We start from the raw sequence: 72089 nt of genomic DNA, 5'->3' as shown, positions 1-72089 counted from the left end.
CTCTCTCTCTCTCTCTCTCTCTCTCTCTCTCTCTCTCTCACACACACACACACACACACACACTCAATAATCTTTAATAACATCCTAAAATCTTGAAGGTATAATATAAATGCCTCCATTTGGCTTTTAAAGGGCCACAACTGGGATCCTTATCACCTTCCCAACATTCTTACATTTCACAACCCTCTACAATCCGACTATACTGACTTACTTTCTCCTTAAACTTAACATTCTCTTGCTGATTTTCTTTGCCTTTGACTGACTGTTCCCCATAACTAAAATGAGTTATAGGAACAGGTAGGTGGCTCAGTGGGCAGAGAGCCTAGGCAGAGACAGGAGGTCCCGAGTTCAAATTTTACCTCAGATATTTCCTAGCTGTGTGACCCTGGGCAAGTCACTTAACCCCAAATTGCCTTGCCTTTATCACCATTCTTCTGCCTTGGAAGCAATACATAGTATTGATTCTAAGATGGAAGGTAAGGGTTTAAATAAATAAATTTAATTTAATGTACTTCCTCCTTATTTCCACTTCTTTTGGCTCTTTAAATAATTTTTTATTTGTATATTTTGGTTTGTGGTGACCTAAATATCGCCCTGCATTTTCCTCTCCATCCTTTTTAACACAAATTTTTCTTTTTAAAGAAAAAGATTTTAAAAATCAGCAAAAACTGATTAAGATTTTTTTAAACTGACAATATATGTTTGACCCAGGTTTCCAGCCAAGCCTTAATTGATAAAGAGGATGCTGACTCAACATTTTGTGCCTGCATGAGGGGTGGAGTTGACCCAAAGCTTTGGTGAAAGGAGATATTCATTATTTCTTGAGAGAATCACTTGAGATAGTCCCTGCTTTGTTCAAGTCTCAGGGAAAGTTTCATCTTCTTTGAGGAAGCTTTTCCTTCTTTTCTCGTGATTATTTCCTATTTATCCAATGCATAGCTTGCTTTTACATGGTCATTTGTACGTTATCTTCCCCATTAGACTGTGAGCTTCTCAAGAGCAAGGACCCTCTTTTGACTTTCTTTGTATCCCAGTGCTTGACAGAGTACCGAACATATAATGAGCATAAACGCTAATTGACCAACTGACCTGTCCTGAATTTCAGATCCCTACCATTATTATTTTTATTATTATTACCATTATTGTTCTATCCTTTCCAGGCTAATCATGATTCTTCTGGGCAGTGAAAACAGAAGCAAAATGACAAGTGAATAATATAACTGTCTTTTCATCATTCTTTATCATCTTACCATCCCATTTGAAGAGTGATTCCCTTCCTTCTTTGAACTGAAAGATGAGATTGCCATAGCTCCACATGTGATTTTTTAAAATCCTCACCTTCCCCCCTAGAATCAATAGTATATATTAGATCCAAGACAGAAGAGTAGGAAGGGCTAGGCAATGTGGGTTAAGTGATTTGCCCAGGGTCACACAACTAGGAAGAGTCTGAATCCAGATTTGAACCCGGGACTTCTTCACTTTCAATCCACTGAACCACCTAACTGCACGTGTGATTTTTGAGTGGTCACAGAAAGACACTGAAGAGAAATGTCATAATATAGGGCACAGACAAATATTGTCCCAATTTAAAAAATAGAATTTAAACACTTGAAAACAAGCGAGTAAGCTTGACTTTAATTCCTGGAAACATTCTAAAATGGTTTATTAAAGGAATGGCTTTTGAATATTTAGAAAGGGAAATGATGAATGCTAAGAGCCAGCATGACTTCAAGACAAGATATGCCAGGCTATATTTCCTCAGAGTTGCCAGATTAGAAAAATATTGTAAACATGGCATACCTAGTTTCCAACAGAGCATTTGAGAAGATCTCTCATTTATTCTATCTTTTTATTAAATTATTTTTTATTAAAAGGCATAATTCCCAGGAATAAGAAAAAGCTAGTCCCACTGCATTCTGGACCACACCTCTAATACTGCAATGAGTATTGGACCATCACCTTTTATAAAGGACACTGACAAGATGGAGAAAGCCAACAGGTGGACCACCAGAGTGGTTATGGGCCATATCACTCAACCAATCAAAAAGTATGTAAGTGCCTACTATGTCCTAGGCCCTATGATGGGAATATGAAAACAATAATCACATGGTTGCTGTCCTCAAGGAGTTTATATCTTGTCAGGGAAGACAATACAGGAAGATCCACAAAATCAATATAAGATAATTTTATATGAGGGTAGATTGAGGGAAATGAGGGTGTTTAGCTTCAAGAAGAAAAGACTCAGAGGAGACATAATAGTTGTCTTTGTACTTGATAAGTTGTCACATGGCAGAGAAATTAGACTTGTTCTGTTTGTCTCCAAGAGGCAGAACTGGGGGAAAATGGGCAACATTTATAAAAGTCTAATTTAGAATTGATATCAGGAAAGATTTCCTAACAACTGAACTTAACCATAAGTAGAATGGGATGGCTTAGAGAAACAGTGGGGGTTTTTTTAGATGAAGAAATCATGTGATATTATATGTTATACCCATATGGAAAAATGCTCTATGTTTTTTATTTTTATTGCATAATATATATAATATATTTATGATATATAAATATGTATATAATATAATATAAAAATAATAATATTTTATTGATTAGAGATTAGAGCAAATCAAGATAACTCTGAGATATCAGATTAGCTAAAATGACAAAAAGACAAAATGACAAATGTTGGAGGGGATACAGAAAATGGGGACACTAATACATTTTTGGTGGAACTGTATATTGATCCAACAATTTTAGAGAGCAATCTGAAATTATGTCCAAAGAGCTATTAAACTGTATACACCCTCTGGCCCAGCAATAACACCATTAGGTTTGTTTCCTAGGGTAATAGGGCAATCAGGGTAAGAAGAAAAGAAGCAATATATCTAAAATATTTATAGCAGCTCTCTTTGTGGTGGCAAAGAACTGGAAATTGAGGGAACGACCATCAATTGGGGAATGGTTAAACAAGTTATGGCATATGATTATCATAGAATACTTCTATGCTGTAAGAAATGGCAAACAGGTTAATTTTGGTAAAACATGGAAAGACCTACATGAAATTATGAACTGAAATGAACAGAACCAAAAGAACATTATATATAGCAACAGAAATATTGTTTGAAGAACAATTGTGTATGTCTACCTCCAGGGAAACAACTGATGAAGAGAAACAAGCAAGACAGAATTTATCCATCTATCTATCTATCTATCTATCTATCTATCTATCTATCTATCTATCTATCTATCTATCTATCTATCTTTATCAAGTGATGCCTTCTCTGGTGCGAAAAGGGGAGAAAGGGAGGGAGATACCTGGGAACTTTAATATAACAAGTTAATTTAATTTAATTTTTTTGAAAAAGCAGATTAAAAAAGAGAAATAGTGGGTTCTCCCTCAATGAAGGTCCTCAAATGCAAGATGACAACATCAGATGTGTTCAAGTAAAGATCTCTTTTGGGGCCTGGATTGAACTAAATGGTGACTGAGATTTCTTTCAACTCTGAAGTTATATGAATCTATAATCATGAAGATGGAAATATGTGGCGTAGATGAAAATAAAGCTAGATTCAGAACTGGCTGAATGGCTGGAGTTAAAGAGTTAATGTTAATGGGTTGAGGTCAGTTTAAAGAGAGGACTTTTATTAAAGTGCCCCAAAATTTGTTCTTAGCCCTACACTGTATTAATGACTTAGATACGATCCTAAATGGCAGACTAATCAAATTTGCTAGTGACCTGAAGCTGATAAGCTTCATCCATCCAGCAAATTGAATGATAAGAGTTCGGTTTCAAAAAATTTTCAATATGGAGCATATGATTCCAAAGGGTCTAGTTTTGGAGTCAGGGGATTAGGGATCAATCTCTAGCTCCGTCACCACCTGCATTACTTTGGGTAAGGCATGTACCTATTCTGGCCTTCCAGTGCCTTTTTTAAAAAGTGAAGGCTTGGATTTGGCAGACTAAGGACCCTCTCAGTTCTAAATTTTGATCCTGTGGTTCTATGAATGAAAGACCAAATCTAATAAAGTGCAATTTAATATTGATAAATGTAAAGTCCAATATTGGGGTTCAAAAAGTCAAATTCACAAGGATCCATGTATGTGGTTATCCAGTCATTTGTAAGAAAAAAGATCTGGGAATTTTAATGAACTAAAATCAATACAACATAATGGTACAACAGGGTTGCCCCAAAACATCATGTGATATTTGGTTGCATAAATGAAGACATTTCCAGAATGGAAGAAATTATAGTCCCTCTGTACTCTGCCCTGATCAAACCATATCTGAAGTATTATATTCACTTTGTAATGATATAACTGTGTCATAGAAATTGCAGAGTGGAATTCCAGTTGCAGGAAAGTGGGTCAAGCCTCAGCTGAGGATTCTAGGGGGCCCTACGAGAACTCTGGGTGAGGGAGCAGTTTAACGCAGTTAAGGGCAGTTGATTCCTGGGGGTTGAAGTGAGCAGGTCACTCTGTTTGCTGATCCCAGATCTTGGGGCTCTTGAAAGCTGCCAACCTTGCATTAGCCTAAATTGACCCTTCAATCAACCTCACTATTACCTCAAATGAGTTATTTAGACCTTAGGAGAAGATTATCTATTAGGTTAGAGAGCTAAATAGCTAACCAAGATACCTCTCCCCTCTGGGGGTAGGGGCTGCTTGGACCTAACACTTTAGGGCTCCCCTGACCTTATTTTATCCTTGTCAAATCTCCCTTCCTTCCCTTCCCCACATGTCATTAAACCCTTCATCTTTTGAGAGCTGTGCCTGGCTATTACTTAGGGATATACTCACCTCCTCAAACTGAGCTTCTCCAGCCATGTGGCCCAAAGCCTGACCCTTCATCTGTCCCTGAAAGCCTCAAGACATCAAGTTTTTGCTATTTTCTCCTTACTCAAACCTGTGGGGAAATAGTCTAGATAAAGTTAATATCTCTTTGAGACCAGCCTTACCTATTTCCTGACTGAGATCTGAAGACAATAGAGCAACCTCCATCTGTAACTGATTTCTAACTGTTTGGTGGGAGGGGGAGGTAAGGGAGAGCTCCCGAGATTGTGCCCCTCCCTTTTCACTCAAGCCTGCTGAGAGCCTGTGTGTGTGCTCCCCATCTACTAAGGGACAACTAAGTCCTGATTGATACAGACCACTGGCATTTTACAGCTTCCCACAAATATCACTGTTAAAACCAACATAACAATAACACATCATTATCTAATATGATAATTATATTATGCCATATTATATAATTATATAATATAATGATATTTTATAATATTTTATAATTATATACACTTTGTAATGTAATTAGATGGTAATGGGAACCTGGTATAAAAGAAGTCTCAATACCCCTAAAGAGAGGTCTCAAGGCAAAGAACAAGATGGTAGACGCTTTGGAGTTAGGATGATTGTTGGGATGGTGCCTCCTGGGGAATAAGCAATATCATTGTTGGTAGTCTAGGGTAAAGTTCTGCTAGCCCTTTTCTAGTTATGGCTCTGTGTTCTGCTGTCATGTGTGCTATGCAAGAGGATTTAATATTGGTGAAAAGACTGCCATTGGATGTCTCCAAAAAGTTTAGTATGTGAAAGCAAGTGTCATTCAGTTATTCAGGAGGAGACAGGACATGGAGGCAAAGGGGACCAGTGGAAGGGATGGAAAGTTAGGGTCAGGATGGTGAAGAAGAAGAAAAGAGGGAGATGGAAGAATATTTCTCTTATTCTTCTCCCTGTGTCCTTCTCTCCATTCCTTGACAGTAGAAGAGCTTCTTCTCATGGCAATTATTTCATGCTTAGCCATGAGAAAGTCAAGGAAGATGAAAACAATGGGGACGATGAGGACACAAACAAAACCAGCTGCCTCTTCCCCTTCCCTAAAGGAAAAGTGGACTTTAGCTCCCCTGATCTTCCCAACTCCTCAAGAGGTGCATCACCCCTTCTTGGAGATGATTCTGGGTCTGATGACCACAGACATCTTCATCTCACCCATGGTCTCCAGGGTTCTCCTATGATGATGACAACAATGACCAATGTTACTTTTGCAACATTACTTACACCTTTTTTTTTGGTCAGAAAATTAAAATTTTCTGAACACTCCAAAGCAGTAATGCTTTACATATCGTATGTGACCAGACAGGATTAACAAAATTAAATGCTTTAACTTACAAATTTGGCTTCAGTGAAACCTCAGAAATAAAGAGAAGAAAACAACCATCTTCAGAGAAATAAGTATCCCACACACTTGTACTGTAAAGAAACCCTAATGATTTATGCAAGGGTAAGCAGTATGTAAAAAGCTACTGAAATTCACATATTTCTACACCAGATGATCACCAGAAAAAGCATGCCATAGTTAATCTGTACATCCAAATGTATTTGGGATCTACAACTCAGTTACATTATTTAATGTTATATACATTTATGATCCTCTCCCCCTCCCTCTCATTTTTCTTTTGTCTTAAATAAAGACTTCATTCAAACCCAAACAAAAAATATAAAACTAAATTGGAAGGAGGGAATGGCACAGGTTGGGAGAGAAGAAGAGAATCACTTTTGACATTCAATTATAATGTTTACATAGAACTCAAAATGTTTGATAAAACAGATATTGTCTCCATTTAATATTTTGCTTTCTAACTGTTCAATAAACTGCATTGCAGAGAATACATCTCTGTCTTCAGACTTTACCTTCTTTGGTAATCAGAAATCTTTTTGTAATCAGAAATTTATTTTAAAGATGAATAAATGAGAAATTGGTCCAAATAGTACAGCAGATATATTACATGCAGGCTATTATGTGTATTTAAAATATTCTGTTATAAAGTACATAGAAAGAAAGATTTTAAAATAATATATACTAGTATGCATATATATTTTAATATATATAATATGTATACTTTCTAATTATCTTAAACAAAAGATTTTGGTTGATACTGCAAATGAACTGGAAAAAACACTGCTTCTATTTGGTAGACATTTTGGTTGCTGAAAGAGAGAGAAAAAAATTACTTGTAAAACACTTATGAAATCAAATTTAGAAGAAATACAGCCCCTCAAGTTTGTAAGAAGACATCAAGTATTCTGAGAGGGCTAAGAGAAAACAATCTCTCTCAGAGTCAAAAGCCTGGACTTAATATGGAGATGGTTATCAGCCATTGTTGTCCAAGTTTATTTATATTTGACTGTTTTAAAAAGTTTTGAAGGATAAAACTGAGAAAATACAAATCACAGAACTGTCTGGGGGCCTGTGACAAAATGTTTGTTGTCTGTTTGTATTATACTTGACAAAATTGTCAATGTTTGTGTTTTCCAACCCAAGTTAGCAATGGATCATGGCTCATGAATAGGCCCTGATTTGAGGCATCAGAAGCCAAAGATGACTAGAATTAAGATTGAAAATGAGAAACTAGAGAATAGAAGAATGAGAAGGCATATCAGCCATCTGACAAGAGAGGCTGACCAAGAACTACCCCCTTGAACATCACCAGATGAGAGCAGTTACTTTGGGTATCCTCTCTGATATTGTGTGCATTAGTAGGAAAGTGTGAACCAGGTTCATGGATGGACTATATGGACTTTATGCAATGGGAAGTAAGATGTGAAAAAGAAATATTCACTTTTTTCTACACCAGATCATCATTTGAAAAAGTATAAAATAGTAAACCTGTGCATCCAAATGCATTTGGGATGTGTTGTTCAAATTATTCTAATTTTGCCTTTTTTTTGAGTAGATGTTATGATTACTCTGGTATTTCCATTCTCACTTGATCAATATTTCATGTCTAACGAATGACACAATGATGCCATCATGATTGATTTTCTACAAATTGTGGCATATGAGTATGGGCTCAGGAACTAAAGTGGCAAGTATTAGGAGTGTATCCCCAAACACGTGCCAGAGTTATCAGCACCCCTAGACCCTGAGAGTAGATAATGGCCATGTGGCCATCCCTCTGGGGACACCACTCTGACTTGCCAGCCTTGGCAAACTAGACCTAGCCCCTGAGAGAAAGAGGACGTAGGGCAATGATGGTGAACCTTTTAGAGACTGAGTGCCCTAACTACAACCCTCACACTGCATTGTGAGTCCTCTGTCATGCCCCAGGAGAAGGGAGGGAGGAAGCTCTCCCATTGGGCTGCTGGGCAGAGGGGCAGGTGATGAGAGAAATGTTCTCAGGTGTGCATGGAGAGGAAGAAGGGAGCAGCCCCTTCTGGCACACGTGCCATAGATTTGCCAATACGGATTTAGGATAAGTGGAAGTCGTTATTTGCGGTCTATACTTATAAAGTCAGCAAGATCTCTTCTTCTTGGAGTTTATCTGTTACATGAGTTCCCTTGAGTGTGTTGGAGGGTTTTCCTTAGTTGAAGCTCTGGAAATCACACATATGAATCCATCCTTGCCACATTTGAATTATGGAGGAATTATGCTCCATTCCTTGTCCCCCCAGTATTTGGTGACTAACTCCTGCCTTCCTAATGCTGTGGATTGCTTATTATGTTGGGGCTGGGATAAAGACTGGAGAACCATTACTTCCTTCATTCTGGATGTGATGGAGAAATAGAATTTATGTAGCCAAAGTTCAAATTAGCTTTATTGATAGTCATGTCATACCAACAACTCATATTGATTTTCAGTCCAGTAAAATTCCTAGGTATTTTTCATATATGAGTGAATAACCTTGACTTCTCCATTTTGTTCTCATGAAGTTGAATTTTTGACCTCAAGTGTTGGACTTTGAATTTATGAATATTAAATTGTGACTTAATATTAAATAGTAATTAATTAATATTAAAGCTGAAAAGTCTAAGCCTAAAGTAGGAATTGAAGAGGTGAGGAGGCAGGCAGATAATTATAGAAAACTAGACTTCTTTTTGGTCTTCCTCTTCCTTTGCTGTCAAACTGACTAGTCTCAAAAAATGATGAAAAGTTTTCAAAATGTGGCTGACTTTATTTGAAAGGTGTGTCATTGCCAGGGCTGTCCTATACATTTTAGATTCTTTTGTCTCTTTCAATGCCACAGAAATGGTAAAGCTTGGAGTTTGCGTCCACAATGTTCACCCATTTTTCTGAAGTGCTTATTTTAGACCAAGTACTGTACTGTGTTAAGCAGTGGGGGAAGGGGAGGTGGTAATGAATCATGGACCTTCCTTTCAAAGCCCTTTTAGTCTACTGAGGTGGGTGAGGTTCCAAGAGAATCGAAAATGCTTGGGTAGGGCTGACCCCTTTGCAAAGGAAACTCCAACAGGGCAGTAACTTCAGTATTTAGTATGATCCTCTGATTTCAAAACTGATATATATGATGTATTACAGTTTTTACTTCTCATGAACCATGCTTACTCACTTTAAATCCTTACAACACATATTTAGATTTATTAAGCTGGGCAAACACAAACACAGAAGATACTCAATACTCTGGGGAGTTACAGTTCAACCTATTAGACCAGAAATATACACAAAAAGAAATTCTAACAATATTAGATAGCGAATCAATTAATTGATGAGCATTTATTAAGCATTGACTATATGCCTTTTATACTAATGGCGTACAGATATCCAGATGTTCAGAGGAGGAAAGAGAGACTGCTGTAGACTGATGGGTTATAGAAGACTTTTTGATGGAGATCATACTTGATCTGGTCTCAAGGGAGGGGGGCAATTCTTCTACATTGCTCAAATGTAAGAAAAGGAGAGGATCTACGACTATCTTGTCTCTAGCTGAGTAGATGGTTGGCTTACTCTTGTTGGTTCTGTCTTTGCATTCCAAATGAATAAATGGGGAGTTTTCACTTTTTAATGATTGACTCCAGATGTTCAAACTGGAAACTTATATGAAGTGGGCAAAACTGTTCAACACATACCAGGGCTCTTACAGGAAGTTTTAGGTTCTCAGAGTTTGTGGTTTACACCTCAGCGTTTCCTGGCAAGGCTGAACAAGTCTGAGAAACTCAGGGAGAAATGGGGCCACAATTATCACACTGCTTGTTTCAAAGAACCTACCTCATTGTCTCCATTTTAGAACTTTAACTGACAATTCTTGTTCTTTCCTGTTGTTTTTTTTCTCTCCTCTCTGATCCAGGGTATTTCAATATCAAGTCCCATATGGGAGTAGGTAGAAGCATGTAGAGGGCATAGACCAGCCCCAAGCTCTCTGCATGCCTTTGGGGTGACCTTTTGATAATGACCCATGAAGATTATTTGATGGAGCCAAATTCCTTCTCATCCCTGCTATTGTGCAAGCCATCTTATTGGCTTCTTGTTACTGCCCTCTGGTCCAGAGCAAACTTAGACTGGTTCACAAGAAACAATATGGTACAACCATTGCTTTTGGAATCGGTACCCCGAGGACCAATTCCCAGATGTACTGGCTACTACCTGTATGACCCTAGACAAGTCCACTTATCTGAATCTTGGTTTCCTCACCTGTAAATAAGGCAGTGGGACCAAATGGCCTTCAAGATCCCTTATAGAACCAGATCTTTGATCCTTTTCATTTCTGCTCCTTTCTACCTATATTTGAGCAAGTGGCTTCATCTGTATGGGCCTTGGTTTCCTCATCAGTAAAATGAGGGGGTTGAATTAGATATTCTCCACAGTCTTTGATGTGTGTGAATGAGGGGTGATATTATAGACTTGTGCTGACTAGCCTTTAGGATCCCAGTTTGATTCTTCTCCTGTTAATATAAACCTGGTCTATCTCAGTTTTATTCTAAATTTAATACTGATTGCAGACAAGAAGTAGACATTATCACAGCAATTATTTCTCTCCCTCTTACAAAAGAGTAGATAAACACAAATACCTCAAGAGGAGACCAATTTAATTTAGTCACACATATTCACAACATCTGAATGGCCCAGCAAAGCTGTTTTTTTTTAAACAATATCCATTATTCCCTAGTTTCTTTCAAGACTCGACTCCTATACAATCTTTTAGGGCAGGGGTCGGCAACTCATGGCTCTTTCTACAGGAGCCATAAAGTCCAATTTTTTTCAGGTGCTGTTACAGGAGCGCACATTGTGAGCACTGTATGGCTCTCACAAAATTACATTTTAAAAAATGTGGCGTTTATGGCTCTCACGGCCAAAAAGGTTGCCGACCCCTGTTTTAGGGGAAGTATTTTTTGATGCCCTTAGTTTAAGAGTTTGTAACTTGTGGTCTTTGAACTTGTTTTTTCTTAATATGTTAATCACCATTTTGATATCATTGGTCTCCTTGTATTTCAATTTTTCTTATAAATTTAAAAGCATCATACTGAGATAGGATTCATAAGCTTCCAAAAGAGATTACTAAAGAGTCCATGCCACAGGAAAGGCAAAGAACTCCTGCCTTAGTTGTTGATGTTCTCTTCCTCAAATGACAATGTACTTAATTTATCTCATTTGTGAGTGGTAGCAACCAAGGAGGATCTAAGTTCCTTAAGGACAAAGAACATTTTTCAGTTGATTTTTCTAAGTCTAGTACCTAGCAAAGCATCTTATTTGTTGGATCATTGGACTGAACAAGAAAGCACCAAAGGAATTCTCTTGTCAAAGGCAAGAATTGCTTGAACCTCTGAGGTCCCTTCTAGCTCCCGCTCGATGGTCCCTATGATCCATCCTCTTAATGGTCACAACTTAGCAGCTTTTCCCTCCCTTGACACTGAAGGAGCCCTATCATGAGACCACAATTCCCTGGGCCACTTTGATTCCCATAGTTTGATGTTATTTCATTCTCCCTTACAAAAGAGTAGATGTGTACTCGGTCACTGTCCATAGTCAGTGATACTTGGGGAAAATATTAGCCCAACAGTAGAAAACACTTATAGGAATTTGTGCCATGAAGAGGGAAAACTCTGCAGTATAGTTTATTTGGAATGATCTTTTTACATATATTCACAGATGGGCCAAAGAGGAAACTTCCCCAGGAGAAATAGTCATTTCCCCTTTTCTTAATGAGGAGGCTTTGGCTGATTTCTAGGTCTAGGCAAAGGAGGGCCAGTTTGGTGCTGGACTTTCGGAGAAGGCCTTCTTAGCTGCTGATGTTGCTGTTGCGGATGATGACAAGGAACAGGGGGACGGTGACCAGGTACCTGGAGACGATGACCAGTTGCCTGGGGACGGGGACGACTTGGTTGCTGAGGATGGCGACCACCAGATAGTTGTGGATGTTGACCTGGATTCTGATGAAGCTTTCGACCTTTCTCTTCTTTATTTACTCTGGAGATATTAATCTCCACATTCTGATCTGTAGCTATAAAATGAAACAAGATGCATTTTAAGCCTTTAAAGAAGTGGTCTTAATGTAATATAAAATCTGGAGGGTTGCAAGTTGGAGGATTACACTGGAGATGTATGTTCTCATTCTGCTCCCAGGGACAATGCCATCAGACTCCCCAGGGCAAGGGTTCTTAGACTAGAATCATATTTTTATAACTGTATTTATATTTATAACTGTATTTTATAACTATATTTCATAATTTCATAACTGTATTTAATAAACTTTATTTTAGCAATTTTAGTTGTTTTCCTTTGTAACTCTATGTATTTTATTTTATGCATTTAAAAGCATTATTCTGAGAAGGAATTAATAAGTTTTATGAGAATGCCAAAGGGGTCTCTGACACACAAAAATGGTTAATATCTCCTGACCTGGGTCACATAGAATTTTAAGATTTTAGAGCTGGAGGAAACCTTAGAGAGAATGCAGTCCAGCTTTTTCATTATATATTACCTGTTTGTTTTATATATATATATATATATGAATAAATTAGAATTTATATTTAGAATAGGTATATTTTCACTTATATTTATATGACAAATTATAACTTATTTATATGTGATATAATATGTTCATATAATATTACATATATTTCATCTATATAATAAGGAAATTGAAGGCAAGAGAAGGACAGTTGTGCAAAGAGTCTCCAAGACAAATTAACCTTTTACCAAACTCCATTTTATAATCGAGTTCCATGTTAGAGTGCACTTATAAGGGGCATTTTTGATTGGCTTATAAGATCTAACTCTTCACTCCATCTTCAAAAGGTCACAAGCAGTTCAAGTTCTGAGGCACTGAAATAAGAGATCTTTCCCTGTCCTTAGAATCAAAGGACTCCTTGGCTACCAGTAATGTGCTTTACTGTATTACTTCAGAAATAGCAAAGGAAATCCATGATAGAAATCAATTAATAGCCACAGTGTGCTACTACTTAACCCCATCTCATCTTCTTGCCCCTTAAAGGCTCTAGGTTGGGGTTTATCATACCCAGGTCCTACACTAGATGCTAATGCCCCCAAGATTCTGTCTCATCAGCTCCCATGAATCTAATTATCTTCTCAATAAAGGTTCCCACATCTATACCTCCAGCCCTCTCTCCTGGGCTCTGCTCAATTAAACAATTGTCTTTAGTACATTAGAAATGGACATCTCAAACTCAATAGATACAAAATAGAACTTATTCATCTTCCTTCATCAAAATCTTCCTCTATTCCAAAATTCTCTCCAGTCATCCAGGTCCACAATCTCAATATCATCCTTGATTCCTTATTCACATTCGTCAGATACATTGTCTGTTGCCAAGTCTTGTCATTTCTACATGAATTCCATCACTCCCTCTTGTATGACTCTGGCTCGACTCACTCTGATTTGGGTCCCCACATCCTCGCTGGTTGGTCTCCAGGTCGCAAGTCCCTCCCCATTTTTAATCCATCTTTCACCCAGCTGTCAAAAGGATCTTCTTTAAGTACAGATCTTACTCTATCACCACTCCATCCATTCAATTATCCCCAGTGTCTCCCTATTACCTACAGAATCAACTAGAAAATCCTCTGCTTGGTTTCTCAATCTCTTCACAACCTAGACCCTTCCTAACTTTCCAGTCTTCTTTTATTTTACTCTCTCTATACGTACTCTGCAAATCAGCCACGTTAGCCTTGTTGTTCTTCATACATGATACACTCCATCTCTTGAATCGATGCCTTTTTACTAATTGATGCTCATTTCTAGAATGCTTTCCCTACTCTGCTCACCTTTGCCTCCTGGATTCCCTGGCTTTCTTTATAATTCACCTCCAATCCCTCATTTTTATAGGAGGCTTCTTTTCAATATCCCAATCGTTTATGCCTTCCCTTTGCAGATTATCTTCCTTTTACACTATATATCTTGTATATTTATAGTTCTTTGCAAGTTGTATCCCCCATTAAAAGGAGACATCATTGAAGTCAAGGAAAAGGTTTTTGTCTTTCTCAAAATCCCTAGAGTTTAGAATTGTGCCTGATTTATAGTAAATGACTAATAATGTTTGTTGATTATCTAATACTCCATTTTCAGTAATTGTGACATAGTGAATAGAGCACTAAGGACCCAAGCTCAAATCTGACCTCAAACACTACTTCTTAGCTATGTGACCCTGGACAATTCACTTAACTTTTGTCAGTCTTCATTTCTTCAACTATAAAATGGGAATAATAATAGCATCTACCTCTCAGGGTTTTTTTAAGGATCAAATGGGATAATGTTTGCAAAACGCATAATACATAACACATAGAAGGCTCCTAATAAGGGCTTATTTCCATCTTTCCTTCCCTAATGGCTCAGGGATGGATATGTCCTCTGTCAAGTAAATCTAGACTTCCTCTAATGACTTTCCAGCAGCTCTTTCTTCTATATTCATCTTTCAGCAGAGACATCATAGCACAATGACTGACAATACAAAGACTTGGGCTACATATATCTTTGTCCTTACCAGTAACAATGGGTCTGATCTTGGGCAAATCACTGAAACTCTTCAGTTTTTTCAGGGGCAACTAGGTGGTTCAGTGGATAGAAAGCCAGATCTGGAGACAGGTGGTCCTGGGTTCAAATCTGGCCTCAGACACTTCTTAGCTGTGTGAACCTGGGCAAGTCACTTAATTCCCATTGCTTAGCCCTTACAGTTCTTCTGCCATGGAATCAATGCTTAGTATCTATTCTAGAATAGAAGGTAATGGGTTTTTAAAAAATTCATTTTTCTTAACTATAAAATAAGGATAGTCATACTTACCTCCACCTACCTTATGGGGACTAGTATAAGAATTAAATAAGATGTTTGAGAAATACAAATACAAAGTCAAAAAATTCTAGCTATCAGAAGAAAGCTGACTTTGGAATCAGAGCGTCTGCATTCAAATCCTGCCTCCATGGGCAAATCTCTTAACCTCTCAGGGCTCCCACAGTCTTCATTTTTTTAAAACGGGAAGTTAGATTTTTTTTTTAATTAATCGTTTGACCCCAGTTTCAGGAACACTAAAAATGGAAAGGTTGCACTTTTACCACCCACGAGCTGGAAATCAAAAGCAGAAGTTGGACTAACTAGTTTCTAAAGGTCCTTCCCAGATCCTTTTCCATTATGGCAGCTTGTTTTCTCCTATTAAACAGTGAGTACCTCATGAGGACTGCCTTTTGCCTTTCTCCGTGTACTCAGTACTTAGCAGAGATCCCAGTATACAGCAGGTGCTTAATAAATGTTTGCTAACTCCCTGCCTGATGAAAAGGAACTCTACAGGCCATCTAGTTCAACCTCCTTGTTTTATAGATAAGGAAACTGAGGTCCATGCAGTTGAAGGATTTGTTCAAGGTCATACTTCTTTGTGACTATTTTCAAGCTCTTATTCTTAAATAAGCTCTTTTTCTGCAATTCTGACTTCTGAAAAAAAGAAAACCTCTGGCCAATACTGTACTTATACTTGTATAGTAAAAAATTTTGATAACCTGATCCCTTATTACTTTCATTCAAATGAATCATTTATCAAAGTTGTTTTCAGACATTTCAATCATATTCAACACTCCAGAACACTGTTTGGGGTTTTCTTGGCAAAGATACTGAAGCAGTTTGCCATTTTCCCTTCCAGCTCATTTTACAGTTGAGGAAACTGAGGCAAACAAGGTTAAGTGACATTCCCAGGGTCGCACAGCTAATAAGTGTCTGATACCAGAATTGAACTTGGGTCTTCCTGACTCCAGGCTTGGTCCTCTATCCTTTGTACCACCTAGCAGCCTGTTTATCAAAGAAACTTTCCACAAAACATCAGAATGGCACCCTGTACAATTCCAATATAATATAATAGTCTTTAAGATAGATTTAAGACCCTATTTCAGAGAATCACAGAATTTTGGAGTTAAAGAAGACTTTGGGGACCATAGTCCAATGAATCACTGAAAAATGACCCTCAGACTTAGGAGAAAGAACGCTATTCACATCCAGAGAAAGAACTGTGGGAGCAAAAACACAGAAGAAAAACAACTGCTTGATCACATGGGTTGATGGGGATATGATTGGGGATATTGACTCTAAGCAATCACCCCAGTGCAAATATCAATAATGCGGAAATAGATCTTGATCAATGACACATATAAAACCCAGTGGAATTGCATGTTGGCTACTGGAGGGGGTGGAAGGAGGGGGGGGGGACATGAATCATGTAACCATGGAAAATTATTCTAAATTAATTAAATAAATTAATTTTTTCCAAAAAAAAATGATCCTCACTTCAGCATTGCCAAAACATGGTCATATGTTCATCTATCATGTCAGTCAAGGGTCAGTCAATAAACCCTTATTAAAGTGTCTACTATATGCCAGGCACTGTGCTAAGCTCTGGAGATACAAAGAAAGTCCAAATTAGTCTCTGCCCTCAAGGATCTTATGGTCTAAGGAGGGAGACAACATCCCAACTGCTCTGTCCAGACAAGATATAGACAAAATCAATTAGAAAAGATCATCAGAGGAAAGGCATTCCAATGAAGGGTGATCAGGAAGGGCTTCCTGTAGGAGGTGGAATTTTAACTAGGATGTGAAGGAAATCAAAGAAGCAGAGAGGAAGAGAGAGTGTACTCCAGGCATGGGGAGGAACAAGAGCAAAGTCTTGGAGTCAGAACATCATCAAACTTTTTCTTGAAATACTCTAGTGAAGAGAAACCCACTACCTCCCAATGTCTCTCATTCACTGATAAACCACTCTAATCCTGAAAAAGTTTTCTCCAGATGTTGATTCTTCATTTGCTTTATTTCAACTTCCAACCATTGTTCCTGGCTTCTCCCTTTTATTTTATTTTATTTTATTTTATTTTATTTTATTTTTTATTTTTTAAATAGATATTGGGCAGCAGTTCCAAGGCAGAAGAACAGAAGGACTAGGCATTGGGAATTAAGTGACTTGCCCAGGCTCACACAACAAGGAAGTAAGTGTCTGAGGTCAGATTTGAACCCAAGACCTCCTATCTTCAGTCCTGGTGTTCAATATACTGAGCCATCTAGCTGCCCCTGATTCCTCCCTTTTAGAAGAAATTGAACAGGAACCCTTCAAAACTTTGAACACAGTAATTATCTCTCCTTTGAACTTTCATGTCAGAAGTCTAGGCACTTCCAGTCGCTTTGACCAATCCTTATATGGAAGGGATCTGAGATTTTTGCCACCCTTGTTGCCTTTTTCTATAAACTCTCTAGCTTATCAACATCCTTCCTAAATTGTACCACCCATAACTAAACACGATACTCTAATTCTGGCCAATCTGGGCAGGGTACAAGGGAGCTATTGTTTCCTTATTCCTAGAAGCCATGACACTTTCTACAGCCCCAAACTGCATTAGCTTTTTTGGTTGCCACATCACAGTCCTGACTCATATTGAACCTGCAGTCCAGAAAACACCCTGATATTTTTTCAGATAAACTTCTATCTAATCATTCTTCCTCTGTAATATACATGTAGAGCCGATTTTTTTAAAAGAATAAGCCCTAGTTGCAGGTAGGAGGTTCAGTAGAATGAGAGCCAGACCTGGAGAGAGCGCCAGTCCCAGGTTCAAATCTGGTCTTGGACACTTCCTAGCTGTGTGACCCTGGGCAAGTCACTTAATCCCCATTGCCTAGCCCTTACCACTCTTCTGCTTCGGAACCAATATGTGGTATTGATTCTAAGATGGAAGGTAAGGGTTTGAAAAAAAAAAAGCATAAGCCCCAACATCTACTTCTACTGAATTTCATCTTTTTAGATTTAGTCTAATGCTTTAGCCTGTCAAGATCTTTATGGATGCTGGATCTGTCATCCAGCGTGAGAACCAATCTTCCCAGCTTTGTGTCATCTGAAAATTTGACAATCTTGCCATCTCGGCTTTTATCCAAGTCATTACCAGAATTGTAAGCAGTGCAGGGTCAAATACAGACCCCTTTGGCACTCCCTTGGAGACTTCCTGCCAAATTGTTAGTAACTCCTCTTTGTTTCTGGCCTCTCTACCAATTCAGAATCCATCTGATGGTGTTATTGCCTCGTCCTCATCTTTCCATCTTTCTCCCAAAATAGCATGGGATTCCTCATCAAAAATCAACTCAAATTTAGGTAAACCATATCTATGGAAACCACTGGAATACCAGTTTAACAACTGTCAAAAAAAATAAATAAATACATTCCACCAGGCGTGATCTGTTCTTGATGAAGTCATAATGGTGCTCCATAACCATCTTTTCAAGATTGTTTCTAATACCAGTGTATAAAGAGCTCCTAAGAGACTTAAAAAGCAAATGTCACCACTTTTTTCTAGTTCAAATTACTTCAATTCCTTCATCTTCTCCTTAGACATTTAATTTTTTTATCCCATTATTCATTTATTTTCATTTTTTTCCCCTTACCTTCTGTCCTAGTATTGATTCCAAGACTGAAAGACGATGGCTAGGCAAAAGTGACTTGAACAGGGGGCAGCTGGGTAGCTCAGTGGAATGAGAGTCAGCCCTAGAGACGGGATGTCCTAGGTTCAAATCTGGCCTCAGACACTTCCCAGCTATGTGACCCTGGGCAAGTCACTTGACCCCCATTGCCCACCCTTACCACTCTTCTTCCTTGGAGCCAATACACAGTATTGACTCCAAGACAGAAGGTAAGGGTTTTAAAAAAAAAAAAAAAGTGACTTGAACAGGGTCACACAGCTAAGAAGTATCTGAGACCAGATTTGACCCCAGGTCCTGACATTGTGTCATCTAGTTGCCCCCCCCCATTATTAATTTCTTTAGTTTTCTCTAAATCCTATAGAATTTTTACACTATGCTGTCTAGCTGCAACCCATTATTAATTTCTTTAGTTTTGCCTAAATCCTATAGAATTTTTACACTGTGCCATCTAGCTTACCCCCATTATTAATTTATGTAGTTTTCCCTGAATCCTATAGAATATTTTTACACTGTGCTGTCTAGCTGCTCCCCATTATTAATTTCTTTAGTTTTCTCTAAATCCTATAGAATTTTTTTACACTGTGCCATCTAGCTTACCCCCATTATTAATTTCTTTAGTTTTCCCTAAATCCAATAGAATTTTTTTTACACCCTTACCTTCCATCTTAGTATCAATACTACATATTGGTTCCAAGGCAGAAGAGCAGTAAGAGCTAGGCAATGGGGGTTAAGTGACTTGTCCAGGGTCTGTAAGGATGGAGGATGGGACAAAAAGAGCCAGAAGAAGGCCGTTGGTGACAGTTGGTGACAGTTGGTGACAGTTAAGATGAGAGGGAATTCTGGGTAATTCTCCAGGAGAGAAAGGAGAAGAGAAAGACTTCCAGCAGAGGACTGAGAGAGGGAGGAGGAGAACATCTCAGCTCGAATCCAGTCCTGAGGGCTTCCTGAGGATCTTCCTTTGGACACTGAAAACCTGGTTCCCTGGTCAAAGGCATCCCATTGTATCTCTCCCAACAAGACTTCAACAATAGTGTTAGCTAAGTTTCTGGACTCCATTTTGGGAGCAATCTCTTGGGCTCCTTTCCCCATTACCCAACTTGCTGAGAGACCCTTTCTGGTTTGACTTGCAATTATAGAAAAGGATAGAAATAGAAATAGAAGGACAAGGGCCAAGGGGGGAGACGCTTAGGAGTGGGAACCCCAAAGGTTCCCACCCAAGTGATGGACCCCTTAGAAATAGAGAAGAAGGCACCCCAAAATCCCTCTGCCCTTCACTCCTTTCCCCAATCCCTATATTGATATTAATAAAAGCCATTCATTAGTCAGATAACATTCCAGAGTGCCTGAGAGACGAGGGGGAGGGGAATCACAGCTTAGTCTGTCTGCCTCCATCGTGAAGCCAGAGTGACCTCGAGGGAGGCTTGTGGGAACCCTGCCCTCATTCAGAATCAGACTGGGGTACCCAATACCTCATCTTATAGGAAAGCCTCATCCCCAACTCCTCTGGGGCAGCAGGACCATCCAGGTCACCCAGTTTAGGAGTGACACCCCCTCAAAGTCTTGGCAGTGCATAATCAGTGGGAGGGGAGAGCTAGAAGAGAGTCTCACCCTCATAGACTCTCTCTCTCTCTCCCTTCTATCATCACATTTGGGTACTGGCTCTGTTTATTCTTACAGGTCACACAGCTAGGAAGTGTCTGAGGTCAGATTTGAATCCAGCAGAATTTTAAAGGCAGCTTTGCAAGAATGATAGATTTAAGATCAGAATTCAATTCCTATTTCAGACACTGACTAATTGGGTGGCATCAGTTTGCTCATGTGTAAAATGAGAATAAATATACTTGTACTCCCTGTCTCAGAGTTTTTGTAAAATGCTTTGGAAATCCTAAAAAGCCTTAGAAATGTTAAGTTATCTATTTTTTCTCCCTTTAGCTATCTTAAGGAATGGTTGTTGTCCAGTTGTTTTAGTTTGTCTCGTTTTATCCTCACCACAACCCTGCAATGTAGGTACAGTTACTTATGAGGAAACTGAGATAGACAGAGGTTCCATGATTTGTGATATGTCCCACTCTTTCTGAGCCCATTTGGGATTTTCTTGGCAAAGATACTGGAGTAGCTTGTCATTTCCTTCTCCAGCTCATTTGATAGATGAGGAAACTAAGGCAAACAAGGTTAAGTGACTTGTCCAGGGTCACAAAGCTAGTAAGTGTCTGAGGCCAGATTTGAAATCGGGAAAATGAATCTTTCTGACTCTAGGTGCCAAGAGAGCCCAAAATCATTAGCCTTTTATTATGCAGGGACTAAAAATTCATTTTGTGTATTGCTCTTCGCTTCCTCCTCCCTGTTTTTGCTCTCTCTGTGTTAAGATACTAATCAGCAAAGATAAAGTATATAAACACATCCTACCCACAGCTTGTCATTTCCCCCATGGAAATCAATGGCAAGATTTCGTTTGCCCAAAGACACTGTGTCCTAGACCCCATGTTGAATCTTAGCTTTGCTAGTAAGCTTCTGAAGTCAGATTTGAATTTAGGTCTTTCTGCCTCCAGGTTCAACTCAGGACTGGATCCTACCTCTAAAATTTCCTTAGAGGTAGGATCCAGTCCTAAGTAAACCTGAAAAATCCCACCCCAGGCTAGGCAGCCAGATGACATTGATTAAGACATTGAACCTGGAGGCAGAAAGACCTAAATTCAAATCTGACTTCAGAAGCTTACTAGCAAAGCACCTAACCTTTGTCCGTCTCAGTTTCCCCATCCATAAAATAGAGCTAATAATAGTATCTACCTCCCAGGGTTGTGGTGAGGGTCAAATGATGTTAATAAATATTTATAATATATAAAAATTTATAATTAATGTATACTATATAAAAATTGATGGTTAATTTATATTTATAAAGTATTTTATAAACTGTAAAGCTCTATATAAATGCTACCTGTTATTAAAATGAGGGTCCTTTCTTTAGATCTAACAGAATCAAACTTAAAGGTCCAAAGACATTTACAGTATTAAGAAACATGGAAGGAGGCTCAGTGGCTTGAGAGTCATGTCTAGAGAGAGAGAAGGTTCGGGGTTCAAATCTAACCTCAGACACTTCCCAGCTGTGTGACCCTGGGCAAGTCACCTAACCCCTATTGACTAGCCCTTACCACTCTTCTGCCTTAGAAACAGTACAGAGTATTAATTCTAAGGTAAGAGTTTAAAAAAAAAAAAAAGGAAGGTAAGAGGGAGGAGAGACCTCAACAGCCACCTAGTTTACCTATACTTAAAATAGTATCTCTACAATTGGCTCACCCATCTAGCCTTTGTTTGAAAATCTCACAGTACTTCCTGAAGCAGCCCATGCCACTTTAAATTTTTTAATTAATTTAATTTAATTTCTTAAAGATTTAATTTCTTAAATTTCTTAAATAAATTAAAATTTCATTTATTAAATTAATTTTTGTAATTAAAACAAAAAAGTTTTGTCTTACCTTAATAGAAAATATACCTTCCTAGAACTACGAACCACAGCTGACTTCTGGGGCTAGAAAAAAAGTCATCTTCCCTGCCCAACATGTCGACCCATATACCTTAAGACAAATGTCATCCTCCTATCTGTGTCTTCTCTAGACACCCCTCAGTTCCTTTCCTGGTTCCTTTTGTTACATGGCCCCCAATCTACATGACCATTGTGGTCATGCTCTTCTTCAGTGTCCCTACTAAAATGTGGTGGCAATGATCGTGATGGTCATGGTGAGAATGATAACAGATAACATTTAAATCGTGCCTACTGTGTGTCAGGCACTGTACTAAGCACTTCCTAAATATTTATCTCATTCAATCCTCATAACAAACCCGAGAGACAAGTACTATTATTATCCCCATTTAAAGGATGAGGAAACTGAGGCCAAAAAACGTTCAGTGACTTAACCAAGGTTACATAGTAAGTATCAGAATCCATGTATCATCGGTATCCATGTTTGGTACTCTGTCCACTGGGTCACCTACTCTCTTCAAATCCAATCTGAACACAATTGAGCAAACTGTAGTCTGACCAAGAGAGAATACAAAGGAACTCTTAATTCCTTCATTCTAAATTCTATGCCTTTCCAAACAGCCCTAATATCTTATTAGCCTTGGGGCTACCATGTCACAATGTTGGGATCCACTAGAATTCCCAGATCTTATTCACATAAGTTGAGTTGGCATGCTTCCATCCTATGGAATTGTTCTTTGGAACCCAAATGTACAAATCTGGTTTTATCAATATAAAATCTGGTTTAATTCAATTAAAGTTGGTTGGTTGTTCTATCCTGTGGAGACTCTTTGAGATTCTGTCTCTCTCATACAGAACATTAGCTATTATTCTTGGGTTCAATTTGGTAAACATTCCATCTATGTCCTAATCCAAGGTATCAAAAAACATTTTTTAACTTGAATAGCACAGAGCTAAGGACAGATCTCTGAGACATTTCACCAGCTAACTCCCTCCAAGTAGACAAAGACCCATTAATAACTATTCTTGGGGCTCGGTCATCCAACTATTTCTAAATAACATTATTATCATCTGGCTCACACTGCTCCATCTTATTCGTAAGGATAAACATGGAGCTTTTCAAAGCTGATGACCATTACTCCCTATTCATGATTCACGTGAGGACAATGATAGTGCTGGAAAAAAATCTAGGAAAGTGTTGCTAGGGATTTTGAAATCTGGGGCAAGACATGAAAGACTTTTGGAAGCCTGGATGGCGTTTTCCTCACTGCTGCTGATTCATGGGAAGAGATTTGGAAAAGAAAGGCAGATTTAGAAAATCAACAGCTGAAGAAAAATAGAGTATCAGAAAACAAGATTTGAGCATTTGCAATACAACTTAAGATACAGTAATAGTGTATATTTTTTCTAAGGATGGCATGCATATAATGAGAGCTGATAAAAAATACATACATACTTACCTAGTGTTTTACAAATCTGATTAAGAAAGCTTTAAAGTAAAAAAGAATAGTGGAGAGAGAATTGTTTCTATCTATCTATCTACCATGCTAGAAATCATAGAAAATGGCAGCTGTAACATAAAAGGAATAGATTCCCATTAATTAATAGGAGTTGAAATCCGAGAAAGAAGTCAAAAATAAAACCCATGGTCTCAGATGTCCATATACAAGTGCATAGCACATTAATAATAAGCAGAATAAATAACATAAGGAAGAAAAATCGACCTCATGGGCATCATTGGGATTTGGTAGAATAAGACTCACAGATGAATTATGGGTCTGAAAAGATATACTTTATCCACAAAAAATAGTAACAGATAAAACAGGAGGCAGAATACCATTGTATATGAAAATGGCACACAGGTATCTCTTCCACATTATGGGGGTTAAGGACATAGCATGCCCACCCAAAAATTTGGAAAATCCAAGTTAAATGTTTTGTTCTCCCTTCCTCCCTTCATACCAGAGAAGTCTGAATTTTTTCTTTTTCTTTTATGTAGAGTCTACAGTACCTAATTGTAAAAGCTGGGTTAAGTATTTGGTCACAGGCTAACAATAGGTCAACATTAAAATATTGCTACATCTGTAGTCTTTGTGTGTTGTCTGCCGGCTTTCACATTCTTTTCACAAACTAACTTCTTACTTATTTTAACTTTAGTAAAGAAATTATTTTTATTTATAGTATTAAAAGACAAAATAGGTTGATATTATCAATATTATACATATATGTTATGCATTTCTGAGTTTCTAAACTTTTTCTATGTTACCCACTAGCCTTCACATGTCATCTATGGCTTCCACGAAACTCCCCCCAAATTCCCATTTAATTTTTTTTAACCCTTATCTTCTGTTGTAGGATCAATATTGTGTATTGGTTCCAAGGCAGAAGAGCAGTAAGGGATAGGCTATGAGGGTAAAGTGACTTGCCCAGGGTCACCAACTAGAAGTATATTGTGACCATGACTGTGCCAAGTTTAGTAGGTCCCCAAGCTTGTCAAAAATGGAAGAATACCTGTCCCAAGGAGCTAGACCTCATACCTTATGAACCGAGGAAGCAGCCTTAGAGAAAGCAGTTGTTGCAAGGTAATAATTGCTCTATTGATCATATTGGCCATATATCTCTTCTCCACTAGGTTCCATAGTAAAATCCTAGGCTGGCTGGGATAAAGGCAGTTAACTAAAACTGACTCTCTTGCTATTAATGAATATCTTTACTCTCTAATCACTAAATATTTGTTGTATTGAAGTTGATATAAATTAACCCTATTAAACAGGCTAATCCTTATGTAGAAACCACACTGGCTATGCCACAATGGCCTCTCAAGTGAACCCCCAAGTGTGGAGTAGTAAGCAGGGTGTCTGCTCACTTCAACCTCCGCAAAGTAACTGCCAATTCTTCTCAACTGCCCCCTCACCCAAAGTTCTCTAGGGGGGTCCCCTGGAATTGTGGGTGAGGCTGTCCCTGTATCTTTGCAGGGATTCCATGCTTTCCATCTCCACATAACAATATGAGGTCAGATTTGAACCCTGGTCTTCCTGGCAATCAATGCACTGAGCAAACTACTGCCCCCACCATTTATTTTTTTATGCCAACCTTGATGGGGAAAGTCATGATGTGAAAGGGATACCTGTACTTGTGTGACTATATCTAGGGATCAGAATGGAAAGTGGGGTTAGAACATTTGATTAAAGTCAAGAGAGAGAAAACCTGGAGAAATATCAAAAAGCAGCCACCAACCCCCCTCCCTCGGGATTTCCTTCGATTGGGGAATGGCTGAACAAATTTTGGTATCTGTTGGTGATGGAATACTATTGTGCTCAAAGGAATAATGAACTGGAGGAATTCCATGTGAACTGGAAAGACCTCCAGAAATTGATGCAGAGTGAAAGGAGCAGAATCAGGAGAACATTGTAAACAGAGACTGATATACTGTGGTAAAATCGATTGCAATGGACTTCTCTACTAGCAGCAATGCAATGACCCAGGACAATTCTGAGGGACTTATGGGAAAGAACACTATCCACATCCAGAAAAAGAACTGTGGGAGTAGAAACACAGAAGAAAAACAACTGTTTGATCACAGGAGTCGATGGTAATATGATTGGGGATGTAGACTCTAAACAATAACCCTAGTGCAAATATCAATAATATGGAAATAGGTCTTTATAAGTGACGTATGTAAAAACCAGTGGAATTGTGCCTTGGCTCTGGGAGAGAGGGAAAGAATTTGAGTCCTGTAACCATGGAAAAATGTTCTAAATTAATTAATTAAATAAAAATTTCAACGGCCCTTGAAGTTAAAGACTTACTTGTATTTACTTGATAACTCATTTGTATCTTCATGGCACATCGTAAGCATTTAGTGAATATTCATCATTCTTTCTGGAATTTACCACCCCAGATGTCAACTACTACACTTAGGGTTCAAGGTAAAAGTAGGTAAAATCTCCTAAAACTATACATTAGCTCACCAACTCCTGCCAATGTGCTTCCCATTAGCAGTCAGCCAATAGACACAATTAGCTCCTAGCAAGGTCATTTACTGAGATGGATATGAGAACAAAAATCATAAAACACCTCCTTATAAACCTTGGCCACATTCTCTCTCTCCTCACAAGGGGTCCATGGGGAGGTGGAGGAAAACTGAGAATGTGATGCTCATGAATCATATAGGAAATACATATGGCCAAGGCAAGTCACCGCTGTGGCTGCAGGGACCGATCATCTAGTTTCTCTCTTCTTAGCTCTAGCCCAGATCCAGCATCTCTGCTGGGCAAATTGCATAATCAAGCTCCTAGAATCTTCTCTCCAACTGCACTCCAGAACCCTTTCTTTATTGTCAAGAAAAACTCTACATCCAGTCTTTCTGGGCCACTAGAGATCCTGCTCGTGGAAGTTGTTTTCTCCTTCAAGTTACTAATTCTCTGAATCTATGTCTATCTGGAGGGTATAATCTTGCACTTTGAAGCAATGTCTCCTACAGATTGAGTAGCCTCCCTTCAAGCTATATGACCAGTAGTAGGGTGGTGGAGAAATCTCCTCTTCCTCCCAGCCACCCACAGTGGTCTCCTCCAAGGTGCTTCCTGGCATGTATTCTTCTAAAACTTTTGAATGAATCCCAGATTTGTTTATTCGTTGTTGTTGAGTCATGCCCAACTCTTCATGACTCCCATATGGAGTCTTCTTAGCAAAGATACTGGAATGGCTTGCCATTTCCTTCTCTAGTGGATTAAGAAAACAAGGGTTAAATGATTTGCCCAGGGTCACAAAGCTCCTGTGTGTCTGAGGGCAGATTAGAACTCAAATCTTCCTGACTCTAAGCCCTGGGCTCTATCCACTAAGCCAGTGGATTTTTTGGCCTACTGCCCCCTTTCCAGAAAAAATATTACTTAGCACCCCTGGAAATTAATTTTTTTTTAAAATTTAATAGCAATTAATAGGAAAGATAAATGCACTTGTGGCCATCACTGCCCCTCTGGATTGCTGCAGCACCCACCAGGGGGCAGTGGCACCCACTTTGGGAATCAAAACATTAAGCCATCTCACTGCCTTATTTATTTAAAGCCTTGCAAAGCCACGTCCAATGGAATTGTTCCCTTTAATTCCATTATAGAATAGTGCTCACATTTCATAAAGGGATGACTAGATGTTAATACCTTCTTAACATTTTAACACCTCATTACCTCAGTCATACTTGCCTTCTAAGACTACATTAACTATGAGACAGGAAATAAATCCTCCTTCCCTTACAAATTCTTGTTGATTGATTAATATCATGGACTGATAGCTGAGTTATCAGGAAGTCTTCTTTCACTGCTCCTTAATGGATGAATGATCTCTCTTGAACTAACCTTTGAAGCTATATTATCATTCTTTTGGAGTCAATCAACAAGCACTTATTAAGTATTTACTAGGTGTCAAGCCCTCTGCTAAGTACTAAAGATGGAAACACAAGCAAAAATAAACAATCCCTGCCCTCAGGAAAACACTTAAAAGAGAGCCGAAGATTGGGGGAGGGAAAGATGTACTCCTAGGGCTGGAGGAAGAAGTCTGGAGAGAGCCAGAACCAGGAATGGGACCTGAAGAGAAATGGGGGAGTGAACAGGGCTGGCCTAGCTTTTTCTTCAAATGAAGGTTTTAGGAGGAACGGACCTCTTGGAGGAAGAGGTTTCAGAGGTGGAATAGTGTTCCGGGGCAAGAAGTTGCTTCCTCCTCAAATCATCCAGTTCCCCATCGTACAGGAAGAGTCTCATGCCTTATTTAACTTGTCATATTTTCCCACTTTCCAACCTCCTGACGTGGTTCAGATTTTCCTTCTATCTCTTCAATTTCCTTTTCTTTTGTCTTTTTGCCTCCACATGCTTCTTGCTTTAGGACCACAAGCAGTTCAATAGAGAGAGTCCTTGGTTTGAAAGTTATTGGAACTGGATTAGAATCCTGACTTTGCTAGCATTCCCCCCTTATCATCTTGATCAAGTCCTTTAACCTCTCCAGACCTCAGAGGATCCTTAACCTATGAAATCGAGTAGGACTCTCTTATCTCTGGGGTCCCTTCCAACTCTTAGTTTTATGACTTGGTGATCTCTAATCCTCTAGATCCACTGGAGAAAGAAATGATAAAATACTCCAAAATACTTCCCAAGAAAACCCTATGGATAGCTGTGGTCACAAAGAGCAGGACATGATGAAACAAAAATAAGATCCCCAGTAACCTTGAGGGCAGAGAAGCTCTCCTCTAGCCTTTTCATCTTCTCTTTCAAAAAAAAGTTTTTATTGATATTCTTTTTTATATCACTCTCACTTCTCAAGAATGCTCTTACCCCAGTAGAATTCATCCTTCTAACAAAGTACAGTTAAGCAAAACAAATTAACTAAATGGCCACATCTGACAAGGCATGCCTCACTGCACACCTGTAGCCCACCACATCTCTCTTGAGAGGAGAGAGGATTGCTTCAGTGTCATTCTCCTGGAGACATGACAGATCATTGCATTGATGAGAGCTCTGTTTTCTTTCAATTGTTTATTTCTTGCATTATTTTTTGCACTCTATAAAATGTTTATCCCGGTTTCTTTTGCCTTTTCTTATAGAAGGGAGGCAACTAGGACTTTGTACATACATAAGAGTTATTTGACAATAGCAGGAAGACAAGTATCTCATGCTCTTTTAAAATCACTACTGGGGGCAGCTGGGTAACTCAGTGGATTGAGAGCCAGGCCTAGAGACAGGAGGTCCTAGGTTCAAGTCTGGCCTCAGACACTTCCCAGCTGTGTGACCCTGGACAAGTCACTTGACCCCCATTGCCTACCCTTACCACTCTTCTGTGTATTGGCTCCAAGACAGAAGGTAAGGGTTTTTAAAAAAAATTAAAAAAAATAAAATCACTACTAAATTTCCCTTGCCAAGTAATAATAAAAATTAATGTATATATAGTGCTTTAGGTTTGCAAAGAACTTTACAAATATCATTTTTATCTATACAACAAACTAGAATGTAGGTGCTATTATTCTATTATTCAGGGAGTATCCTTTTATTTTAACTTTTTAAAAGGAATTGTGTATATTTATAGTATTAAAAGATAAACTATCTTGTTATTATACAATACCATACATATTTTACAGATGAGGGAACTGAGGCAACCAGGGGTTCAATGACTTAGCTCAGGGTTGCACAACCAGTAAATGGCTGAGGCTGGAGTTGGACTTAGTTCTTCCCAACTCTTGGTCAAGCACTCTGTCCATTTCCCCACCTCACTTGCCTTCTATTCTTTCTGGAAGGGAAATTGTCAGCTCTCAGCCCTCTGTGGACTCTCACAGCAAATTGTTGCCCACTCAACTACCTGAATGCCAATGAGCAGCTCCCTGGCAACTAGTCATGAGAAACTGAGCCCAGCTGGTGACTCTGAGAGAGATTCTAGCTGAATCCGGTGACCAGCCAACTTCATACCTCTTCCTACCTTTTCTATCCTCTCCCAATGACTGGAGAAGAGAAGCCTCCTCCCATCTTTCTGCTTCTTTGATGCTCATCATCTGTTCTCTCCTGGAGAAGCAGTTCATTCTTGCAAGAGTCCTGGAAGTAGAATCTGAACCAAGACCCTAAGGGGGAATCAGTGAAACATTGATTTACTTTTTTCCCTGGATCAGTTGGTTCAGAAGAATCATTCCAACACTGCCTTCACTCCAGGCAGGGACAGAATGCAATCAGCTGCCCCATTCACACTCCTCTCATCGCCTGAGATTCTTGTCCTCACAACTTGCCTTAAATGCTACATATGTGTATATATTTGGCCCAGGACTGTCCAGCATCCAAGGAGGAAGGAGGTACTGTGCTCTGTGAGCAAAGCAGACCCGCAGTAGCTCCAAGACAATGTGAGATGAGCAAATTTAGAAACCTCTCCAGCTCCAGGGTTCAGGGGACTATTTGTGCCCAAGCTGGGCTACAGCCTTTGAGCTTCTATTGCTCTGATCAGCCATAGTCGAACACACTGTACTTTGATCCGAATGACGTCGTGATATCATTTTGGTCCTCTTTTTAAGTACAGCGGACAACAACAAACACACATATATACCTAGGATGCTGGAAGCCTTCTTCTGAGGCAACTAAGGTGGGGTAAAGGAGTCATGAGGTCCTGAATTCAAATCCTACCTCCAGGCTATACGCACACACACCAAATTGCATATATATGTTTATATAGACAAAATATTCCAAAACTCTCATAAAATGGCACTAAGATCATGTATATCTAGATCTATCTATATAAATATATATAAACATATCTGTATATATTTGTGTATAAATATATAATATAATACAATATGATATAATAAATATATTTATACATAGTTATTTTATTCTCACAAAACCCTATGAAATCAATGATATAATTATCACCATTTTACAGAGGAGGAAACTGAGGCTGAGAAAAGTTAAGTGACTTACCTAGGTATCCTGGGATACCTAATTGTGGCATATGATTGGGATGGAATACTACTGAGCCATTAGAAATGAAAAGCAAGTTAATTTTTTTTAATGGAAAGACCTACATGAAATTATGAAAAGTGAAATGAGGGGGCAGCTAGGTGGCTCAGGGGATTGAAAGCCAGCCTTAAAGAAAGGAGGTCTTGGGTTCAAATATGAGATGTGTGACCCTTAACCTTCATTGCCTAGTCCAGTGATGGTGAACCTTTTAGAGACCAAGTGCCCAAACTGCAACCCTCACACCACATGTGAGTTTCCCACCTTCCCAAACACAGGAAAGGGAGGAAGAGCTCCCTTTGGGCTTCTGGGCAGAGGGGCAGGTGATGAGAGAAATGTCCTCAGGCATGCATGGAGAGGGGGAACCCCTCCAGTACGCTCCGGCATGCATGCCATAGGTTTACCAACACAGACCTAGTTCCTTACTGCTCTTCTGCCTTGAAACCAACAACACAGTATTAGTTCTAGGATGGAAGGTAAGGGTTTCTTAAAAAGAGGGAAATGAGTAGAACCAAAAAAAAACATATACAGCAATGGAACTATTGTTTGAGGAATGACTTATATATGTCATTCTCCAGAAAAAAGAACTGATAGATCAAAACAGAAGAAATAATTTTACCTATATATGCATCATTTAGTCAAATGATGCCAAAAATATCAAACAAAATAAATAAAAATAAAATAGAACATAATTAATGTTAATCTGTAGTTATTTAAGTCAATATGTGACTTTCAGGGATCTTTATGTGTGGTTTAAAGTCCCCATTTCTATTTGAGTTTTAATGCTATTTCCCCTAGACCTATGACTTGAAGAATTCCCTCTATAACATATCCAACAAATGGTCATTGGGTTGCTCTCTAGGTCTTGCTCTGTTCATCTAAAAAATGCAGGGCTTACAATGTATGATCACCAAAGTCCCTTCTAATGCTAAATCTTGGGACATTCTGGCAATTCATTAAGTCAATAGGAGAATTCCAGATAAAGTGGTATAGTAGATTCAAGAAAGAAAAGTCACTTCTAATTAGAGGAGAGATCTGGGAAGGCTCCCTGGAGGAAGATGCCTTAAAGAAGTGGCACTTGGCCTTTCTTGCAGCATGGATCCCTTTAACAATCTGGTAAAGGCTATGAACCCCTTTCTAGAATCATGTTTTTAAATAAGAGAAGGAAATCCTCCATTTCAGTTAGAGGTCAGTGAAAATAAAGATGCAATTTTTTCCCATCTGAATTCATAGATCCTCTGAAATCAATTCAATTTATTCAAGGATCCCTTTGGTGCAGAAGGAGTCTGTGGACCCCAAATTAAGTAACTCTGCCTTAAAGAAAGAGAAGTAGATCAGCAGACTGAATGGTAGAGGTTACATGGAGGTACTAAGTGGTGCAATAAATAGAATGTCAGATAAAGAATCAGGAAGATCTGAGTTCAAATATGACCTCAGACACTATGTGACCCTGAACAAGTCATTTAACCTTGTTTGCCTCAGTTTCCTCATGTGTAACACCATCTGGAGAAGGAAATGGCAAGCCATTCCAGTATCTTTGCCAAGAAAACCACAAATGAAGTCACAAAGAATTGGATATCACTGAAAATGACTGAACAACATGGCGGAGACCATTTCAGGAACATGGGAAGTAGTGGAGGTGGCAAAGGAAAGTATAAATTTGGGGAACATCAAGGTTAATGGCTTTCTGCCTAGTTTACCTTTCCAGTTACTGAAATTTGCCACCTCTTCCCTCTCTAGAATTATCTCATACTGACTTCTCTTTCATCCTTAGTACTCTGAGCACCAGGAAACTCAGAAAATTTTCTTTCTCTTGAACACTGTCCCAAGCCATCCTGCCACTTTGGCTCATAGTATTCCCTAAATTTCTTTCTCCCTTTAAATCTTTATTTTTCCAGGGCTCAACTCAAATCATGTTTCCTCCTTGCAAGCTTCCCCCAAAGGATCTCTCTGCCATCTGAACTAGCAAATGCTAGCATAGTTTATGCTCTTCTACTTCCATTTTGATTATAGGCATTTGTATACATTTAGAGATGAGCCATCTTGATTAGTGACTTAAGGCAACCTTATAAAGCCCCAAATAACTAGCTAAGTCCAGGCCAGACCATGATTCACACATCCCATACTGATGCCCGCCTTCCCCCTTGCCATTTGCCCCGGTGCACCTTCCTTCTGATTCTTTTCCTCCTCTAACTCTGACCAAAGAAATTAAATCAAGGTTATCATTTCTTCTAGTAAGAGTATGTCAATGGACTGCCCTTTACATCAGTCCCTGCTGTGACTCAGAATTAAACCTCCTACTCCATGGGAGCATCTAGGTGGCTCGGTGGACAGAGAGAGAGTGTCATGACTGGAGATGAGAAGTCCTGGGTTCAAATTTGGCCTCAGACATTTCCTCGCTATGTGAGCCTGGACAAGTCATTTAACTTCCATTGCCTAGCCCTCACCGCTCTTCTACTTTAGAACCAATACATAGAACTGTCTCTAAGATAGAAGGTAAAAAAGAACTTTTGTTCTGTTACCACCACATATATATGTGTATATATATATATATATATATATATATATATATGCATGCATGTAACTTTTATGTGCATATTTGCTATATGTATATGTATAAATATATGTCTGTGCATATGTATATGTGTATATGTTCAACCAAAAATATGTATATCTCCTCTTCCTATTAGCTCCTTGAGGTCAGGGACCATTTAGCACAGGGGTTCCCAAAATTTTTTTGGCCTACTGCCCCCTTTCCAGAAAAAATATTACTTAGCCCCCTGGAAATTAATTTAAAAAAAAAATGTAATAGCAATTAATAGAAAAGATAAATGCACCTGTGACCATCACCGCCTCCCTGGATCGCTGCAGCACCCACCAGGGGGCAGTGGTGCCCACTTCGGGAATCACTGGTTTAGCTTTTTGTGTATTCATATCTCTAGCTCTTAGCTCAGTGTTTGGCACCTAGTAGACATTTAATAATTTGTTATTCATTAATTAACTATTTCATTTGATCATCACATAAATTGTAAGCCTCTCGGGCTCAAAAGAAAAAATGGCCCCTGTCCTCTAGGGGCTTGCCTTCTACTCAGGGTGTATAACACATATCAAAGTAAATAAATGAAAAATAATTTTTGTGGGGGACAGAACAATGACAGTGGGAAGGAGGGACAGAATATGTTTCTCATCAAAGAGCCATGAGCTGAGCCTTGAAGGAAACAAAGGATTTTAAGACAGAGATGTGAAAAAAGAATGCATTCCAGGCATAGAAGTGGCAGATGGGATGCCAAATTTGGGGAACAGCTAGAAGGCAATTTGGCTAGAATGTAAAATATGGGAAGGCAAGAAACATGCACTGGGGTAGGCTAAGTCCAAATTATGAAGGGCTTTAAATACTAAGATGGAAGATTTGCATTTTATACTTAAAGCCTTATTCTCAAGAGGGGATTCTTAGGGTCAGAGAGGTAGCACAATACACAGAATTCCAGACTTAGAGTCAGTAAAACCTGAGTTCAAGTTCTGACTCAGATACTTACTCCCTGAGTGACCCCAAATAAATCGCCTAATCTCTCAGCCTTTGGTTTCTTTATCTATAAAATGGGAGTAACAATAGTACCTACTAGAGCCAATAGGTAGCTCAGGCCTGAAGATGGGAGATCTTGGGTTCAAATTTGGCCTCAGATACTTCCTAGAGGGTGTGTAAATGGAATTAGCTCACCCTCATTCATTCTTTAGACCAATGATTCCCAAAGTGGGCGCCACCGCCCCCTGGTGGGTGCTGCAGTGATCTAGGAAGGCAGTGATGGCCACAGGTGCATTTATCTTTCCTATTAATTGCTATTAAAATTTTTTAAAAATTAATTTCCAAGGGGCGCTAAGTAATATTTTTTTCTGGAAAGAGGGCAGTAGGCCAAAAAAGTTTGGGAACCACTGCTTTAGACTTTAGCCACCAGGAATAATGTCAGCCCACCCAACTTAGAATTAAGTGGGGAGGGGGAGGTCGGTGACCCACTTGTGATAGTAAGTGACAAATCAAAAACAAGTGACGGTCCCCTGGGCTGTCCAAAACAAAGTTGAGGCTGCCATTTATCCACATAAAACTGGAGGGTGGATGCAGGAATTGACAAAAACTGCTCTCTTTTAAATAGGATGGTAACTTCCTGTGAGGGGCTTTTTGTTTTTTGAACTTGGCACTGGAGGAGCTCCAGTGAAACCTCAAACAGCTTCCCTTTGAATTGTCACGTGGGTAAGTTAAGCTGACTCTCTTTCCTTTTCCCTCTGGAGGCCCTAGAGGAGGCCTTGTGGCTAGAAGCCTTGTTTAATGAACCTCTGTGTCCCCTCTGCTGGCCCTCTGAAGCCCTATCTGGTCCTGGCCTCCAATCCAGACCAGAGTTTCTCTCTCTCATTTTCCCTTCCTTCAACCTTCCTAATTGTCAATTATCTACCATAAAATTCATCCTGATTTGGGTCTTTTATTTTGGAATGGGGTAATTGATTTTTAATTTAATTTTTAATTTTGGAATCGGGTAATACTTACTAGCTGTGTGACCCTGATCAAGTCACTTAACCTCTGACTACCTCAGTTTCCTCAACTATAAAATGAGACTAAAAATAGGACCTATTTCCCAGAAGATCAACTGAAGAAAAGCTTGTTGTTGCTTGAGGTTCGTGAGATTATTTGGACAGTAGGAGGGAGGGAAGACGGATTAGAGGGAGATATTTAAGGCGGTGAGAATAATTAAGAAACTGATGGATTAATCCAAGTGGGAGGTAATGGAGGTCTGGATTCAGCTCCTAGTCCTGTAAATAGACAGACAAGGACAGGTGCAAGAAATGACGTGAAGGAAGAAGGCACAAGATTTTTAAAAAGATTGCGTGCCTCAAGTGACGTAGAGGGAAGGGTCACGGATGACTGAGATTGAACGTGGGTGACTGAGAGGACCTGAACAGCCTCAGCAGAAAGAGAGAAATCTGGAGGATGAGTAGGCTTAAGAGAGAGGATGAGGAATTCTTTGGGCAGTTGAGTTGAAGATGACTACCAGACCTCTAGTTGAAGAAGTTCAACAGGCAATCACTTATACGAGACTGGAACACAGGACAAAGACTTGATCTGGATAGAGATCTGAAAGTTCATCTATATAGAGATGATAGTTGAATCTATCAGAGCTAATGAATTAACCAAGGCAAATAGTATGACAGAAAGGAAGAAAAATATGTCTCTGGGGACCAGTCTCTACAGACAGAAAACGAGATCTGTAAAGGGCAATATAAAGTCTGGTATTCAGAACTGTCTACTATCAGATCCCAGTCAACCCTTCCGAATTCTCTCCTTTCAAGCACTCTACAATCCAGGGATATTGAGCTTATTCCCCATGACCCAAACACATGCTAGGTCTTCTCAACTCTGAATTTTTATGTTTAATGTTATTCTATCTGTCTGAAATGTCCCCTCTTTACACCTCTTCTTGTTGCTATCCTACCCATTTTCAAAGCCCAGTTCAAATGGCATTTCCTTCAGGAAGTCTTCCTTGAGTCTCCAGAAGGAAGCAATCATTACTTTATCCAATCTCAGAGCACTTAATATTTTCTTATGTACTTATTTTCATCCTGTACATCAGTAGGTGGCTTATTACCTCCTACTAAGTTGTCAGCTACTCAAGAGCCAGAAACTGTCTTATTTATTTTTGTATCTCCTTTATTACATACCATGGTGTAGTGCTCACGGAAGTTACCTCACAAGTATTTTTTGAATAAATGGATGAAAGAATGAATCAAAGTTCTAATTTACTATAAAAGTCCAGCCACCAATTAGGTATGTTTTGATTAGCCTGAGATGACGAGGAGCCTCAGAAAAGGGCAGAGCTGGCCAGAACCTTTATCCCAAGGTGATACAAAAGCCAACCTACCTTTTGGGATGTGTGTGTGGGGAAAAAAGTCCTTCTGATATGCTCTTCTACCTTTAAAATTTGAGACATTCAAAATTTTACTCTGATCAACACAATACTAACCACAATTCCAGAGAACTCATGATGAAATATGGTACCCACCCACTGATAAAGGGCTGATGGGAAAATTAAAAAAATAAAAAAATAAAGAGTGCAGGGAAGGGAAGAGGAAGGGAATAAGCATTTAAGTCCCTACTCTGTGCTAGGCACTCTACCAAGCACCTTACAAATATTATCTCATTTAATTCTGTAGATTGAAACAGATGTCCTTTTTCTTTATTTTTTTTATATAACATGCAGGAATCTGTTTTATTTAACTAAATGTATTTATAACAAATTCTGTTTTTCTTAGTTTCTCAATGGATAGGGGGGAGGAAAGGTTGGAGAGAATATTCAAAATTTAAAATCGAATTGAATTAAATTTTTTTTCAATTTGTTTTTATGCCTAGGACAGTGATGGTGAACATTTTAGAGACCAAGTGCCCAACTGCACCCTCACACGACATGTGAGCCACCCCCTTTCCCCAGACAGGGGAGGAGGAAGTGCTCCCATTGGGCTGCTGGGCAGAGGGTGGGTGATGTGAAAAAAAATTTTTCAGGCACAGTGGAGAGAGAGAAGGGAGCAGCCCCCTCAGGCATGCATGCCATAGGTTCACCAACATAGACCTAGGAGATGATTATCTGTTAATCTGGGGCTCATTGGAGCCCAGTTTTTTGAAGCTGACCCATTGCCACTCATAAGTAGCTGAGCTTCCCAATCAAGCAAACTGTAAAATGTCCTCCCCAAGCACAGCTCACCAATCTTTTCCTTATCATCTCTCGTCATCACTGGGAGCCCGCTAACCCAAGTAGGTGTTCAGCAGCAGGACTGAACAAAAGCTTACCATCGGCCTTCTGTTTTTTCCTTCTCTGGAAACAGAAAATGAGCAGAAGCAAGAAAATTAACAGAATCATCCCAGCTGCACAAATACTCAGGATGTGATAAATGTCCAGTACTTTCTCTGTAAGAAGAAAGAAAAAATAAAATGATAGTTTACTGGCAATTGGGAGCCAGGGGCAAAATTCCTTATACTTGTTGAATGCATATTATCTCTTCCTCAGGTAAGTCAATGAGAGAAAGTTGTTTCGAGTTCATCCCAGGCTGACTGGATCACATAAGAGGTGAGTTAATGTTTGAAATCATCTTGGGAGAGTCAACACATGGCATAAAACCCAAGAATCTCTCATGGGCATTGTTCTCTCAGACTGACAACGTGTTCTTTACACACCAAGCCAAAACTACTGGACAATCAACAAGTAATATAGTTTATATGAGTTGTTTTCCAGCAGTGGTGAGGGGTGGCAATGAGCCATCCCCACTCTTTTGCCTCCACATGGTCCATTTGTAGGGTAGCCAACTGGGGTTAGGAGGATAAAACATGCCTGGGAATGAGATCGAAGCTATCGGGGAGCCACAGAGATGGAACTCATGACCTTGACCTTAGCAGTATCATTTTACAACCAACACAACTATCATTCTAATAATGTATCGTGAAATCTGACCTAAAACAGAAATAGCTTCTTCAGCTGAATGTTTGCACGAAAATCGATAATAGAAAGAAATTTGCTTACTCTTTTGCAGGAAACACATGATGGACTCCAGGGGGAAAGTCAAAGCAATAGAAATCAGATTTCTAAAAGGATTTTCCTTAAGAAGAGAAGTTCTCCTCCAAATAGAAACTACAATGGCTTACTAATATCGGTTTCTCTTTTTTTATGCTCTCAAACTTACTTGACTTTTGCCAATAAGCCGCATTCCAACGTAGGTCATCCAATGGGAAGAAGAAAATAAGACTAATCCTAGGTCATGGTAAAACATGGCTAAAACATTCAGTATCCTTTAAATGTAGCTAAGATGGAAGACTGGAGTAGTTTAAATCCAATTAACTGAAGAGAAATGGTTAGACCAGTCATGCCCTCCAAACACTTTACCAAATGCCTGTAGCAATCCATTTCATATGATTTCTGTGGTGCTAGTTTTAAAGAATTAGGAGGATGGTTAGCTCCAATGACACCCTCATTAGAGGCTGAGAGTTCTATATTGATCCAGGTTCTCAGGCTTTCCCCATCTGGACCTGGAGCTCAGGAGGAGAACTGAAAATGATTTAGGCAGAAAGATGGAGGGCACTGCTGACTGCTTCGTGCTGATCATAGGATGAAAACTTAAAGATGGAAGACACTTTTAGGAATCATCTAACCCAAACCCCCATTTTGACATATGAGGAAACTGACTAACCATATGACCCTGAACAAGTCATTATCCCATTGGTGTCCTTGATGAATCCCTGTATCAGTCAAAGACAAATGAACCTACATTCACTGTACATAAGGAGAGCTAAATGAACACACTATGAATAGAAGAAATGGACCTCAAAAACCAGGAGCTGTGAATTACCCCTTTGTCAAATGTGTTCTCTAAAAGTCCACTTTTCCCTGGACTGTGTATATACTTGAGGGAGAATGGAGACTCTTGTTGGTATGTTTTATGCCCACTGTCATTGTACCACTTGAGCAAATCCCCTATCTAAAAGCTATTTAAGACTGCTAAGCTTAATAACTCACAACTGATTATCTTAGATCAATGGTTCCCAAACTTTTTTGGCCTACTGCCCCCTTTCCAGAAAAAATATTACTTAGCCCCCTGGAAATTAAGTTTTTTTATTTTAATAGCAGTTAATAGGAAAGATAAATGCACCTGTGGCCATCACCACTCTCCTGGATTGCTGCAGCACCCACCAGGGGGCGATGGCACCCACTTTGGGAATCACTGTCTTAGATGGAAGCACACTGGTAGGGGCTCGAGTCAATGGCATTAGAGAATCACTCCTGCCTCCTCGGAAGTATCTTTAGAACTCAAAAAGGGAGATAGACTCAGGCTCTGGGAACCCAAGTCCTCAATAGTAGTAAAGGCTGGGATAAGGATGCCTCAGATGGACTGCATGGACTACATTTGTATCACCAGAGTTTAGTTTAGCACCTGGCACCTAGTAAGCTCTTAATCAATGCTTTTTGATTGCTTATATACTGGCTGGTATCTGAGGATGGTTTTAAACTCAGTTTTCCCTGATACCTGAACTAGTACTCGATATGTGTCCCCTCACTTACCAGTTGTGTGACCCTGGGCAAGTCACTTAACCCTGGTTGCCTCAGTTTCCTCATCTTTAAAATGAGTTGAAGATAGAAATGGCAAACCACTCCAGTATCTTTGCCAAGAAAAGCTCAGATGAGGTCACAAAGAGTTGGTCATGACCGAAATGAATTAAACAGCCACAGATTGACTGATACATCTCAGTGTCACAAGCTCAGAATATTCATTACAGAAATATTTCCCCATCTTCATTCATTGAGATTTTTTTTCCATCCCAAGAATTCCCTCCATTAATGAAATCATATCTGAACCTCTCTCAAAATCCTCCCCACAGAAGCATAACCTCTTTTTTTAACCCTTATCTCCTGTCTTAGAATCAATACTAAGCATTGGTTCCAAGGCAGAACAGTGGAAAGGAGTAGAGAAGGGGGTTGAGTGACTTGCCCAGGGTCACACAGCTAGAAAGTGCTAACCAGATGCCCCACAAGCTTAATTTCTAAGATAGAAAAAAATCATAGTTATAATCTACACAACACTTTAGGGTTTGCACTTCATACTTGTTATCTAATTCAACCCCTACAACAATCCTGTTAGATAGATCCTATCGTTATCCCCAATTTATAGATGAGGAAACAGGTGAAGTGACCTATGCAAGGTCAAACAGCCAATGTCTGAGACAGGATTCAAACAATGATCTTCTTGACTTAAAGTCCCCTGTTCCATTGGCTGTATCGCATAGCTACCCTCATAAGCATCAGAGGTGAGATCTGAATCCTTGCCCGGAGAGCTGTTCTCTGTCCTGTACCACATCTGAGATCAAACTCAGGATCTATAATACTTAAAATTGGACTTGGACTGAAATCACAAATCACTGAAATATTACTGAAGCATACTCTGGATAAGAACAATTTTTTGGTTACTAATAATGAGTTTTTTCTTCATCTCTTGGGTAAGGCAACTAGGTGGCTCAGTGGAAAGAGCACTGGGCTTGGAGTCAGGAGGATCAGAGTTCAAATTTGGCCCCAGACAATGACTAGTCACGTGATCCTGGGTAGGTCACTTAAGTTACATCTGCCTCAGTTTCGTCATCTGTAAGATGAGGGTCATAATAGCACCTATCTCCCAGGGTTGGTGAGGACCAAATGAGATCATAATTATGGTATTTTAATGTTTAATAAATGCTAGTTCCCTTTCTATCCTCTTCCCCCTGTACATAGGTGAGCCTATATACCATGAGACTAATAATAGCATGAAGGAAAAGGAAAAAACTCTTCTCTGTCTTGGCTGTAGGTGCCACATTGCTGCAATATCCAGATGGTAGCCTAGACCCATAGCCTCTAAATGGGCAGGGCAGAGCAGGACAGGACTTGGAAAGGTTGCAGCTTTTTATTAGATTCCTCTTGTATGGGAGGTAAAAGAAAGTTATAGGAGCAGCCATTAAGAATATATAATTAAGGGGGCAGCTGGGTAGCTCAGTGGATTGAGAGCCGGGCCTAGAGACAGGAGGTCCTGGGTTCAAATCTGGTCTCAGACACTTCCCAGCTGTGTGACCCTGGCCAAGTCACTTGACCCCCATTGCCTAGCCCTTACCACTCTTCTGCCTTGGGACCAATACACAGTATTGACTCCAAGATGGAAGGTAGGGGTTTTAAAGAAAAAAAAGAAAAAATATATATAATTAAAAACACAGGCATTGCCACACTGAATCAGGTTCATGGCCAAGTTAGTCTCACCAAAGGTCATGTCTACACTATGTGCATCTTGAAAGCTCAATATATAACAACAATGTCCAAGGGTAGCTGAGGAGCACAGTGGATAGAGAACCAAGCCTGGAAGTGGGAGGACCTGGCTTCAAATCTAACCTCAGATCCTTACTAGCTGTGTGACCCTGGGCAAGTCACTTAACCACCCTTGCCTAGCCCTTATCATTCTTTTGCCTTGGAATCAACAAATAGTATTGATCCTGAGACAGAAGGAATGTGTTAAAAAAAAAAAAAAAAGAAGAAAGTACAGTAATACCTCGGTTTTCATTGGCATCGGTTATCCTCAGTTTCAGTTTTTGTCGATTAATACCATGAAAATTTAGTCTCGGTTTTCGTCGGTTGACTCGGATTTTGTTGGCGTGCCCACGTGGCCTCGCTGCTAATTTTGCAAAAACGAAGGGCGGCCCACACGCTCTCCTGCTCAGTGTGTCCTTGTTTCTCATTGTGTGAGCATCATCCCGTGCATCTAGCCAAACAATTCCATTGCTTGCCATTGTTTTTGTGCTTTTTTTTTTTTATTGATTATGAGTGCTAATACTACAATTATTTTTAAGTGATAACTGGGTATACAGTATTTGGTTTAATATGTTTCTTTTGTGTCTTTCCATTTCAAAATGTATCTAACACCCATGTGAGAGGAACTAAGCCTGAGAGACAGCATCAGGACCCCTGTGGTCTGACTCCAAAGCCTAGTGCCCTTTTCCCTGTAGCAGTCCTCTGCAACTTGGGCTTTCTATCCTGAGCTAGACTGTTCTCCATCTCAGAGACACGCAGTCACCGGCCGAGCCTGGACTTCAAGCCTTCGTATGTGTGAAGAGACCAAGAGGTCTCGTCCTGCTGGCATAACCTTTAAGAACCCAGAGCTACTTCCGTGCCAGGAGGAGATGACAAAATAAAACTTGAGAGAAGGTAAAAGGAAGCCACAGAGCTAGGAGAGAGAGAACTTTTCTCCATCTTAGTGTCAGAGGGGGAAGGGAGAGCTAGAGGCTGATGACAAGATCACTTTATGGATCCCCACTGAAGTCTCGGGATTTTCAGCTGGGCTGCTCCCTGAGTCACTGCCCTCTTGCCAGTCACTGAAGTAAGCCCAGCAAATGGCCTAAAACCCAGGCCGAGGCAAGCATTCTACCCTCTGGACCCCTGGTTGAGTTTAATGATAAGGAAATTGAAGCCTAGTGAGTCTCCATCCTCTCTGGCATACAGACTCTCTAAAAGTACTGCTGGGTGCCACGAAAGCGGCCAATTCTTTGCAAAGCAGGCTTGTCTGGGAAGCAGCATCGCTCTGTCTTCCTTCCATTATATGTCCTCAGCAGCTCACTGTTAGCAATAATCTCCCCTAAACTGCCTCCCATGCTTTCAGCTCTTCTTTGTGGACCCTGACTCTATCATCTTTTGCTTGGGGAGAAGAAAGAATGGGCTGCCGAGCTCTCCTCATCCTTCCCTCTCTAGATTTCATTAATGTCCGTGTTCCGACCTTCACAGATCCTCAGAGCTGGGAGGGAACCTCAGAGGCCATCTGGTCCAACCCACACTTAAATAAGGATCTACCCTTTGATACCTCTGGGCTTTCATTCCTTTGTGGAAGTGGGAGGTGCGCAACATAGCATATCAGGTCAGTTGTTTTTTTTTTCCAATTACTTTTGCTGAATTTGTTTTCTATTCTCCCTCTTTTTTTCTTTAAACAGAAATGAGAAAGGGTAGGGAGGTGGTCCATTGGACAGAGTGCCAGGTCTAGAGTCAGGAGGATCTGGGTTCAAATCCAGTCTTGTACACTTCCTAGCCATGTGACCCTGGGCAAGTGGCTGAACCCTGTTTGCCTAGCCCTTGTCCTTAGAGTCATTACTAGGAGAGAAAGTGAGAATTTTTAAAATAAATAAGTGAGAAGATATATTTCCTGCATTTTTCCTATTCCCTCCTCTGGGAGTCGGGGTTAGGGGTAGGGATTCCAACATATACCCAGCAAGCAGACATCCAGACCTTACTTCCAGTAAAGAGAAACTCTATTAACCAATCAACCAAATAAAGTTAATTAAGAGCCAATTTTATCATTATAGTCATCATCATCATAGCTAGTATTACATAGAACTTTAAAGTTTGCAAAGCCCTTTAAAATATTGTCTCATTGTCTTGAATATTGACCTTATTCTAACAGTAGTGACCAGGGGCTTTCTTCTATTTACCTCCTTAAGCATAGGCACATAACAAATAGTGGGGACTTCATACCCTAGGTCTGTGTTGGCAACCCTATGGCACACTTGACAGGTGTGCAGAGGGGCCTGTTCCCCTCCTCTTCTTCACTGAGGACATTTCTCACATCACCTGCCCCTCTGCCAGCAGCCCAATGGGAGTGTTTCCTTCTTCCCCTGTCTGGGGTAAGGCTGGGGGGCACACATGCAGTGTGAGAGTTGCAATTTGGGCACTCAGTCTCTAAAAGGTTCATCATCGCTGCCCTAGGTGAACACTTGGGAACTGCAGAGAAGAAGAGTATTGGAATCTCACACTGGAAACTCATTTTAAAAACAGGAAAAAGAGACGCTCACGGGATAAGAAACTCACAACTCTGGGAGGTAACTCCTATCATTGTCCTGAGATAAACTGAGGCTAAGTGCTTTGTGCAGGGTCACATAGCTAATCAGTGTCCAAGATTGGATTTGAACTCAGAACTACCCAACTCCAGGTCCATCCAGCACTCTTTTCACTGCTCCACCTATGTCTCTCCAATGAGAACTATAATACTTGCATGCCCTTGGACAAGTCATTTCATCTCTAAGGGATCTTAGACATCTCAGGCATAAAATGAAGGGGCTAGAATTTAGTTTCACCCATTATTTTTGGTTCTAGTCTCTAGAGCTAAATGGAAAGAGCCTTATATGTCTTCTCCATGAGTGTCCTTCAAATCCTTGAACATAGCTATTGCGTTCCCCCCTAAATCTTCTCTTCTCTTGACTAAACATCCCCACGCCTTTAACTGATCTTCATACAACATGACTTCTGCTTCCCTCTCCTAGAAACCTTCCTCTGAATGTCCTCAAGCTTATCAATATACTTCTAAAACACAATCCCAAGAACTGAATGCAATTCTCTAGACCTGACCTGACCTGACTAGGGCAGAGTATAACATGCCTTCCACCTCCTTAGTCCTGAACACTTGGATAAATCTTTCAATTTGATCTAATAGCACATTTACTTTTTGGGCTGCCAAATCCCCATTCTGAGTTTGCATCACTAACCCACCAGAATTGTGATCAAGTCAGGCCTCCTCCAGGCTTGTGCTGGGGAAGTTGGTTTTGAGAAACCAAGAATAAGACTCTACATTAGTGACTATTGAATTTCATCTTAGGTTAGCCCTTGGAGATCTTCTGGGATGTTGACTGTCATCTACATGTAGTTCTCTCTTCTGGACAGTGTTCAGCTACCAACTGAAGAAATATCACAGCTATGACTCTAGGCACGCCATTGATAAAAATGTTCAACATCACCAGGCGCCCAAGGCTTCTGCCTGTCCACTTCAATTCAATCCAATTCAAAAAGCATTTATCAAGCTCCTATTACATGCCAGGAATTATATAATGTGCAAGACTCCTAGGACACGGACAAAAATGAGAGCCCCTATCTTTGAGGAATCTCCATTTCATCAAGAAGAAACTAACTAGTACACAAATGTTTTATCTTTGGGGCGATCACAAGATCCCATACTCAAACCAATACATCTCCCTTGGTTTTATCCATTTGGTGGGATTATAGGGCCTGGACTTTTGTCTCAAGGACTCACATCCCATGGAGCTGGACCTGCAGGATCCAGGGTCGCCTTGCTGAAGTGATGCAAAGAAAGTCTGCAGTGACTAAGGTTCCGTAAAAGCTGATGGGTGGGGTGTGAAGGAGGGGGCAATTGTTGAATCATGTCAGAGGAAACGTACCCATTTTTTTAGCCTAGGAAAAAAAGAAGAAAGAATCCTTCCTTTTCAAAAGCTTTCCCTCCCTTGGACTGCCAAAAAGACACTAGGTCTGGTGTCTACCTCCATTGAGAGGTACACCCTTCTTATCTAAGTCAACACCCTATAACTTCATCAAGTCCTTTGAGAAGATTCCTGGAAGTGAGCTCTGATCACCCCTGGTACAATGCAGGGCATCCCAAAAGACTTAGTGTGATTGCTGTGAGTTAGCATGACTCAGAAATGCCTTTAATTACCCATTATTTCTTTCAAAAGCAAAGAGGGTGTGATTGGGGAAAATCATCTCTTGGATCGCTTATTAGTTTGAATGCCATGGGGAATGTCCAAGGTTAGTACCTTTAACATAGTATGCCATTCTCCTTACAACTCTCTCTAAACATTTCACTTCATATTCCAGACAGCAGGACAGTCCAAGACAAGGGTATGGTTGCATCTGAATCAATCGATCACCTCTGATAGAATGTAAGCTTCCTGAGGCCAAGGATTGCTTTGTCTTTGTCTTTGTGTCCCCAACATCTAGCATAGTGTCTGGCACTTTGTAGGCACTTAATAAATACTTGTTGGTCAGTTGATTGGCTAGAACTGCCATCTCCAGAGGGATGGATACGTTGCCTTTCTGGTGAGCAACAACGAAGACAAAATGGTGGCATGACCCAATAGCTATTCACTAGTGGACTGGTCTTAGACTCAGGAAGGACTGAGTTCAAGTCAGATCTCTGACTGTGATCCTGGGCAAGTCATACACCTCAATATGCCAGGCAACTCTATAAGACTATAAGAACCAGTAGAGATAAGGGGGTGGAAACAAGATGGCGGAATACAGGGAGGGACTCTCCAACCAATTTTAAAATAATGCCTCAAAAAGAATTCTGGAACAAAAGAGCAAATAAAAGGACAAATGGAAACCGTTTTCCATCCCAAGACAGCTTAGGAGGTCATCAGGAAAAGTCTCTTATACCAGGTGAGTGGTAGCACTCCTACCCACCTTGGCAACCCCAGCAGCAGACCTTGGAGACTACTGTAGAGCAGCAACAGCAGTAGCTTCGGGAGCTCAGTCCACAGACAACTGATCAGAAAGAGACTACATCTGACTTTTACTGTTTTGATGATCATGGGCCAGGCTCTTAAACCCCAAGCCTCTACTTGCTCATCTGTAATATGGAGATAATAATACTTCTAGTACCCATCTCAAGGGTCACCAAATTAGTGCAGTAGATAGAGTACTAGGCCTAGTTTCAGGAAGATCTCAGTTCTAATCCAGCCTCAGACATTTACTAGTTGTGTGACCCTGGGCAAGTCACTTAACCCCTATTTGTCTCAGTTCCTTATCTATAAAACAGGGACATGCTGAAGGAGGAAATGGCAAACCACACCAGTATTTTTGCCAAGAAAATCCCATTGACAAAGTCCATGCAATCACAGAGAGTCAGACAAAACTTAACCTCAAAAGAAAGTACTTATCGTACAGGCTTGTTGAGACTCAAGTCAGATAAGGGATAGAGATTGTTTTTGCTCATTTGAAGGTGTTATATAAATAAATGCCAGTTACTACACTTATTATTAACTTGGCTGTTGCCAACTACCCACCTGTACAAGGGTTTTGCTCCACCACCTCCTTTTCACTGGCTTTGTTTTTCACCACACATCTGAACTGCCTTGGGGGAAGATCTGGCCAGGTGTACTTGAGCCTCATTTCCTCACTTTTCACGGTCCCCTTCTTCAGAGGCTGTGTCCCATTGTCATACAAAGTCAGCTCAGCATTAGTCTCATTCTGAACCTCACAAATCACACTCCTTTTGGTGCAGTCCAATGTCATTATTGGCTGTGAAACAGCCTCTTTGAAAAGAAAGAGAAAAAGTCCCATTTACTTTGAGAAAATCCCTGAATGGAAGGTGAGTTCCAGTTTGGGTAGCCCACAGGGAGCTAAATGCAAAGCTGGTCCTGGGCCAGAGTTGGGATGTGACTCTCAAGTCATAGCCAGGTGGGAAAATTGAAATGGTGGCAAACCACTTCAATTCCATTCCATTCCTCACAAACTTTAATTAAATTAAATTTTAATTTTAATTGCAGTAGCATGTAATCTCCAGGAGGGCAGAAACTCTTTGTTTTTGTCTTGGTAGCCTCAACACCCATCACTATGTTGTGTTCATAATGGTATATATCTATATCGAAATTTTTCTTTAGCTCACACTTCAAATTGCTTCCTATAGTTATTGGGGAAGACAAAGGTGTTTTGAGAGTGGAAATGTAAAGAAAGAGGCTACCTTACACTATGATGGGGGTAGAAAGGAAGAGGAAGAGAAGGGAAAGGCAAGGAGTCCTAGAAAGAAAATGCAAGAAGATACTTCATGAAATAATGTGCTTTCCATCCCTGAGAACGTGTAAGAAGAGGTTGAATGAGCATATAGTGATGAGGTTATAGAAAGGACCCATAACACAGATGAATGGCCTATCTTGATCTAAGTGACCTATATGATCACTCATTGGGACCATTTGGTCCCAGAAGAGGCATCATGTCATAACAGAGATGGTTGGTCTTGGAGCTGAGAAGACTCGTGTTCAAATTTTGCCACTGATGAGCTTGCAACTCTGGACAAGTCACATAGCCAAGCAATGCTGAAACTATCCATTATAAATTAGTGGACAATTTGCACTGGCATTGGAAGCATCTCACAAACACCAGTACTTCCCTATGCTGATGGAATCATATAGTCTAGGGAGGTTTAGGGAAGTCCAATCATTTTTCATTGCTTACTTCCTCTTAAAGCTAATAAGTTCCTCCATGCAGAAGGACATGGGAAAAAACAACAGATCAAGGTAAGAATGGTGGATGAGTGGGGTGGCAACGAAGAGACCACATGAGGAATCAGGTCATCAGAGGACACTGACACACTAAGCAGCTTCCTCAGGAAGACGTGACTAAAATTTCAGCCAGGACATCTGTCCAGTCAGATCTTTATCAGCCTCCCGCTTGTTTCTCCACTAACTGGCTCTTTACTGGAGCTCCTACTCAGCCAGAAGACATAGAAATGTTGCCTGTCTAACCAGCAATCCCCAATGAAGAAGACTGAGGAAAAGAATACTCACTCATCACATGCAAAATCAATATTTTCTCCAACAGGTTTGTTCCATTTTTATGATACACTGACACCTTGTAGCTGCCCCCAGATAAACTCGTCAGCTCTTTGATTTTCAGAGTTCCATTGGCAGATATCTCATAGGTTGTATTATTTCTCAGGAAAATATGTTCATTCTGTTTTATTTTTGCAATCAGAGTCAGTTCTTTGAACCACCGTATATCATCTGCTCCTTCATCCTGCTGGAAATTAGGGATGTCCAAAGAGATGGACTGAGTCAGTACACCCCAAACAACATTGTCTTCTGCCATGGCTCCTGTCAAGAAAAAAAGCAGGGACATTGTGTAATAGTAGAGAACCATTGAGGAGATCGATTCACCCCCAAGATCTCAGAGCCAGTACTCAAGTGGAGGAGCTGGGTCTAGACTTCTGACTCCCAATCCCACACCCTTAAAGGAAAGAGAAGAAGAAGACAGAATAATGTGCCAGGAGACATTCTCACAAGAAAGAGAAACAGTTTCAGACCCCCTACAACCCAAAGTTTGGTGTTTCAAAAGCAGCTTCTCAAAACATCACAGGAAGAAGGAGGAACCATCAGAGAACAAACTGTTAACTTACCTCTTGGGGGAAAAAACAAAAGAATCAGGTAGGTGACTAAAAAATGACTTTGGAAGTTCATCTTTGAATGATATTCACAACTCGAGTAGCCAACAATATGACAAAGAAAAAATGGCTATCTCAGCCTCCAGTAGGACCTCAAGCACTGCCCTCTTTCTGGCTCTTCTACATTTGCAATCAAAAGTTCGAGCTACCAAGTGCCCTCTTCTTGCCACTCAGCTTGTACAGTATTCTAATTCAGCTGGGTGGAAGTTGGGGGATGGGGGAAAGGGGTGGAGACCAGGGAGAGGGTGCCAAGATGGGGAAAAGATGTCTATAAGCACAGAACTGCTTTCGAATTTTCAGTGATGGTGAACAGCAGGATTATGGCAAGGAGTTGGGATATTCAAATGCTTCCAAAGCTCATTCTCCTCTCCCTCTTTCTTTCACTTCTTCTTCCCCTTCTTTTACACAAATAGGCAGGGAATGGAGCAAAAGGGGGCACTGTGGCCTCACAAGACTGGATCTGTTTTAAAAAATTCTCGAGTGCTAGAAATTACAATGTTTGGCACCTACAGGTAACAATTGCTTTTGTGACTTCTTACCAGTAAAGTGTCCTCAGCCCAACTGGAAACCCCTCAATGATAGAGGAACGATTGCTTATTGCTCTTGTGAATGAACCTTTACAAATAATCAGTATTTAGGTAGAGTTTTCAAAGTGCTTTCTACACATGAAGTTGTTTGATGCCCACAGCAACATTTTTGAGGTAGCAGCAGCATTTTATAGCATTTATACCTTAATATAATATAGTGTGTCATTTTATATTTGCATGCTAAATCGTCATATTGTATTACATAACATTATATGATATATGTTATATTAATTCTATTATGTTAATTCTATTTTATGTTGTTATGTTGTGTTGCATTATATTATGTTGTGTTGTATTACAATGTTATGTTATATTATGTTACGAGGTTATGTTATGTTATGCTGTTATGTTACATTACATTATATTATGTTATGTTATATGGTGTTATGATATGTTGTGTGATATTATGTTATGTTATATGATGTTATATTATGTTATATTTCCCCATTATAGAGAAAGAGACTGAAGGTCAGAGAGTTTAAGTCACTTGCTTCCTGTGCCAGAGAAGGGAATTAAACCCAGGTCTTCCTAATTCCAGTTCCTACATTCTATCCATCGCAGTATACTGCTTTTACACTGTCTTCCTCATCTACCTGCCCCTGTCCTCCCCATTTCCCAAAATCTCAGCATGTCTGGATGAATTTATAGACTAGCTTTTGATCAAAGGTTTAATTCTTGAGTTCTTAACTCTTTTTGTGTCGTGGGTCCTTTTGACAGTCTTGGAAGGTCTTTGGACTCCTCAGAGTAATGTTTTTTAGATTCATAAAAATAAAATACATAGGATTGCGAAGGAAATATGGAAATTCCCATGGCAATCGTTACCAAAATATTTTTTAAAAAACAAATTAAATGATCTTAGGTTAAGAATTCCTGGTTTAGGCCATACAGCGTTACTTCTTTCATTTCAATTTGGTAAACATCAAGGCTTGTATCCTGACTAAAGAGCTAAGCATTGGGGATGTTTACAAAATACAGATAAAATAATGATGCCCAAGAAAAGGAAATATGGCACATACAGAAATAATAAGTCAGAAGTTCATAAGAGAGTTGCAAAAGTTATGTGATTTCTAAGGGAAGAAAGGTCGGTACTGCCTAAGAGTATCATGGGGCTTTCTGGAGGATCTGGGCCAAGATTCTTCTGTGTTGTTATCAGGAAAAAAGAGCAAATCAAAGGATTTTAGATTTAATGTTACAAGGGAACTTAAAGGTCATCTAATCCAATACCCTCTTTTTTATAGAAAAGGGAAATGAGATTCAGAGATTAAAGGGAGTTGTCCAAGGTCACCCACATAGCTATTAAGAGATAGAACCAGCATTTGAACCCAAGTCCTCTGATTCTGAAAGCAGAACTTAACCTGAAGTGCTGAGTCCTCTCAGACTGGGTTTAGCTTTTGACCTTGGCACCTGGAAATGCAGAAACTTGGAACTTCAAGCCAATGAGGTTTCAGGTGAGGGAAGGAGGGTGTAAGGGGATGAAGCAGGGCAAAAAAAGAAGATGACTCTACCTAGAAAGCAGTCAAAAATCAATTACTCTGCTGTTTTAAAATCAAAGACTCTAAACTTTCATTTTAATTCACCCAACATTTATGGAATGTTGAATATAAAATATGGTGCTCCTCACATGAAATCCACTGGGATGGAAAGATGGGAAATCATTTTTTTTATGTCACCATTGGCTGCATGAACAAATGAAAGGACCCAGAATTGACAGAATCATATCATTTAGAATTGGAATGGTCCTCAGTAATCAATTAGTCTGATTCAAACCCAAAAAGGAAACCCTTCAACAAAAATCCCCCAAAGCATCATCCAGCCTTTGAAAACTCAATGAAAGGGACTTCCCCACTGCCCCACCACCACTACCACCCACACACACACTCTGGCTGTCCATTCTATTTGGGGATAGCTCTCTTAGGAGGTCTTTCTTGACATCAGGCCTAAATTTACCTTTTTACAACTTCATCCTGATCTGATCTCTGAGATCATACAGAAAAAATTGAATCCCTCCTCCACTCAACAGACCTGAAAATACTAGTATTCACATTTCCCACTGATCCTTCTCTTCTCCAGATTAAATAGCAGTAGTTCTTTCATCCTCCTCTATCTTGGGTAAAACAGGAATTAAACCAGATTATTCTAAAAGGGTAGGTGATGGAATGGGTACATAGCTCAAAAATGAGTGAAAGTCAAGGAGTGAGAGTCAAGGTTTAGCTGCCCCTGAGTTTAGACTGGTTGTCCAATTTGCCTTGCTCTAAAGCACCATGGATCACTGGCCCTTTGGGCAGAGGTCCTTCCTCTGCAATTTCACCCATCCAACACTGCAGCCAAGGTTTGATTCAGGAATAAATTTTGTAGTTAATAAAGGAAATGATACCCATAGAACCCTTCATATAACAGGGGAAATAATGAAAACAAAACCAAAACTCAGAGTTGATTGAGAGGATGCATTGGGAACTGCCACTGCCTAGGTCACCTCAAACATATCAGAGGACCTGGCTTCAAATCTTCTTTGAGTGACTGAGCAAATTATTTAACTTCTCTTGGTCTTTGTTTTACTCATCTTCAAAATGAACAATTTGGAGTAGATGACTTCTAAGGACTCTTCCATCTCAAAAATTATAATCCAAGATTTTTTTCTGTCTCATTAGCCCAATTTCCTTCTCTATAAAATGGTGGATGGACTCAATCACCAGAATTCCTTTCAGGTCTAAGAAAATCACTCTATAGTAAAGTTCATCTGATTCCCACAAGTAAAAAGAAAAGTTTATTCCTACTCACCATTTGGATTATCTTCACCACTGTGTGGGGAGGCCAGAAGATATCAGAATAAGAATCCTGACATGAACAGGCATACTCCTGCTGCTGATCCATTCAAATAACCCCCAAATCATTTTTGGTTCATTTCAGAAAGGAAGACATTTAGGGGGAGATTGGAGAAGGCCAACTGGGATAGGTCAATATACATATTTATTAAACAGTTTATATGTGTGTGTATATGGATGGGTTGGAGTAGATGTAGAGTTTGTGTGTGTGTGTGTGTGTGTGTGTGTGTGTGTGTGTGTGTGTGATACAAAATGAATATAAGCTATTTTGGGGAAAGTACCATAAGAGGTAAGGAAAGAGGTATAGAAAGTGATGGGGGCAGCTGGGTAGCTCAGTGGAGTGAGAGTCAGGCCTAGAGACAGGAGGTCCTAGGTTCAAACCTGGCCTAAGCCACTTCCCAGCTGTGTGACCCTGGGCAAGTCACTTGTCCCCCATTGACCACCCTTACCAATCTTCCACCTATGAGACAATACACCGAAGTACAAGGGTTTAAAAAACAAAAAAAAAAAAAAAAGAAAGAAAGTGATGTTTGAGCTGAGTCTTGAAGGAAACCCTGGGTTGTAAGTAGCAGAGGGCATCAGGGAGTGTATAACAAGCCCTTCCAACAGTGATTTTGAAGGCATGGTAACAGGAAATTAAGTGTCAAAATCAAGTGTTGTGTTCTTGGAATGGTGAATAAGCCAGTATTCCTGAACTGTGTTCAAGAAGAAGAGTATGCAAGAAACAACTGAAGAAGTAAGAGAGGGTCAGGTTAGAAAGATATTTAAATGTTCAACAGGTGAGTTTATGTTTGATTTTAGAAGCAATAGGGAGCATGGAAGCTTATAGAGCAATGGAATGATATAGCATATAGAGAAACTTTTGGTGGGTGTTTGGAGAATGGACTGAAGTGGAGAGAGGCTTCAAGCAGAAAGACCAAAAGATAGGCTACTGCAATAGGTCAAATTACAGATGACAAGGACTAGGGTGATGGTAAGTGAATGGAGAGGAGGAGTGTATGAGAGAGCAAATGTAAAAATAGAAAGAATTCTTTGTGAAAGAGAGGAAGTTGGAGTATTAGGGAGGAATCAGGGCTCAAACCTGAGAAACTATAAGGATTCAACTGAAAAGTTCTGTTTTACAGTGTGGAAAGAGTACTGGAATAAGAATCAAGAGACTTGGACTAGGCTAGCTGAACACAGATGAGAGGGAAGAGACAGTGTGTTAGAGTATATCTTAATGAATTACTTTAATCCAGAATTGAGAAACCATTTTTCCAGCTTAACCTCCCCCAGTCTCAGGCATGTGGCCAGGAGGTGACATCTCTATTTATGACTAAAGTTGCAAAACCAAAAAGTCATTAGCAATAATATCCTTTAAAAGTCATTAAATATAGGGGGCAGCTGGGTAGCTCAGTGGAGTGAGAGTCAGGCCTAGAGACAGGAGGTCCTAGGTTTAAACCCAGCCTCAGCCACTTCCCGGCTGTGTGACCCTGGGCAAGTCACTTGACCCCCATTGCCTTACCACTTGACCCCTTACCACTCTTCCACCTATGAGACAATACACCGAAGTACAAGGGTTTAAAAAAATTTTTTTTAAAAAAAGTCGTTAAATATAATAGCTACTCCCATGAAAGTCAGTCTTTCCATTCACTTGAATTTTTAAGTTATTCCTTTCTTCATTTGACTTTTTTGCCTCTTTTTCCACTAGGTCAATTTTGGCTTTTTAGACACTATTTTCTTCCTTTGATTCATGTACCTCTTTTCCCAGATGGCCTATCTTGCTTTTAAAGCTATTTTCTTTTTCACATTTTTCTTCAACCTGTCTTATTTGGTTTTTTAATTCCTTTTTGAAGTCTTCCAGAGTCTGAGTCCAATTCCCAGGTTGTTGGGGTTTTTTTGTTTTTTTAGGTTTTGCTTGAAGTTCCTTGGATCCCAGCATCCTCTGTTGATTCTGTTCTTTGGTCTTTATCCCTGAAGAAGCTTTTGATCGTTATCTCCTTTTTTCTGTTATTTACTAATTTTTCTCTTTTTTCACTCTCTCTAATCACAGGTCTCAGTGCAGTGGGGGGTGGGAGGGCTCAGCCAGCCCAGTCTTGTTTCCTGTCTCCCCTTATACCATGAAAATCAACTCTGTCTGCCTACCTTTCCAGTTGCATCTAGCAGGAGAGTCTCGTGACTCCATTTTGTTGTTGGGTTTGGATTCTTATCTTTTTGAAGTGCTTTTTAAAGATTGGTATGGAAGGCTAGTCAGAGAGATTTAGGCATTTGCTGCTCCTAAGCTTCCATCTTGACTCCACTCTCAATTAAATTAAAAAAAAAATTATTGAGTCTCTGTTACTATGTATAGCCTAGGTCAGAAGATAAACAAATAAAAAAAGCAACAAGTCCTTGTTCTAATATTGCTGTCTTTGCATGCTATTATTTTGTCTCTGTTTCAGTTTTTGTTTGTGACTTATGGGCCTTTGACTGACTATATTCAATTTGTAAGAATTCTAATCTATTTTTCTTAAGAAATCTAAGGTCTGGGGGGCAGCTGGGTAGCTCAGTGGATCAAGAGTCAGGCCCCGAGATGGGAGGTCCTAGTTTCAAATCTGGCCTCAGACACTTCCCAGCTGTGTGACCCTGGGCAAGTCACTTGACCCCCATTGCCCACCCTTACCACTCTTCCACCTATGAACCAATACACAGAAGTTAAGGGTTAAAAAAAAAAAAATAAATCCAAGGTCCGCAATGGCAGAAATTATTATGTTTTTGTCTCTGTATCCAAAAAAAGACCTTGTATAAAACAGGTACTTACATTTTTGTTGAATTAAATTCCATGCCTCTGTAACTCCCTCTATGTTGCTCCTATATTCTTCTTCATTTCTAGCTGTCTCTGTCTTACTATGTACCTTTTTCTTTTTAAACACTTTCCTTCCATCTTAGAGTCAATAATATGTATTGGTTCCAAGGCAGAAGAGCAGTAAGGGCTAGGCAATGGAGGTAAAGTGACTTGCCCAGGGTCACACAGCTAGGAAGCGTCTAAGATCAGATTTGAGCCCAGGACCACCCATCTCTAGGCTTGGTTCTCTATCCACCAAACCACCTAGCCCCTTTTGATTTCTCTCCTCTATCTCCTTAATTGGCCATAATAGAGAACAGAAGCATAGTTTTTAAATTATTTGACATAACATTTTTCACATTTTATCATATGTTTTAAAAAATATCTATTCTTGTGAACAAATGCTTATTAAGTACTTATTATGTGCTAGACACTGTGTGCATATACAATATTAAAATTTTTAAATTATTTGTTATGTAAGATTAAGTTTATCTTTCTATATAGCACGTTACAAATAGCTTTTATTTCAATCTTATAATGCAGAGAGGGGAAATACTATTTATTATTATCTCCATTCTTCAGATGTGAGGTCTAAAGCTTGGAAAGAATTTTCATTTGTCTATAGTGACGCAACTAATAATTATTAGATCCAGGGCTAGGATCAAGGTTTTCAGAACTAAAGACAGTATTCCGTCTCGTAGATATCATGCTGCTTCGCTAGGTTCACTTACAGATTTATTCATATATTTAAATTTTATATTTCCTATTTTTAATTTAAAAAGTGATTGAGCTCCCTGGGAGATAAGTGGTCAAAGGATATGAGCAAACATTTCTCAAAAGACAAATTGCAAATTATTAAGAACTACAGGAGAAAAAATGCTCCAAATCACTACTAATAAGAGAAATGTAAATCAAAATAGCCTAACGCTTGTCAAATTGGCAAAAGCAACAAAAGAGGGAAATAGTCAATGTTGGAGAGGTTGTAGAAAGATCAGTATACTCATGCAGCTGTATCAGATATTCAAGCTGGTCCCAGATGCCCTCAGTACCTTTAAGTACCCCCAATCAGATTAAAATGTGATTGAGGAAAGGACAGTTGTGTACCTCAGTGGATTGAGAGCCAGGCCTAGAGATGGGAGGTCCTAAGTTCAAATCTGACCTCAGATACTTCCTAGCTGTGTGACCCTGGACAAGTCACTTAACTCCCATTGCCTTGGAATCAATGCACAGTATTGATGAAGATAAGGCTTTTTAAAAAATGTAATTGAAATATTTTAACCAAATAAATAAAAATACAATAAAATATAGATAACATTACATTTTAAAACTAAGTCAATAGGTGCTCCTCTCCATATCCCTACACCCCCAGGAATCCTTTAAAAAGGATGAACGGCCTCTAGTTTCTTTTTGAGTTCAACTCCACTGCTCTAATGCATTGTTGATAGATCTTTGAATTGTTACTAAAATAGAAAGTAAGGGTTTAAAAAAATAAGTATAACCATTTTGAAAAATAATTTAGAATTATGCAAATAAAGTGATTAAAATGTCCAAATTCTTTAGCACAAAGTTTCTAGTACTAGACATATACATCTAAGAGGCCATTGAAAATCTCTACATATACCAAAATATTTACGGCAACAAGTTTTGTGGTAGCAAAGAATGGGAAATAAAGTAGATATCCAATGATTAGGGAATGGCTAAAAATGTTGTGGTATAGGGGCAGCTAGGTGGCTCAGGGGATTGAGAGCTATACCTAGAGACAGGAGGTTCTGGATTCAAATCTGACCTCAGATACTTCCTGGCTGTGTGACCCTGGGTAAATCACTTAACTCCTATTACCTAGCCCTTACCTCTCTTCTGCCTTGGAACCATTATACAGTATTGATTCTAAGATGGAAAGTAAAGGTTTAAAAATAAAAAGTAGTGGTACACACTGGGCAAGCCACTTAACCCTGCTTGCCTAGCCCTTACCTTACTGTCTTAGAGTTGTTACTAAGACAGAAAATAAGGATTTAAAAAAAGTCATGGTACCTGAATATAATGGAATAGTACTGCAATGGAATTTAAGTTCCTTAAGTTCTTATCTTCCATAGGAAGTTTTCCAAAACCTCTTAATTCTAGAACCTCCCCTTTGTTAATTATTTCCTATTTATCCTGTACATAGCTTGCTTTGCTATGTTTATATGTAGCCTTCCCCATTAGATTATAAGTTCCTTGAGGGCAGGGTCTGACTTTTGCCTCTTTTTGTCTCCTCAGGGCTTAGCATAGTGCCTGGCACATAGTAGGCACTCAATAAATATTGACTGACTGACTGATTGATTACAGGGATGTACTAATCATGATTAATATGTGCTACTAATATCACTGTCCTAGTTACTGTGCTAATATTACTAATATGACAAACCCAGAGAAGTATGGAAAGACTTATATGAACGGAAGAGGAGAGAGTAAGCAGAGCCAAGTAAACAATACCCACACCTGCAACAATGTAAACAGAATGAATACCGCCATAACACAACTGAAAATGAATATTACAAAATGACAACAAAGAATAGATAGGAAAAGATACTTCCTCCCACTTCTTTGCAGACGTGGTAGATCTTCAGGAATGGAATTCTGCATACGTTTTCCAATTTTTTAATATGTTGATCAATTTTGCTATTTTTTCTTCCTCAACTTTTTTAAAACTCTTACCTTCTATCTTAGTATCAGCTCTAAGACAGGAGGGTGACAAGAGCTAGACAAATGGGGTTAAGCAACTTGATCAGGGTTGTACAGCTAGGAAGTGTATGACACCAGATTAGAACCCAGGTCCTTCTGACTCCAGGTCTGATGTTTTATATACTGTCCTATCTAACTGTGTCCTTTCTCTTTACTTAAAAAAAATAGTTTTTCATATGAGAGAGTTTTCTAGGAGGGAAGGAGGATAGGATTCAGAGGGAAATTTAGGAGATGTAAAAAAAATTTATTTAATCCATTAAGAAAAACCTGAGTGAGTGTAATTTCTTCCCTCAAATAAAAAATAAATCCTAAATTAAGTTGCTTTTTATTTATATATGGTACAATGAAAAGAACACTGAAGTTAGACAGTCTGAGTTCAAAACCTGCCTCTGAAACTTTCTACCTGTGTCACCTAGAGGCAAGTCACTTGCCCTCCATGGGCCTCAGTTTCCTTACCTGCAACAATGAAGGGTTTGGACTTGATAATCTCTGAGGTCTCTTTTAGTCCTAGATCTATAAGCCTGTAAGTGTCCAGTTCACATCTTTCTTTTTTGATGAACACTGTTATCATTGTCTTGGAGACCTCATTTGGAGTTTTCTTGGCAGAGATAGTGGTTTGCCATTTCCTTCTTCAGGTCATTTCACAGTTGAGAAAACTGAGGCCAACTAGGTGAAATGACTTGACCAGGGTCAAACAGGTAGTAAGTGTCTGAGACGAGATTTAAATTCAGGAAGATGACTCTTCTGCCTTGGAGCCAATACACAGTATTGACTCTAAGACTGAAGGTAAGGGTTCTATAAATAAATGAATGAATGAATGAATGAATGAATAAAATAAAATAAAATAAAATAAAATAAAATAAAATAAAATAAAATAAAATAAAATAAAATAAAATAAAATAATAAAATAAAATAAATTCAGGAAGATGAGTCTTTCTGCCTCCAGTCCCAGCACTCTGTCCACTGCAGCAACGGGCAAACAGAAATGTGCTGTGAAGTACATAATTCCCCTTTGGGTTATAGCCCTGAGACTTCCTGGGGCACGAAGTGGAAAAACATCTTCCTCCTCCCATTCCTTGCTATGTTTTTAATCCTATCAGATTCTCCCAGGTCTTCCCCAATGCCAAAATATCCTTGAGACAAAATGGTTTGATCAGCCCTCCTGGTAGGGCATCACCTGGTGGCTCTCTGCTGCCCTCTGCTGGGCCCAGTCACCATTACCATATCATCCCAAATCCTCCCCCAGCTGCCTAAAACCTCATGCTGACAGTCCCAGGAAGAACGAGTTAGAAGGGATGAGATTTAGAGGTGATTTAAATGAACTCCAACCCCTCATTTTACAGATAAGGGAACTGAAAACCGGAGCTGGGAAATGGCTTGCTCAAGGTAACCCGGTAGTATAGGCAAGAGGCATTGCAAACTGTTCCTTCCTCTTATTAGGACCCTTGCTTGTTTCCTCTTGGATCCATCTGGACCTCAATTGATCATGACTTCTCCTCCACTCTGGAATCCTCTTTCCTCCCCTTCTGCCATTTCCACTCGGGTTCTTAACCCTGGGGAACTCCTACCACCCACTGCTCCTGCCTAGACTAGTAGGATAGCTGGGTAAATAGAGCACTGGTCCTGAAATCAGAATCTGAATGAGCATAATAATAGCACCTACCTCCCAAGGCTCTTGTGAGCTTATTTGTAAAATGCTTAGCACAGTGCCTGGTATATATTAGGAGCTTAATCAATGCTGATGAGTTACTGTGAGGATCTAATGAGATCATTGGGAAAGTACTTAGCACAATGCTAGTTATGCTATATGCATGGTGGCATATTTGTTGCTGTTATTCAGTTATTTCAGTCAAGTCCAAATCATAGTGACCCCATCTGGGGTTTTCTTGACAAAGATATTGGAAGTGGTTTGCCATTTACTTCTCTAGATCATTTTACAGATGAGGAAACTGGGGCAAACAGGGTTAAGTGACTTGCACAGGGTCACATAGCTGAGTCCAGATTTAAACTCAGGAAGATGACTGACTCCAGGTCCTATTCTCTATCCACTGAGTCATCTAGCTACCCCTTCCTTTGATTCTCCCATTTGCTTTTAAAATATGATTCTCTAGGGGCAGCTGGGTAGCTCAGTAGATTGAGAGCCAGGCCTAGAGACCGGAGGTCCTAGGTTCAAACCTGGCCTCAGACACTTCCCAGCTGTGTGACCTTGGGCAAGTCACTTGACTCCCATTGCCTACCCTTACCACTCTTCCACCAAGGAACTAATACACAGAAGTTAATGGTTTAAAAAATATAAAAAAACAAAACAAAACAAAAAAAAATATATGATTCTCTAGTACCGTGGTGGTGAACCTATGGCATGTGTGCCAGAGGGGGTACTCACAGCCCCACTCTGTGGGCATGCATGCCATTGCCCTTGCCCCAGCACAAAATTCACCAGAGTTTATTACTAGAAAGCCAGAGGGATGAGAGTAGGGGGAGTAGGCTGTTCCCTACCCCTCTGCCCAGCAGCCCATTGGGAGTACTTCCTCCTTCCCTCCCCTTGGGGTAAGGGAGAGAGGGCTCACATGTTATGTTAGGGTTGCAGTTTGGTCACTCGGTCTCTCTAAAAGGTTCACCATCATTGCTCTAGGGCCAGGTAGGTGACTTAGTGGACAAAGAGCTTAGAAATGAGAGGTCCTGGGTTCAAATCTGGTCTCAGACTCTTCCTAGCTGTGTGACCCTAAGCAAATTACTTAACCTCAATTGCTTAGCCCTTACCACTCTTCTGCCTGGAGCCAAATCCATTCTAAGAAAGAAGCAAAGGGTTACAAAAGATTTTTATGATTCTCTTTGCAACTCTGGCTACCAAACCATGAAAAAGAATAATTTATTCTGATTGCCTCTGCTTTCTCTCCATCCCTAATCCTCCATCCTTTGTAATCTGGATCCTATCCCTGCTCCTCTACTGAAAATAACTGTATCCTAGGCCAGTGAAGATGTCCTTGATGTCAAATCCTGGGTCTTTTTTTTCTGTTCTCCTTGAAGATTTGCTGAATTGTCGAGGCCAGTCATGGAGCATCTGTCCCAGAATTCAATAATCCAAGTATTCAGAAGTCTAGGACACTGCCATGCGCAGTCATGGAGAAAAATGAACCAAAGTTACCAAAGTTGCAGCATGCCTGCTTTGTAGCTTCAGGGAAAGCTCATCCACCTGGGAGTAGCCTTGGAGCTGTGAAATGCCTCCCACACAGAGGGAGGCTCCCAGGGCCTGTGGCTACCCTGGGGCAACTGCCTCTCCCACATGAGAAGGCAGTGTAGCAAGTAGTTGTGGAAGCTAGTTCTAAGAACCTTCCACACTGGTGACTGAAAGCCTGGCACCTCGCCAAGGGCCAATGAGAAAGAGAAAAGGCAGTGAGGTTGATTGCAAATGATTGCTCTGGGAGCTGTGCTCTATCAAACTGCCTCCTCATCCTCCTCTTCCTCCTTGTTCTTCTTCCTCCCCACATTCACCTTAAACGTGGGATCTAAACCCAGGGCTTCTGATTCTAAGATCTTTCCTCTTTATCACAATGTCTTTAGCCTCCTGTTGTGTCTGTGTTTCTTCCTGGTGAAACTATCTGCCCTCTGTGTCCCTGGGGAGACTTTGGGAGGTCTCTGCTTGACTGAATGGCATTTCGTGACACAAAAGGGCTATGGAGGTGGTTCTTGAAAAGATCCCTTGCCCAGGGGTTAATGATTTCTGACAAGAGTTGACCTCAGCTGAGCCCACATAATAGCAGTATAGTCCCAGCAATATTCAGGGAAGATCCAGCCCATCACCTTGAGATTCCTCTAGAAAGAGGACACTTTGTTTCCTCTTTCCTATTGTACAACAGACATATTTTATTCTATGACCCTTCAGTATATGGAGTATGTAGGACTGTATACTACTTAATAAATTCTTATGGAGCAGCAAAACAAATGTCTGAAAAAAGGAATCCAAAATTGAAAGGAAAAAATTCCAGATAATTTTTGGTGCCCTTCTTGGCTGAGACCATTCATTGATATTATGGCTATTATTATTATTATTAATTAAACTAATCAATAAAATAATATCCTATTTCTCTGGTGTTTTGAGATTTAGCAAACACTTTGGCTCTATTCCCAGCCTCAGTCCTACGGTGGTCTCGATAGCACCATGGCCAGCTGCCAAAGACAGTGCATCAGGGATGCAGAATGATGCAACAGAAAAAACTACTTTGATCTGGAATCAGAAGACTTGAGTCTAGATTTCACCTCTGCTGCTTACTACCTATTGGACCTTAGACCTGTGCCTCAGTTTCCTCATCTATAAAATGAGAGTGTCAGACTAGGTAATCTCTGAAGTCTGTTATATTCATATTCCCATAATCTGGGAAGAGATGGATACCATCTTGACTGACAGTGATGGCAGTTGAGAGACTCGGAATTTTCCCAGGTGCTGTGAGCCAGGGGCAAACGTAGGTTGGCCCCACCCTATATATACCCCCTCACAGCCACATTGAAGGAGATCTCTGGACTCAAAGGCTGAGACCTGGAGATCACAGATCTCTGCAAGCCTCTGTGGTTCAATCTGGGCAGTGGGTGGATGACTGAAGGGTAGTTGAAGGGTGGCTGGGAGGTTGAAGAAGAAGAAGGTAGGAAGAAGCCTGAATCTATTTCTTGGCTAGACTGTGAGAGCTAGTGAATCATCAACACTATTGGTGAGAGAGCTGAGAGAATAAAGACCATCAGTACATCTGCAGCATTAGCCTTCTCTATTCTCTGACTTTGCTGTGGCCAGGTATGGCCAGAGATAGCAAGAGGATGAAATCTCAAGCCTCCACCAGATTAGTAGCCTCCAGTCCTAATTATTAATTATTTAAGTAAATAATAGAACAATTGGGTTTCCAATCCCCAATCCTTGACCTTGTTATCCTTTCCCTCCTATAGATAAAAAAGTGTTCAATAACAAGTACCTCCCTGAATGGTCTTTCTATCATGGCCCTTGGGAAGGGAGTCAAACGCAGTCAGATCCTGAACATTATCCAAGGCTTATCAATAGCCCATACCAATTTATCCAACCCCAGGTTGGGCCTGGAGAGGTTAACCATCTATTTAACCTCTCAATGGCCCTTACTTGGGCAGCTGTTAAAGGAATTTCTAACAAGTTATCAACCGAACCCGTTAGAGAGAAGGGGATAACTTACAGCAGCAGTGAGGGTGATAGGAGTAGGTGTTCCTCCCACAAACTGCAGCTGAGGAGATCATAGATAGATACACATCATCACCATCATTATACATCTATATCTCTCTATATACCCATTAGTTCTTTAACAAGTCTTTTCTATGATCCTACTATACCACCTCCTCTGGAGCCACTCATCCAAGTGGGCAGTGATATTCAATTTGGGGTTTCCAAGAAGGGGACTAAGTACTTCTTGTTCTCTTCTTATGGCTTTAGGAATAATCTATAGAGATGGGTTTCTAGACTGTCATTCACAAGTCTCCATCACTGAGCTTTCCACTGATAATCAGCCAGTGGCCTTAATTAGTTTTTAGCAAAGGCATTTACTACAAGTAATGATGTACCTGTAGTACATTGATGGTACAAAAAATTCCACCAAAACCTGGGGCTCACTTTCTCACAAATAGATACAGTCTCCATAAAAAGAGTGAGCTCAAACTTAAAATGTAATGATAGTAAATGATATGAAAATAGGTCTTGATCAATGACACATGTAAAACCCAGGAGAATTGCGTATGGGCTATGGGAGGGGTAGGAGGAGGGGAGAGAAGGAACATGAATCTTGTAACCATGGGAAAATATTCTAAATTAATTAAACAAAATTTTCGAAATAAAAAAAAATTTTAAAGGTAATGATAATGAAGTATATGTATAAGAGAATATGTGTGGCTCTAGGTTCTTCCCAATTCCTGGCCCTGAAAGCCCTTTTCTCCTTTCATAGCATCTTTATGAAGTTAATAGTCAGTAAATAAACATTTACTAAGCACCTATGGATCTATGTTGGATTAGATAGATATTTTTCACTCATCATAATCCCAACCCCAAGGTAGATGTTGGGTTGGGTTAGAGGTAGAGGCAGACACTGTGGCCAAGAAGAAGCATGTCTGGAGAGCAATGCCATCAGCCCATTGGCATTATCTCTCTGTGTGTAACAATACCACACTTCAGAGAACCATGATTTCTTCATGGTGGCTACTCCCTGATGTGTTATAGATCACAATGTTTCCATAATTTGCTAGATAGTCTTTGGGAGTTGTTGTAAGCTAAAAATTTATCTCCCTGTGGCCATCCTAGTGATGAACTGCTCACGACAGACACACAGTCCATCGTTGGACCCAAACCCTAAGTCTTTCTTTATGGAATCTAAGTGATTCCATAGAACCTGCTAGAGCTTATATTTTACTGTTAAAACCTGTGAAGACCCAGAGTCATCTCCACTCTATAATGAAGCATCATTGTTGGACTTTAGCAGAGGCTTTGTGTACAAAACTTTATTAAATTCTAAAAGCATCAAGATACCAAACACCCAGGGGCAGCTGGGTGGCTCAGTGGATTGAGAGCCAGGCCTAGAGACAGGAGGTCCTAGGTTCAAATCTGGCCTCAGACACTTCCCAGCTGTGTGACCCTGGGCAAGTGACTTAACCCTCATTGCCTAGCCCTTACTATTCTTCTGCCTTGGAGCCAATACACAGTATTGAATCTGAGATGGAAGGTAAGGGTTCCAAAAAAAAAAAAAAAAAAAAAAAAAGATACCAAACACCCTTTTGCAGCACACTTCAGGGCTTAGTTATGGTCCTGAGTGATCTCTTCAAAAACACAGGTTCTCTTCAGGGCTCCTTTAGCTTAGATTTTCACATTCACCAGCTTATAAGCACTAGGGAAGAGCTCTGGCAGAAGGAAGGCAGTTAGGTGGGCCCAGTGGATACTGTGCTAGACTTAGAATAAGGAAGTCCTGATTTCAAACACTGGCTCGGGCACTTATTAGTTTGTGACTGAGCAAATCATTTAACTTCCTTATGTTTCAGTTTCTTCATCTATAAAATGAGAATAACAACACCTGCCTAGTAAGGTTCAAATAAGATAAAGCAGGTAAAGTACTTTGTAAACTTTAAAGTATTATTTAAATCCTAGCTGTTATTAATAATTATATCAGGTTTTGAGGAGGAGAAGTGAAGCTTTTAGCTAAGGCTCAAGGGCAGCTAGGTGGCACAGTGGATGAGGCTGAAAGTCAAGGAGACTTATCTTCCTGAGTTCAAGTCTGGCCTCAGATACTTCCTAGATGTGTGAACGTGGGCAAGTCACTTACACAGTTTGACTCAGTTTCCTCATTTGTCAAATGATCTATAGAAAGAAATGGCAAGCCACTCTGGTATCTTCATCACAAAAACCCCAAATGGGGTCTTGAAGAGTCAAGCACAACTGAAAATTATTGAACAACAACAACCAGAATATCACACAGGTAATAAGAAACTGAACTTAAGTAAAATCAAAATCCAGGTCCTATGACTTCAAAATCAGTGCATTTCCTTCCATCTGACACTACTACTGGTCTTAAGAAGCTTGGCAAGTGAGATACTGTTTGAGGGTCCAGTTAGTGCATTCGGTTTGCCCATCAGATGAGAAACAGCCTGCTATAAAAAGGTGGGCCTTTCCCTTGAAAGCCATGGATGATACAGTCCAAAAATGGGGGATAAACTGTGGGTCCTGATCACAGGTGATATGAGAGAGGAGACCATGGAAGTGGAAGATTAACTTCATGAACAGGCCTCTGGCTTCCATAGGGGTAGAAGGTCTACAATGGGGGAAGAAGAGAACCATCTTGATCAGGGTATATCCTTCACCAAAATGGAAACAAATTCCTGGGATAGCAACAGGTCTGTGATAAAGCCCAATGTTATTAACATCCAGAGACGGAGGGGGAGTCAACAGAGGTTACAACAATACTTGACTTCCTCTTAGGGGGATTTAGCCCAGATAGACACATCTTTTATAGGATGGGCAGATGTCATGTTGTACTCTTGGTCACCTAATTTTCATGGTGATGGCATATAGAGTATCAACATAAATAATAATAAGAGCTAACATTCATATAATGCTTACTGTATATGGGGCACTATGATAAGCATTTTATAATCATTTGATATATATCAATAATATATCATTTGATCCTCACGACAACCCTGGAGGTAAGAGATACTATTTTCCCAAGTTATAATTGAGGAAATTTAGATAAACAGAGGTTAAGTGACTTGTCCACGGTCTCGTTCATAGAATGAGTAAGCTTCTGAGATCAAATAGACTCAAATAAGATTGTATATGTGAAGGGTTTTGTGAAAATTAAAGTGCTACATTAATGCTTTGTTGTTGTTCAGTTGTGTCTCTTTGTGACCCCATTTTGGGGGGTTTTCTTAGCAAAGATACTGGAGTGGTTTGCCAATTTCTTCTCCAGATGATTTTATAGATGAGCAGACTGAGGCAAACAGGGTTAATTTACTTGTCCAGAATCACACTGTTATTAGGTGTCTGAGGTTGGATTTTCAGTCAGGGAAATGAGGCTTCCGGACTCTAGGGTGGGCACTCTATCTACTGTGCCACCTCACTGTTCCTGGATTACCACCAGGCTATCATAGCAGTGGTGGAATACTATCTATTAAGCTTTACCAGAGGTTGAGGGATGAGATCCAAGAGCTAGGGAGAGATTCAGGAACATAAAGGAGATTGACTCTCTTTCAGGTGTAAGAATCATACCAGCTTGGAAAACAAACTATGGGACTTGGCTATTGGAATCTTGCACATGTTGTTGGTAGCTTAGCACTCAGGAAAGAAGAAAGACACAACTAGAAACCAACAGTGAAGTGAAGTGGGGTAGGTTAATCTCATTAGAAAATTGAATTTCACTTTGTATCCTTGTATGAACTAAATTAAATCTTATGTACTAAGTAAAGTAAGCCCTAATATCCAGTCCATTCCCATTCCCTTTTCTCAGAAATTAGAGGACATTTAGGGAAACAAAGGGCAACAACTAGCAGAGTAAAAATGGGGTGGAGAGGTCCACTAGATTTCATAGGATTGTAGAAGGACCAATCCTAGACAACAAATTGTGTAGTTGGAAAACTACTAGACCTGGAGACAAGAAAACTTGAGTTCAAATCCGAGAATTATTATTATTAGCTTATCATATTTATTAGCTGTGTGGCCCTGTGCAAATCATTTAATCTCTGTCTGCCTCTGTTTTCTCAGTTGTAAAATGGGGATGATAATAATAATATCATCTATCTCTCAGGGTTGTTGTAAGAATCAAATAAGGTTATATTTGTAACACTTAACATAGTGCCTGGTACATAGTAAGTGCTTAATAAATGTTTATTTCCCTTTTTCCTTCCTTCTTTCCCTTCTTCCCTCCCTTTTTCCTTCCTTTCTTGTCTTCCTTCCTCCCTTCCTTCTTCCTCTTCCTTCCTTCTCTTCCTTCCTTCTCTTCCTTCCTTCTTTCCCTTCTTCCCTCCCTTTTTCCTTCCTTGTCTTCCTTCCTCCCTCCTTCCCTTCTTTCTTCCTTTGTTCCTTCCTTCCTCCTTTCTCCCTTCCTCCCTTCCTTCCATTAACATAGATTGATTTACTGCCAGTCATAAAAAAACGGTAAGTGGCAAAATCAAGATATTAAGTTTAGACTTCCATCTCCAATTCCATTGACTCCATTCACTCCAAATTCCCATTACAATATACTGGCTTCCACACCTAGAGTGTTTATATCTGCTAAAGAAGTCGACTGTTTCCTCTTCCCTTCCCCCATTCACCTCCCCCACACACACACACATACAAACTCCTATGCAGGCAGTTGGGGACAGAGAGCTTATTGCCTAAGGGATTGAAGGAAACTACTCAGAGAGGAGCAGCAAGGTGAAAAGAGGTGGGTAGATATCATTAGATTCCTGTCTGACTTCTTGCAGCTCAGAAATTTTGTGAGTTTGTCACATTGTGTCACAGCAGTTATCCAAAGAGTGTTCCCCAAAAGAAACAAAGAACTGCCGATCTTGCTTCAAGCAAGTGTGGAGGGCAAAGAAATCTTGCAATTACCTGTAGAGAGTATATTATGTTTGTGTTTCTGCCAGTAGCGAGTAACACCTATGTGCATCTTCAGAGTTCAAGTTGGTGTCAAAATGAAAGAACTATAGGAGCACAGCTCTGCTCTCTGGGTTGTCAGGATGAATGAAGTGTTCTTTGAAAGAATGGAAGAAATGCTTCAAGGCAGATACTAAGAAGAAAAAAGATGTGAGGCAGAGGAGAATTCCAGAGACTATTGTCAGCTTGGTGCAGTGGCTTGGGTTATAAAATAGGTTTTGTTGAAGAATTAGACCAGCCATTCAACTGCCAAAAGCAACTTGAGACATGTGAATATATATGTATGTGTATGTGTGTGTTTTCTTGTAATGCTGCACACTCAACGTTAGGAGATCAGAGTAGAAGGCTGGAGAGAAAAGAAGAACATGAGAACAAAACTGTCATCTAAACCAGGAGAGCAGCCAACACTTCCAAAACAGAACCCAGGAGGACAGGGAAGAGACCCAGCCAGACATGTTGGCAGAGCCTCATATGTGATGCCTTTGAAACTATGGCAAGAGAATAAAGTCATCCACAATGCTCCTATGAGAAGTGGCTCCATGATGTCATTAAATTCTCATCATACCGGATGTAGACCCAAAACTACCACACCAATGCAACTATTTGGAAAGAAGTCTTGACTGATGACACATGTTAAAACCAGGGGAAATGTGCATCGGCTATGGGGGCTGAGGGGAGGTGAAGGGGAAAGTAAAAGCATGAATCATGTAACCATGATAATTTTTCTAAAAAATAAAAATTATTTTTTAAAAATTCCCATCATACCTTCCAATTCTGTGGGCAGGTCTTTGGGATCTAGCATCACTCCATGAATCTGAGCAGCTCAGGAATGGCGAAAATGACAAGAGGTTTGTTTGGGAAAGGTAGAGTTTTGCCCCATTGATTGGGAGTCTAGAAAAAAAGTCTAGGTAAAAAGAGTCTACACATAAAAATTCCTAGACATAAATGAGTCTACAATAATAATTAGTATTGTTTATATATCGCTTAATAGAGATTGGCACATGTACAAAGCCTTCTGATGACACTTCCCGACATGGAGTAGCTATGAAGTATATGGAAGAGATCATGGATCATCTGTAGACATTTTGGAACCAAGAATGGCAGCTTCTTTGATTGGCTGCATTTGTGGTACTGGAATTAGGCATGCCTTCTTCAAAAGACCTTTGATGGTTCTGGCAATTCTCTTTGGATCTCATTATCTTCAGTTGCCCTCTCTTGGTTTGATGCCTTTGCTGATCTGTTGAGAAAATGCTATAAGCAGAGAGGCTTTGGGCTTTCCCTCTTTGAGATTGACATTTAGCCTTGTAAAACTGGGGCTCCATTCATTTGCCTTAGCATTTATTCTTTTCTGTCTTAGGTGAAGGGATTGGAAACTCCACTGCTATGAGTTAAAAAAAGTCAAGAGAGCTGGCAATCAAGCATTCTGGTGACCTCCTATGCCAGAGTCTAAGTTTTGCAACCAGCTCAGAATTAATACCCAAAGAGAAAGAAAATGACCTTTGGGACCCATCCCACTGATAGCTGAGACAAGGACCCATCTGTCAGTCATACCACTTCTGGATCTGATCTTGGTGAGATCCAAGGATGCCCACTCTCCCTAGAGATAAATGTAAAAATCTTGAGGGGAAATGTACATTTGTTTTTAGTATATCATCAAAGAAACTATCCCATTGTTAAAGCTTATTGATGTTAAATAGTTAAGTAGAATCAGAGTGCTAGTCACTGGGCTAACAACCAGTAAGGAGTTAATGGAATTAGAGAAGAGATATCCTGAAACCTTCAAGGTACTCCCTAGAATCTAGATCACTGAACACCAGGTCAGGTGCCTCTCTCGAAGACTGTGACCATGTACATAATAGCTAACCTTTATAGAATATTTTAAAGTTTACAAAATATAGTATATACCTTATCTCATTTGAGATTATTATTATTATTATCCCCATTTTTATTATTATCCCCATTTTATGGATGAGAAAACTCAAGCAAATAGAAATTAACTGATTTGCCCAGGTTCACAAAACTAGTGAATGTCTGCCATGAGATTTGAACCCAGATCTTCCTGACTGGGTAGAAGGTGGAAGTAAAGATGGGTTTTGAAGGGTGGAAGGGACATCAACATACATAGAGAATTGTTCCAACTCAGGTTGGTGTGCTCATTCTAGGACAGGAAGTCATCTGATGAGCAAGAAGTTTCCACCAGCCAGAACTGAGCTCCTGGAAAGAGGTTAATTGAACAATGGTATTGTCTATGTTGGAGCACCAGCTCTGTCTCCACAGTGCTAAATATGCCCAGACAATCCTGATTCTGAGAAGAAGGATCTGGCTCCTGAATAAGCCCCCAAGGGGGCCAGAGATGGATGGAATATGTCAGCCCTAGGCAGTATTTCCAGCAGTGCTGGGGGCAAGATGTGACCTTCTCCACATCCCACGGAATAGCATCATCATTCAATACTCATCATCATTCAATAGTTGGAGGGATTTGTAGCACCACTAAGAAGAGAGATTGTGTCATATTCAGTTTGTGGATTACAGAACCACAAAGTTTCAGAGTTGGACAGGACCATGATTATTTAGTTCCCCACACCCCACCTGACATACCTAACAAGTGGCCATTGAACCCCTATTTGAACATTTTGATTGAGGGGAAGAATTGATCATTAATTTCTTTAGCAAGAACACTTACAACTCAGAAACTGGCAAAAACTACAAATTAAGGCTTGATTTATTTTCTGTTGATTGTCTAGACTTTAAAAAGTAATGAAAAAAGGGGGTAGCTAGTTGGCTCAGTGGATTGAGAGCCAGACATAGAGATGGGAGATCCTGGGTTCAAATGTGGCCTCAGACACTTCCTTGCTGTGTGACTCTGAGCAAGTTACTTAACCCCCATTGCCCAGCCCTTTCTATTCTTCTGCCTTGGAACTGATATACAATATTAATTCTAAGACAAATGGGGTCCAAAAAAAGTGATGGAGAAAAATGTTAATAGGGGGAAGGAGAGGGGACAGCTAGGTGGCTCAGTAGTTTGAGAGCCAGTTCTAAAGATGAGAAGTCTTGGGCTCAAATCTGGACTCAGAGACTTCCTAGCCATGTGACCCTGGGCAAGTCACTTAACCCCAAATGCCTAGCCCTACCTACTCTTCTTCCAATACTGCCTACTGATTCTAAGATGGAAGATAAGGATTTAAGAAAAATAAGGGGAAAGAGGAAGGCAGAAAGGAGTGAGGATGTATTAAGTGCTTACTCCATGCCAGGCACTATGCTAAGCACTTTAATAATAATAGCAACAACAAAACTAATAACTAACATTTGCATAGTGCTTACTGTGTGCCAAGCCTGATCTGTACACTGATTGGCACGAAAGCTTTAACCTGCTCTGTGTTTCTGACCTCAGCTGATTTCACTCCATCCTGTCTAAGCCTGGTGGCCCATCACTCCCAGGGGCTGATCATAAGTCTGGTGCCAATATAGTGTGGCAATCAGGCCCATTAGTGACTGCTACACTTCCAGCTTGGGTGAGACAGAGAGGTTTGGCCTCAAAAAAAATTCTTTTAAATGGGCCAAGAGGCATGTTATAACAATTGGTGACCTTTGGATCAGTGGAAAGTGAGAATGCTATCATTATCCCTTTGCATGCTATGGTGAGTAGGCTAGTCCCCAGATAGTTCTGTGCCCATATATTTCTCCGGCACAAAGTGGCAGGTGGGAGAGCCCAAGCCAATCTTTTTGGAGCTTCACAGGCTCCTCCTCATCCCCATGGTGTTTTGAGCAGTTGGCAGTTGAGCAGGAAGAATGTTACACCCTCAGTTTCAACTATAAATGAACTCAGGCTTCAACATAGGCTAATACATCATTCTAAAAATTGATCCATTAGTGCATGAGTATTTT

The 72089-nt window shown here is 40.0% G+C and overlaps 1 protein-coding gene across 1 annotated transcript; it reads right to left on the bottom strand.

The window, feature by feature from the left end:
- Window positions 1-11820: 11820 nt before the first annotated feature.
- CD2 (CD2 molecule) lies at window positions 11821-49114 on the bottom strand. The gene is made up of 4 exons (XM_044676028.1): window positions 48496-49114; window positions 46996-47244; window positions 37450-37566; window positions 11821-12214 (listed from the first exon to the last, which is right to left on the bottom strand). Exons 1-4 carry the CDS (start codon window positions 48845-48847, stop codon window positions 11919-11921), a joined length of 1014 nt encoding a protein of 337 aa, XP_044531963.1. The 5' UTR covers window positions 48848-49114; the 3' UTR covers window positions 11821-11918.
- Between the last annotated feature and the right edge of the window lie 22975 nt (window positions 49115-72089).

The sequence above is a fragment of the Gracilinanus agilis genome, chromosome 4 (genome assembly GCF_016433145.1).
Source record: "Gracilinanus agilis isolate LMUSP501 chromosome 4, AgileGrace, whole genome shotgun sequence".
NCBI lineage: Eukaryota > Metazoa > Chordata > Mammalia > Didelphimorphia > Didelphidae > Gracilinanus > Gracilinanus agilis.
This window is presented reverse-complemented; position numbering and strand designations above follow the sequence as displayed.

What these genes read in the sequence shown, in the direction of transcription:
- CD2 (XM_044676028.1), bottom strand. Translation starts at nt 48,847, where the DNA reads ATGGTTCTCTACTATTACACAATGTCCCTGCTTTTTTTCTTGACAGGA. An exon ending in GGAGCAAAACCCTTGTACAG is followed by an intron (nt 37,567 to 46,995) that starts GTGGGTAGTTGG and finishes TTCTTCTTACAG; the next exon opens with AGAAAGTACTGGACATTTAT. An exon ending in GAAAAAACAGAAGGCCGATG is followed by an intron (nt 12,215 to 37,449) that starts GTAAGCTTTTGT and finishes TTATAGCTACAG; the next exon opens with ATCAGAATGTGGAGATTAAT.